The 72,089-nt window shown below is 37.5% G+C and overlaps 1 protein-coding gene across 2 annotated transcripts; it reads left to right on the forward strand.

The window, feature by feature from the left end:
- The first annotated feature begins 18,917 nt into the window (after nt 1-18,917).
- On the forward strand, nt 18,918-54,669 carry CBY2 (chibby family member 2). 2 transcript variants are annotated; one of them, XM_044667444.1, is made up of 4 exons: nt 18,918-18,992; nt 26,949-27,053; nt 39,553-39,675; nt 53,446-54,669. In XM_044667444.1, exons 1-4 carry the CDS (start codon nt 18,918-18,920, stop codon nt 54,667-54,669), a joined length of 1,527 nt encoding a protein of 508 aa, XP_044523379.1. The 2 variants fall into 2 exon arrangements, with proteins under 2 accessions (XP_044523379.1, XP_044523380.1); XM_044667445.1 differs by lacking the exons at nt 26,949-27,053; nt 39,553-39,675.
- Nucleotides 54,670-72,089: the final 17,420 nt, after the last annotated feature.

Here is a 72,089-nt window from a genome sequence, read left to right on the forward strand (position 1 = left end):
TTGATAAGCTCTACCCATGGCCATGGATTCTTTCTATGCCCTCCCAATGCTCCCAGGTGAGAGAGAAGAGTAGACAGTATTTTCTTTGCAAGATGGCATTAAATAATTCTGCTAGTTAGGAGGTTTACCTGAAAGAATAACTCCCTTTCCTAAGATACACCCCTTCCTTTGTAAACATTAAACTGCTATATGTGAGCTTTAGTTATCAGTATTATTTCTCTAATAAGAATTATATACATTCCTATAAGAATTATATCTAATAGAAATTATACACATTCTAGTAGGAAATATATACATACATATTACATGTGTAATCATAATTGGTATGTATAAATTATATAATATTTTGTAGTTGTCATTCCATTCATGTCTGGCTCCTTGTGAACCTATTTGGGGCTTTCTTGATAGAGATACTGGAGTGATTTGCCCGTTTCTTCTCAAGTTCATTTTAAAGATAAGGAAACTGAGGCAAACAGGGTTAAGTGGCTTACCTGGGGTCACACAGCTATTAAGATGATTTATTTTTCATATGTCCTGAATTATTCCTATATCTGAGTTCTAAATTAGAGGCTCCAGACAGTTCTTCTACCTCTGAACTCATTCCTTTGTTTTTAGGAAAGCCAAAGAAGGTTCCCCTCACAAAATTTGGTTAGATGAGGGAGATACTAAAGCTCTTCCTGACTCCTCACCATTCCCCTTTGAGAGTCTTCATGGTCAACCTTCTCACTAAATATTTACCAGTTAGAGATGTCTTGGGATGTCCAAGGGAGGGGCCGAATAGTGAGTTTCCAAATTGTATTTAGTGAACAGCATGAAGGAACTTCCTTGTATTTGATTATGGAGGCAATGATAGACCTCTAATTTGCTGGTTAATGCTACCCCAATCAGTAAATTAATATTTTTACCCAGAAAACAGACTTTCAAAAATTTTAATTGTCACAGCTAGTAAGTGTCTGACGTCAAATTGGAACTCAGATCTTTCTGCTCGCAGGCCTAGCATTCTATCCACTGTCCCACCTATCTGCCCATTATTATATAATATGCAATTATATAATATTGTCTTTCTAATCATTATTATATACAGAACATGATACTATCCCTGTATAATAATAATAATAATAATAATAATAATAATAATAATAGTTAGCATCTATGTGGCACTTTAAATTTTACTAAGTCCTTTAAAAACATTTATTAATTTGACCATAACAGCCCTGGGAAGTAGGTACTATTATTATCCTCATTTTATGAATGAATACATTGAGTTAGACAGAGGTTAAATGACTTACCTAGAGTCACACAGTTATTTAAGCAATGCATTATTTTTAATCTCTATATAGCTCTTTGGATCAAGCTAAGCCATGCATATCACAGAGGAACTTGTTTTTTTTTTCCCTCCTAATGTCTTTTTTCATGGAATGAACAGTATATGAAAACCTATGAAGGCAGTTGGGTATTGTAGTAGATAGAGCCTTGGAATTGGAATCAGTAAGATCTGAATTTGAATTCTACCTCAAATGCTTCCTACCTGTGTGATCTCAGGCAACGTGCTTAACCTCTCAGTCTCACTTTCCTCATCTGAAAATGGGGATAGTAATAATAGCACCTACTTCACAGGGTTGTTGCAAATGAAATAATGTGTCAAGTGATTTCCAAACCGTAACATGTTAAACAAATTTTAGCTATTATTATTAACTTGATAGAGAGTTTGGCACTTACTTGTATCACGCATTCTTTCTTCCTTTTCCCAAAGGGTTTAGAAGTCTCCACAACGATTAAGTTTTTTTTAGCTGGGAGAGAAGAATGTTGGGGAGGGAGTCCAAACCTCTGATTATAACCCAACATGTTTATCCTTCCAAATATGCAGATTGACTATCTTTCTGTAATCATAGCCTTAGAGAGTTTCCTAGGGCAATAAAACATTAAGTGACCCACCTTGGCCAGTCAATGTGTAATAGAGGCAGGACTTGACTCCGGCTCTTCCTTACTCCAAAGCCAGCCCCTCCATCCATTATGCTACATGCTTCTCAAGAATTTAACTTTCAGGAGGCAGCTGGGTAGCTCAGTGGTTTGAGAGCCCACCCTAAAGATGGGAGGTCCTTGGTTCAAATCTGACCTCAGACACTTCCTGGTTGTGTGACCCTGGACAAGTCACTTAACCCCCATTGCCTAGCCCTTACCACTCTTCTGCCTTAGAACCAATACATAGCATTGTTTCTAAGAGGGAAGGTAAGGGTTAAAAAAAAGAATTTAATATTCACTCCAAAGAGGCATTTTATAGCACTTGTTTTTGACGAAAAACATTATTGGTCAAGAAGCATCTCTGAGAAAGAAGTAAGTCCTAGAACTTGGTGAATAAAAAGAATTGACAGCTTTTCGTTTGATGGAAAGATCACTTTCCTAGCAGTAGGAAACTTGATTTCTAGTTCTAGTCACAGTAACCAGTTGGGTGACCTTGAATAAGTTACTTCGGCTTAGTTATATATCATTCCTTAAATGATGCAGTGGGATTAGGTGATCTCTCAAGTCTCTTTCAGGTCTATGAAATACTTGGATCCTATTTGGCTGATCAGAATTTAGTGGGATGTACGCAGCTTGTATATAAGTATATTTTCAGCTTACCCCCCTGGTCCATAGGGGCTTTTGCTATGTGAAATTTTCCTATGCTCTACATTGGGTGGTCTAAACCTCTAGCCACCCATTATAATTTTATCCCTAAGTGGCCAATCAACTAATTCCACTGCAAAGAGAAAGCTTGGACAGATGTATGACTCACTTGGATGTCAAATTAATTCAGCATGAGCACTATAATGAATTCCAAACGATTGGGCACTTACCGATTCATTTGAACATGGCACAAAAGAATTTCAAGCAGATTGTTGAATGTGCTTCTAGTTTAGGGTTTCTATGAGCATTTCATTTCTGAGAAGAGAAAGGGCTGATTGGGAAATAGAACCTGCATTTAGAGAACTGCTTTTGTGATCTCCTGGTCAAACAATTTGGAAGGGGTTCCAGGGTAAGGGTAAATCTTGTCTTGCCAGCATCTCAAAACTCATACTTAATTTGGAAACAATGAGATATTGCCTCTAAGTGAGGCTAAGGAGACTAGATCAACTTCCTTGTTAACTCCCTAGCTTCTCTCTCAAGGGAAATTGACAATTTTGTTGTTGAATAAAAATGTTTATGTATTTATTTTAAAGACACCATTTTTTCTGTCCTGGATTTAACATTATGTAACAAAAAAAATCTCTGAACATTCATTCAAAACCATTTGCAAAATAATTTAACGCATAAATAGTGACAGTTTATCAACTACTCATTCTACATTCCCTTCTGATACTTTTGATCATCTATTCACATGTATAAGTGTATTTGCTCTTCAAAAATGACAGTTGGGAGCATTGTGTATAATGTTATTCTAGTTCTATGCCAGTGCCAGTGGTTAGCAAACTTTTTTGGTTTACCGCTCCCTTTACAGAAAAAATATTACTTAGCGCCCCTGGAAATTAAATTTTTTTAAATTTTAGTAGCAATTAATAGGAAAGATAAATGCACCTGTGGCCATGACTGCCTCCCTGGATCACTGCAGCACCCACCGGGGGCAGTGTCACCCACTTTGGGAATCACTGTTCTATGCCGTTGAAAAATAATCGGATGGGTTTCTGATAGGGACAGTCAGCTAGTGTTTGACTTGTGATGCTCATTTATTTCCAGGTTGAAAAGTCTATGGGAAGCTTTTGAGAGGAGAGGAGCAGTCAAACTAATAATCCAGCAGCAGAGAGAGACAGGATAGTGTTTTGAGTAGAGGCTGGCACGGGAGTCAAGATAAACTGGGTTCAAGATGGACCTCAGACATACACTAGCCACCTAAATTCTTAGCGCTCCAGGCAACTCTCTAAGATCATTAAGGAAGGAAACAAGCATTTATTATTTTTTTAAAGTACTTACTATATATGCCAAGCACTGTGATGAAAATAGAATTTCATTGGGGCAGCTGGGTGGCTCAATGGATTGAGAGGCAGGCCTAGAGATGGGAAGTCCTGGGTTCAAATCTGATCCCAGACACTTCCTAGCTGTGTGGCCCTGGGCAAGTCACTTAATCCCCATAGCCTAGCCCTTACCATTCTTCTGCCTTAGAACCAATACACGGTAGTGATTTTAAGACAGAAGGTAAGTAAGGGTTTAAAAAAATAGAATTTCATTATATACTTGAAAAGATTCTTGAAGGCACATGCCTTAATATATTCTCCAGTTTTACAGTTGAAAAAACTAGGGAAGAGAGAGTTATTTGCCCAAGGTTGCACAAGAAGTGAATACCTGAGACAGGATTTGAACTCAGGTCTTCCTGATTCTAAATCCAGCTTGGTATTCACTGTGCCCTCTAATTGCATAATGGTTTTCAATAAATTGGTAGTCATTTCCCCTGAAAGTTCCCCATGGCAATAAAACTACAAGTTTTAACAAAAACTAAAAAGTATTACAGACTTCAATGATCATAGCTAAGTCTTTGAAATTGTGTGAATGAACTAAATGAATTTCAAATGAGCTTCAATCATCTTACCAAACTGACCCTGTTTACTATTTGTTGTAGAGATAAAAGTTTTCATAATCCTAATTTATTGAGTGTTAATCAATATTAATGTAACCCATCTTAACACAAATTACTTGGACTTTAGAGATGTTTGCTTTGTATAGCCTATGAGTCATTTTTTAAATCTCTTTATCTATCTACCTGTATAGTTAGGTGATTGTTGCTCATCTCACCATGTGGATCATCATCTCACATATCATTGCTACTGAGGGTAATTGAAGAGCCAACGTGGGAAATTTTCAAGCATGTTTAATCAAGACCATTTGATTATTCTGCTTTCTATAGAAGTTCCAAACTTAAATTCTCATCTACCAGGACCTTCTGATTTATTTCAGATGATATTTATTTTCAAATCCTTAGAAACATTAGTATTCCGTGATTTTCAACAACTCTAAGTAGAATATTAGTATTTTAAACCTGTGTGCTTTTATTTCTGGGAGAAATGTGAGTTATAAACTCAGAGGATCATAGATTTAGAGTTGGAAGGGAATTTAGAAGTCATCTACTCTTTCAACAACCACCCCCACACACAATTAAACTGTTTATTAATTAAGTACCTGTCACAAACAAGGCACTGTACTAGGTGTCCTTAGGAATACAAAGATGAAAAATGATACTTCTTACTCTCCTGGAATTTGCAATCTAATGTGGGGGTTAAGACATACATGAGAAGGTAGAATGTGTTCAAGATAAAATGAAATTATTTTTACAGGAGAAATAAATAACTGGTGTTCATATAGTGCTTTAGATTATAGGTAAGGAAACAGTTAAGGACTGCAAAGACACTATCTTAGGAATGTTAATTAACTTACCCAACCTCAAAGAAGTGGAAAGTAGCAGAAAGGAATTTGAACCCTGTTCTCTAACTATGGAGCTCTGCAATTTTCTGAAGACAATCCAGCCCATTCTCCTCTTATTTAATTCTAGCCCTAACTCATTATCCATTAACACTGTTTGTACCCAATTTGTATGTGTATACACACACACACACACACACACACACACACACACACACACACATATATATGTATATACACTGCTGGATAAGCTCTAAAAATTGAACAGCTATGTCACAATTTGGACAGTAGTCTTTCTTCAACCATTTGATTTTTTTCCCTATGTGGATCATTAGGGTATTGCAGAGCTTTCTGGAAGTGATCTATAGCCACTGAAAAAAGATTTAAACTAACCATCCACATAGGATTTTTGGATGTGTGAATATAATAATAATATGACTTTATGCAGATAGATGATTTTTTGGTTGATTATGGTTGTTTTTTTATGATAATCAATCATAAAAAAACAACCATAAAAATCAATCATAAAAAAAAGTGATTTTTGACATGTCAAGTCAATAAGTATTTATTAAGCTCCTACTGTGTGCCAAACATTCATTGTCTTAAGTGTCAGAGAAATGAGAAAGGAAAAAAAAAACCCTCAGTTTTGGCTCTCAAGAAGCTCACAGTCTAATGGCGGAAATAATAAGCAAATGGCTACATACCAACAAGATATAGAAAGGATAAATTGGAGATGACATCAGAGAGAGAGAGACATACGAAGATTAAAGAGGACCAGGAAAGGCTTCTTGTGGAAGGTAGGCCTTTAATTGAGACCTGAATAAAGCTAGGAAAATTAGGAGGCAAAGATAAGGGCAGAAAGAGTTCTAGACATGGAGGACAGCCAGTGAAAATGTCCAATCAGGAGATGGAGGGTCATGTACTGCAGAGTACATAGAAGGGGACAAGGTATTATGAAGACCTGAAAAGTAAGAAGGCAGCAGGCTGAGGGCTTTAAAAAGAAAATGGCTGATTTTTTATTTGATCCTGTAGGTAACATGAAAAATTGGAGTTTATTGAGTGTGTGTGTGTGTGAGACATAGACTTTCCCCTTAGGAAGATCAATTTGACAGCTGAGTGGAGCATGGCCTGGAGTGGGGAATGATGTGTCAAGGTTGTCAACCAATAGTCTATTGTAATAGTCCCAGTCAGATGAGAGAAAGGGGCATATGGGAGAGATGTTACAAAGGTACAAGCAATATAGCTTTGGCAACTAATTGGATATGGGTGGGGTGAGATGGAGGAATCAAGGATGGCACCTACATTGCAAACTTGGATGACTAGGAATATGGTAGTACCCCTGACAGCTACAGCAAAGTTAGGAAGAGGAGAAGTTTTGGGGAAGAAAGATCAGAGCTCCAGATTTATATGAATTGGGTTTAAAATGTCTATGAGACATCCAATAGGCAGCTGGAGATGTGGGACTGGAAGTCAGGAGAGAATTTAGGTTTGGATAAATAGATATGAGAATCATCATCATAAAGATCCATGGTAGTTGATGAGAGCACTAAGCAAAATAGTGTAAAGGGGGTAGAGGGTCCAGGACAGATCCTTGGGGGCACCCTTAGCTACTGGGCATGAGAAAGAAGGGTTAGACAAGTAGGAGTAGAGCCAGCACAGAGCACTTTCAGGAAAACTGAGAGAAGAGTATATTGAAAAGAAAACATGATCCATACTGTCTTATCCTTAACATTGTTCCTGTGAAGCAGATAGCAATGATATTTTTATCCTTTTTTTTTTACAGATGAGGAAACAGATACTAAAGCCTCAAACCCATGTATTTTGACTGTCTAGGATTCTTTTTAGAGAGGAAAAAAATAGATTTGCCTGTTTGTCTCTGAGCCCTACAAAATGACCTACAGAATGCAAATTCAGTATTCTGCATCGTGGTCAACTCTAGGAATTTAAAGGAATCTAGGGCTCACTCAGATTTCTCAGCTGATCATTTTCTCTATCCCTAGCTTTGTCTTTCTCTGGTTTCCTTGTATCCTGTCTCAGGTTGTTTTTAAAAAATCACTTAAGTGGCACAATTGAACATAATGGACTTCTCTACTAGCAGCAATGCAATGATACAGGACAATTCTGAGGGACTTTTGAGAAAGATGCTCTCCACAGTCAGAGGAAGAACTGTGGGAGTAGGAATCCAGAAGAAAAACATTTCCTTGATCACATGGTTTGATGGGGATATGATTGGGAATTTTTACTCTAAATGATCACTCTAATGCAAATATTAATAATATGGAAATTGGTCTTGATCAACAATACATATAAAACCCAGTTGAATTATTCATTGGCTATGGGAAGGAGGAGGAAAGAGGGAGGGAAAGAACATGAATCATGTAACCATGGAAAAATAGTCTAAATTAATTAAGTAAAAAAATTTTAAAGCATCACTTAAGGGGGCAGCTGGGTAGCTCAGTGGGTTGAGAACCAGACCTAGAGAGGGGAGGTCCTAGGTTCAAATCTGACCTCAGACTCTTCCTAGCTACATGACCCTGGGCAAATCACTTAACCCCCATTGCCTAGCCCTTACTGTTCTTCTGCCTTAGAACCATTACACAGTATTGATTCTAAGGTGGCAGGCAAGGGTTAAAAAACAAAAACTAAAAACATCACTTAAACCAGGGTCTTGAAACACAGGAATATTGAAACCGACAGAGATAACTCAGATTATGCACAATTGTGTTCTTTCGGAGGGAAAAGCAATGCCTGCACTTGTGGGTTCATTGGTGTTGGGGAACTCGTGGCCTGGAAACTCCCTCTACCAATGCAGATTGGTAACTTCTTTGCCCTTATAGCTTTAGAGCTATTTGAGACATTCATAGGTTAAATGACTTGCCTCAGGTTACATGGCCAGTATGTGTTAGGGGCAAGCCTTGAACCTAACCCTCCTATAGAGTAGTATAGTATATGTTCATGAAGAGTTGTGTAGAAAACTGATTTTTGGTAGATCAAATAATATTTTAAATATGTGAATATGGTTTTTATTTGAAGGAACTCTGTGGAAAATTGTTTTGATAAGTGAAGCATTCTTTTGTGATGTGAATAATTACTATCTAATTTATCTATTGCTTTGGGTTTTTATTTAATATACTGAGTTTCCTTAGCATGGAACAAACCCATACAGTGCTTCTAATAAATCAATAATTATTTTTTATTTCTTCACTAACAAGCAGAAGTTTAACTATAATGTCCTAAAACAGCAGCATAGAATTAGAGCCAATGCAGACCTTAGGAGTCATCCAATTTGACCCCATTATTTTAACTTTTCAGGGACTCGGTTTCCTCATCTGTAAAATGAAGTTGTTGCACTTGACAACCTCTAACGTCTCTTCTGCTTTGAAATTTATGATGCTGTGAAGTAACACAGAGCTGGGATTCAGACCCGACACTTTAAAAACATAGAACTGTGTGGGCTAGGAGGCTGAAGGAATAATCATTACAGTGTTTCAACTTCATTTGATAACGTCTTTTGGCTCATTCATTAATTCATTTGAATTGCTACCAAGTACATGACTGCTTGGGCTAGAAGCTGTGGATATTTAAAAAATAAATAAGCCAGAGTTCTTGCCCTCAAGAAGCTTATAATTAATAGGGGACAGAGTAATGTATAGAGATAATGAGGTCTATGAAGATGATTTCTATACATATGTATATTTCCTTAGTCATGCAGGTAATGTCTCTTTCTCTCTCCCTCTCTCCACACCCCTATATCTCTTTATCTTTATATGTATATATGTGTGTGTGTGTATACCTCTATTTATCTATATCCATCTCTACGTCTATCTATTTCTATATACCTATAGCAGAGCCACATCCACATATCTATTTCTATATATCTGTATTTATCTAGATCCATCTATATCTATCTGTGTGTTATCTATTTTTATATACCCATATCTAGCTATATCCTTATCTGTCTATATTTCTATCCTAGCCTCTCTATTTTAAAAAATTTACTTTGTGTTTTATTTTTTATATTTTCATATCTTTTTACCAATTACATATAACAAATTTCCACACAAGTTTTCCTAAGTTTTATGATGGAACTTATCTCCCTCCTCCCTTCCTTTCCTGCTCCCGGTGCTAGCAGGTGACTTGATCTGGGTTATAAACGTATTGTTGTATAAAACAAATTTCCATATCATTCATTTTTGTAAGTGACTAATCTTATAAAACCCAAATCCCAAAACATAAAACCAAATAAACAATCGAAAAATCATATGCTTTGATCTGTGCTCTGACTCCAACAGTTCTTTCTCTGGAAGAGGAGAGCCTTCTTTGTCAAACCTAGCCTCTCTGTTGAGCCGACAGTCTTACATCATCCACTTCTCTTTGGATGTCTTGAAACAAATGTCCTGTAGACATCTCAAACTCAACCAGTCTAACACCGAAATCATGCCATTTCCTCTCAAATCCTTCCTTCCTCCCAATTTTTCCTATTACTATTGAAGGCAGCACCATCTTCCTAGTCAGTGAGGCTCACAACCTTAGCATCACTGTTGACTCCTCACTCTCACTAACCCAATATATCCCAACCACTGCCAAATCTTATCATTTCTACCTCTATAATACCACTCACAAGGCAGTCTTATAATTGGCCTCCTTGCCTTAAATCTTCCCTTACTCTGATCTACCCTCCACTTAGATGCCAAGTTGATTTTCCTAAAGCATACATTTATCTACTACCGTTCGATGAGCTTCAATGGTTCCTTATTACTTCCAGAACAAAAGACAGTCTCCTTTGACTTAAATTTAAGCCTCCTTGTAATCAGACCACTTCCTACCTTTCAAATTTTCTTATACTTTGTTCCCCTATATACAGACTTTTTAAAATTGTTCAGCTGTATCTGACTCTTCCTTTGTCCATTTAGAGTTTTCTTGGCAAATAGACTGGGCTGGTTTCGTCATTTTGGTCTCCAACTCATTTTACAGATGAGGAAACTGAGGCCAACAGGTTTAAGTGACTTGCCCATGGTCACAGAGCCAGTAAGTGAACTTAGGAGGATGAATCTTCCTGACTCCCTCCCTGGTACTCTGTGCACTATGGCACCATCTAGCTGCTAAATTCCTGCAATATGTACTTGACCTATTAGCAACTCCATCTTCTGTCTCAAATATCTTGGCACTGACTGTCCCTCATACCTGGAATATCCTGCTCTTCCACTTCTACTTCTTACTTTTCCTGAATTCTTTAAGACCTGCGCCAAATTCCTGGTACCCTGGCTATTGGTCTTTTCCTCTCATATTTCCTTTCTTCTATATATCTTCTCTATACCTAGACACTTACATGTGGTCTTCCTATTGCTCCCTGAGGTGAGATACTATTTTTTTTTTTTGCCTTTCTTTTTATTCCCACTGGTAGCATCGTGCCTGGCACATGGCCAGCTCTTAATAAATGCTAGTTGATTATGTGACAATTTCCATAAGAGTACAGACAACACACTCTGCAATTCAATGACCAGAGGAAAGATCATAGCTAATGAGGGAGTTTTTATTTGATTCAATTAAAAAACATTTACTAAGGGCCTATTTTCAAGGTGCTGTGCTAGGCCTTGGAATAGAAACATGACTTATTCCCTGCCCTCAAGTCGTTTACATTCTACTGAGAGATTTGTTGTTTACATGTGAGATTTAAGGGAAGGTTTCATGGAGAAAGAGATGCTACAATTATTATGACTTTTAAAAACTCATTTTTAAATTTCGTCCCAGAAAGATTCCCTGTAAAATTTGCAGGAAAATGCTTCATTTTGCATCTTCACTACTTCCTGTAATTTCTGATGAGCTCTAGGTTTTCCCATTCCTTGAGATGTTCAAAATACTGACATTTCTCCGGTATATACTATGTGTTCCTTGAGCTGAAGTTCAGCAACACATAGAATTGTCCATTCAGATATTAGGTGCCTAATCTCCAGCCCCCCTCCTTCCTTTGTTATCCCTGCTCATTGTGATTTTTTTCCTCCTTTCTTCTATTCACCAGTGGTGCACAGGTGTGGAGGTGAGATATTTTCCTCTTTATGTCAACCTCAAAAGATTGTCCTTCACCAGGTAGATGGCAGCCCTGGCTTTGCTCCATTTATCTGAGAATGGGTCTCCTTGTAAGTCAATGATTAAATTTGAGTAAATGGGATTCTTGTTGCTTTTTCAAGAAATAATTTAATGAATTCATTTGGCACTATCCAGAGATCACATGTTATTTGGTAAGCATTCCATTATCATTAAGAAGTAACTAATGGGCAATTAATTTAAGGGATTATACACTTAGCTAATTTGATGATTTTTAATTTTGGTTAGATTAAAATGTACAGGATCACATAAATCACTATTAGACTGGCCCTAATAAGCGAAACCCTCAATTTTCTACTTGTCACTCAGAAATGGAGTAGAGGGCTGGCTCATCATTAACACATATCCCCATATGAAGCCTCTTTAGAGACTCAGACTGGACATATGATTCCTACTCTTGTCACTACCCTGCTAATTATTTTCTTACAACTATTTTTTTTTTTTCAGTTTGGTCCTGGTGACCCTATTTGACTTTCTCACGCAGAAAAGCTTCTTTGACAGTGAACATCCCTGACACTCAGTGTCTTCCAAGGGAAATTTCTTCTTGGATCCACAAACCAAAAAGGATCAAATCTGGAAGAGGACAGTCAAAACCTGCAAAGTCTGGTTGGTTTCTGAGGTCAGGTCCTGATCTAAGAAAGGTCATACTAGGTTGGGATGTTTAACCTAGAGATATATTTCAAGGGGGCTATAAAATTTAGATAAAGAAAAAATGCATCTTTAATTGTACTTTTAATAGAATAGAGCATTTATTTCAATTATGAATTGAACAAAAATATTATTCTGAGAAGGGGTCCATAGTTTTCTCCAGCCTGCTGAAGGAATCCATGGTATCAAAGAACCCCTGCTCCAGGGAGATCCTAGAACAGGGGTCGGCAAAGCATGGCTCTCGAGCCATACCTGGCTCTTTTGAGGGCCAGATATGGCTCTTTCTGCAGGAGCCATAAAGTCAATTTTTTTTCAGGCGCTGTTACAGGAGTGCGCACTGTGAGCACTATACGGCTCTCACGAAATTACATTTTAAAAAATGTGGCGTTTATGGCTCTCACGGCCAAAAAGGTTGCCGACCCCTGTCCTAGAAGATTTTGACAACTAGAGACTCTCCCTAGACTCTACTCTCAAGTGTCTCCAGGTGTGGGCTGTTCACTGTAAGGTTTACTAGCCTATGCACTGTCTCAGCCTCAGCAAGGAAGACTTGTTATAGGGATGCTCCTTGTTTCTTCAGATGGTTAAGTAGTACTTTTCTTAGCATCTCTACTCTCCCTCTCTCTGCTAACTCCTTCCCCCCTGCTTTCAAATGTGCAGGGGTCCTCCTTTCCTTTGACCTATTCCTTTTTATGTACTCTATGCTCCTGTCAAACTGTTCTTTGAACTCATCCTATCTCCTCCTTCCCACACACATCTGGGCAACTCATCCTTCACATCTGAGGTTGCACTCTCTTCTTCATCTGCCCCTGTGGAAATGCTTCCAAGGCAAAGGTTCTTAACTTGTGGTCTGTATAGATTTCATGGAGACTATATGGAACTTGGTTTGGAGAAACTTTTTCAATGAAACCATAACTATGCCTCACAGCTGAAAGTGATCTCTCATCAAATTTGTTTCTCTCCATCCAGGACTCTGCTTTGTCTCTATTGCATTCACTTTTATGTTACATTTATTTATGAATGTGCCCAATTTCTTGTTTTCGATTGTAAGTTCCATAAACTTAGAGAGTTCTTGATCATTGTATCTCCAGCATTATGTATAGTGCCTTTCACATAGTAGGTACTTAATAAAGAGATGTTCAGGAATGCTGAACTGAAAATTAATCTATTTTTCTTTTTCTTTTTTAAATGTTTTATCTTTCTTGTATTTTAATTACAAATTTCCACATACGTTTTCCAAAGTTATATAATTCATTTTGTCTTCCTCCTTTCTTCACTCCTCTCTCCCAAAGTTGACAAGCAATTTGATCTGAGTTATATATGTATTATCACACAAAGCATGCTTCCATTTTATTCACTGTGTAAATAAATAATTTTATAAAACCAAAACCTCAAACATAAACCCAAATAAACAAGTGACAAATCATATGTTTTCATCTGCATTTATACTCCCACAGTTCTTTCTTTGGAGGTGGATGGCATTCTTTTTCACAAGTGCCTCAGAATTGTTCTGGATCATTGTCTTTCTGTTAGTAGCAAAGTCTATCACACTTGATCATTCCACAATATTTCATTTACTGCATGTAATGTTTTCTTGGTTCTGCTTATTACACTCTGCATCAGTTCACATAGGTCTTTCCAAGTTCTTTCTGAAATCATTCTGTTCATCAGGAACTGAAACTTAAGAAAAAATCTTTTTTTGGCTCTGCTGTCCCCTCTTACTATCATTTTATAGTTTTCCTTCCTTTTGTAGCCAAAATCCTTAGGTGGATTTGAAACTGATTGAATAAATACCCATAACTAAAACTTATGGAAGTTAAGTGGCTCTATTAATAAGAGTGCTGAACTTGGAGTCAGGAATATTTGAATTCAAATCCTGTCTCAGACACTTCTGTTAACCTCTTTCAACCTGTAAAATGGGGATAATAATAGCATCTGCCACCCATGGTTTTTGTGAGGATTAAATGAGATAATATTTGTAAACTCCTTAGCAGATTTTAAAGCACTATGTGAATGCCAGCCTTCATTATTGCTATTATTAATTTTTAATAATAATTTATTAAGTTATAATAATAACAGGAAAGTCAATAATTGAACCATGCCAACTTCAAAGGTCTTTTGTTTTAGGGGACTTCCCAGGGCTCTATTTTTTTTAAACCCTTACCTTCTGTCTTGAAGTCAATACTGTGTATTGGCTCCAAGGCAGAAGAGCGGTAAGGGTAGGCAATGGGGGTCAAGTGACTTGCCCAGGGTCACACAGCTAGGAAGTGTCTGAGGTCAGATTTGAACCTAGGACCTCCCTTCTCTAGGCCTGGCTCTCAATCCACTGAGCTACCCAGCTGCCCCTCCCCCACCAGGGCTCTTAAGGAGCCACTTTGCACAGGCTTATGAAAGCCAATTGTTAAATTTTCTGTGTGAGCAATACACATCAGCATTACACATGGGAAAATGTGAGTACTATAGATGCAACTTGAAAATGGACCCAATGTACCTTTTCCCCCCTCATTGTTAAACATTTACCAGAATATTCCCAGGAATTAACTGCCAAAATTACTTACCATCTATATTCATTATTTACCTTATGTATACAAGGTTATCTGTTATTTGGTATACATTGTCTCTTCTACTAGCATATGAACTTCTTAAGGACAGGGATGGTTTTCTCAGTGCTTTACTCTACTGGAGTCAAACTCAAATAAAAAAGGATCCCTTTCCTTAGAGGGATTTACTTACTTACCCCTATTTACTTAGAAAACCACAAATTAACATTATTTAGGTTGTATTCTATTTTATTTTTTGTTAAATATTTCCCAATCACATTTTAATCTGATTCAGCACACTCAGGAATTTTGGTAGCCAATTGCATCCTGCCAAACATTAGATAGAAACTTCTTCTTTATGTAGTTCCTAAAGCATAATAAAAATTTAATAAATACTTTACTTATTGGTTGATTGAGAGTAGAGTACCCAAAGAATCTCCCGTTGGTCCTGTGCTGTTGAACTCTTTTATCACTGACTTGAATGAAGAAATAAATGGAATACTTGGCAAATTTGTTGATTTTCCATAACTGGAAGAGATAACTAACATTTTGGACAAAGATTAGAATCCCAAATGCCAATCTAACAAACATTTTTAAGTGACTACTATGTGGAAGACTGTCATTGGAGATACAAGCCATTTACATACTATTGGTGACATACAAGTGAACAGATAAATAGATACCTAATAATTTTGAAAAGTGAGACTGTCCAAAGTCTGGAACATAGTTAAATCAGCAAACATTTTTAAGAACATACCATATGTTAGACATAGTAAGAAGTGCTAGAAATATAGATATAATCAAAAAGACAGTTGCTGCTCTCAATAGGCTTACAGTCTAATGGGGGAAGACAATTCATGAAAGGAAGCTTAAAAGAGGGGGCAGATGAGGAGGTAAAGGGATAGAGAGGAGGGAGGGGAAGATAAAGGTACTCAGTATGAGTGGCATAGTAGATAAAGTCATGAGGAGATGAGTTGGATGTGCAGCTTGGAGAAGGATAGTCATAGCTAGCCTAGGTGTTTTTTCCCTTAAAGTAGAGGTTTTAGGAGGACTCAGTCAATCAGAAGAAGATGCCAAAAGGACAGAGGGTATTTTCCATGGGGAGGTTATTGAAACATGAGAGAGAAAGATTAGAGAGTTAGAAATACAGTCTAGAGAGAAGTGGTCTCATCACTGGAAGCATTCCAAGCAAACACTTGATGGACTCTTTGTTAAGAATGCTGTGAAAGGAAGTCAGCTGGGTGGCTCAATGGATTGAGAGCTGGACCTAAATATGGGAGGGCCTGGGATCAAATCTGACCTCAGATACTTCCTAGCTCTTTGACTTTGGGCAAATCACTTAACTCCCATTGCCTAGCACTTACTGCTCTTCTGCCTTGGACCTCATATACAGTTTTAATTCTAAGATGAAAGGTAAGGTGTTTTTTTTTAAGAATGTTGTAGAAATGAATCCTATCAAGGTAGACATTGGAAAAGGATGTACTCACTTAGAGCACCTGTGATTCTTTGACTTAATGAATGATTTATATTCTACATCCTCCTCTTTCACACTATGAACTTTCAATCTGCAGTATGACTTCCCTTTTCACTGCTCTGTTCACTGATGGTCTTATCAAATTCTCTATTTTTTTCTACTTTAGCAAACATTCCTTCTTTGTTGGCTAGAATTAGGTTCAGCGTAGCAATTCTCCTTGTCTTTTGATATACCATTTTCTTTTCTTTTTATTAATGTATTCAATTTGACAAAAATGTATACATAAACTGTATCTTTTGTGTGTTTACTTAGTTCTTTCTCTGGAGGTAGCCATTCACCATTTGATATAATTTTGAAGAATGAAATGATCATTATTGCAAGGAAGGGACTGCTCTGTTCTTGGCAGAGAGAGCTCTAGAAAGGTATCACTAGGATATCATTCTTCCATTCCATGCTTGTACTTCATTCTTCAAACTTGACTATTTCCTTCTTCCACCCAGTGGTCTGAAGAACCACAACAACAGTGCTTCCATTTTTCCTTCCAAATGTTCCTCACCTCTGGTTTTTAAAAATTTCCTCTCATTAGTATAACTTCACTGTCTCTTCCTCAGTAGAGAAGCACAGAATCTCATAGCCAGAAGGAACTTTAGAGGACATCTGGTTCAAACCATATTCAAAAAGGAATCTCCATTATAACATCTTTGACGGGTAGTCATCCTGCCTTCTTTTGTACACCTTCATTCATGAAGTATCCACTGTCTCCTAAGGTAGAGCACTCTGCTTTGGGACAATTTAGTCATTAGGAAGTTGCCCCTTATATCCAGCCTAAACTTATTTCTCTTCAATTTCTATCCATTGCTCCTAGTTTTCCCTTCTATGGTCAAGTGGAATAAGTTAAAATCCTATTTCACATAACAGTCATTCAAGTATTTGGAAAACATCTGTCCTATGCCCTCTTTGCCTCCCCTTCCCAATATATTTTTTCTCTCAGCTTAAAATCCCTAGTTACAATGATAGATTAATCCTTTTTATATCATGGTCTTCAATCTCCTCAGCATGCTGGTTGCTTTTTCTTCTCACTTCAGTCTACTTTTTCAGTGGTTTTACTAAAATGTTATGCCCAGAACTGAACATATGGCCTTTACTTCTATTACTACTATTATTACTATTGCTACTATTGCTTCTACTACTATTCTACTCCTCCTCTTCCTCCTCCTTCCTCTACTACTCATACTACTAACTACTACTGCTGCTGCTGCTGTTACTAACACTTCTACTACTACTGCTACTGCTACTGCTACTACTACCATTATTACAATTGCTGCTGCTGCTATTGCTGCTACCTTTATTTATTCTATTCTTTAATATTTGCAAAGTGCTTTACAAATACTATTTTTATCCAGACCTATACCCCAGGAGATAGGTGCTATTATTATTCCCATTTTTACTGATGAAGAAACTAAGACCAAGGGAAGCTTACCCACAGGGGTCCCACAATCAGTAAGTGTCTGAGACCAAATTTACCTGACTGCATGTTACACACACACACACACACACACACACACACACACACACACACACACACAAATGATTCAACCCTTAATTCTGTACTTTCTGGTTCTATCACCAATTTTTGTATATACATACCTAAGGCAACCTAGAATATGTGAGGTGAGGTAGAGAGTAGAGTCAAGGATATTCCAGTGTTTGTGAACCTGGGAGATGATGGTACCCTTAGTTTCAATAGTAAAATTCTGAAGAAGAATGTGTTTTGGGAGAAAAGAAAATAATTTCTATATTGGATGTATTGAATTTAAGAAGTCTATATTACATCTAATTTGAAATGTCCATTAGGCTGTTGGTGATGGGCTCAAGATCTCCCTAATTAGAAGCTCCATAAAGTTGGGGACTATGACTTGTACTTTCTCTGTATTCTATGTAATGCTTATTGTCATGGTACTGAATATGTGGTCATCTACTACATTGATTAATGAGTTTGACAAGATTAAACTTGGTTATTAATTATATAGTGGAGCCAGTCTACCCTCCCATAATCTTAGCATATCCCCTATACAGCTGCTAAAAAGGAAATTTAAAATCTCAGTAGAAACAGGTATTTCCCACTGATCTCTTTAAAGAACCCTTGTCTTTGATTTACTAGTCTGTTTATTGTAGATCTGACCATTAGAGAGTTGTGATTGTCTTCCCCTAGGTCTTCCTGGGCTTAAGACTACATGACTCCAAGTCCTCTCTGGCCCTGAATTTCTATAATTCTATTATTAAGTAACCTCACAACTGAAGGGCTTGAATGGAGCAGTATGTTTCTCTCTCCCTGACTGATTAATTGAGTAGGGAGGTGAAGGCCTGGAAGCTTGAGAAGCCCCGGGCTTTGTTGCAAAGCCCAATTACCCATTAGTGTGTTAGACTTCTGTATTTTAGTTAGGTTTAGAACCTTTCCTGAACTAACCACCTGCAAGTGATGTAAATAAAGATTCCCACATAATAAATAGGCTTTAGATATATGAGGTGGCTGAGGGGGAAATATTGTCCTTTTCCAGTGTGACTGGCAGCAGGGATGACCAAACTAGAGGGGAGGCCATTTGTTGGGGCTGATTATGTGTCACACTGCTCTGCTAAACTGTGTAGACAAAGCCGGCCAAGGACAATTTACTTGTCTGCCTATCACCAAACTGAAATGTCATATTTGTGTCTGTGAGGCTCTGAGGAAAACAGTGTGTCCTGAGAAAATGTGGTAGTTGTTTGTGATGTCACCTGTGGAATGTTCTGAGTGCTTTGGAGACCAACTTCTACATAGATCCTACACCTGGAACTTCTCTTTGGTATGATTTTATCTTTCCTTTTGAAAAAAAAAGAGAAAATCTAAAACATGAGCTTGTAGGCATCAATTTAGCTGCTCCAAAACATTAGAAGAATAGTGGAAAAGATGGGCCCTAATGGCATTTCCCAAACCTTATGCCATGGAATTCTAGTGTTCTAACTGAAAGGACCATAGACAGCTATAAGAACATATCAATGCTGGTGACATTTAAAAATTTTTTTATTATACATGATGATTAAAAAAATAAGCTTACTCCCCACCAAAAGTTAGCACCCAACTTTCCCTAAACTTTGCCTTTTTTTTCCTGGGGTATGCTATCCCCCTCCTCTCTCCCCAGGTCTCCTGGACCAGCCTTTACAATTGTATTCATGTATTTCATGCCTCAAAGCAGTCTGTGACTGAATCATTTTAGGAAATGCTGTTCTAGACCATCTGGTTATTTGAAACCAGAGGATGAGGTAGGTAGACTGATGTACGTGTTCTTTTGAACTCAGATTTGCTTCCTTGGGGCATAAATGATTGAGAGTGTTGATGGTAAGCAAAAGGGCATAAGAGTTACATTCTTCTTTTCTGTTATGGGGAACTCAGGTTTGAATGTGGATATGGAAGCAAAGCATATCATACTTGGTCCATGGAGCATCTCTCCTGGCCAGATTAAAATTCTGCAGGGGATAGGAAGTGGAGGGAGAGGTTCTAGATCTGAGAAGCTTTTGGGTTCCTACTATGATTGACATGTCAAAGATGAATTCAGTACATGGTTTTTAGTTGAAGACACTGACTTGTCTTCCAGAATTATAGTGTGGTGTCAGGAATATTATCAGGATGAGCCCTAGCTCTCTCTGCCTCTAGTTAGCTTTATAGCCTTGAGAAAGTGACTAAATCTTAGCTTCCTCATCTGTAAAATGGGGGAGTTAGTCCAGAGCAGTGGTCCCCAAAATAGAGACATTGGAATGACCTTAAGGGGGGGGATATGATGAGCCTAAATGGTAAGTTGATTAGTTTCAATCACTGAGTGGAAAGATGGGTCCCATCCCTGCCTCCAACAGCACCCCTCCTCTAGCTGATAGTGAGGTTTGTCTCTACATAATTTAACCTCTTCCTTTAATACTTTCCCAAGTAACTTTACTGATCCCATTACAACTCTGGTCTTCAGTGACTGCACAGAGTGTGTTAATCCCTCTAGGACATTCTAATATTACTAATACAATACATTATTGAATATAATAGTATAACTTAGCTTCTGATCTAGACACCAGGCAGTATCTGTGCTGGCAAAGCTCCACTCCTCCTTACCATTCATTTTCTTCACCCGAAATCCTCTAGATTGTGGTCAGAGCCTCTGAGCTCTGAGGAAAAGTAAATATGCACTATCCACCACCATTGCACATCCTTTTCACTGGGGAAGAGTCAGTAGCATAGAATGAACAGATATAGGTGGATTATAAAGACATTTATCCTTTGTTCCCAAGATACTTCTTTTTGAACTTCCCTATTTCTGGGGAGGGCATCATCATACTTCCTGACACCCAGGTTCTCAACCTCCATCTTATCCTTGACTTTTCATTCAATCTGTTTTCATTCAAACTGTTCTGTTCAAACTTACCAACAATCTCTTAATTGCCAAATTTGATGACCCTTTTTTTTCTCCAGTCCTCTTCTCTGATCACTGTGACCATGTTACCACTCCTCCTTGTCCTAGATACTTATTCTCTTCTTTGGGTTCTCCTGACACTGCCCTTTCTTGATACTCCTATCTATATGGCCACTCCTTAATCTCCTTTACTTGTTTGTTATGTCACACTCCCTAACAATAGGTATTCCCTAACACTCTGTCCTGGATCCTCTTTTCTCTATGCCCTCTTACTTGGTAGCCATATCAGTACCTATATCAATTTCTGTATGTGGATGACTCTGATATATATGTATATATTATATAATATCTAGTGATATATGCGATATAATATATATATATATAACATATTACATCTAGTCATAATAATTCTCCTGACTCTAGTCTCACATCATGAAGTACCTATGAGATATTGTGATGTACCACAGGCATTTCAAACTCAACATGTCCAAAAGAGAATTCATTACTTTTCCCCCTTCATCTACCTATCTTCTGAAATTCCCTATTTTCATTGAGCATACAATTTCATCCAGTTAGTCACTCAAGTTCTCAACTTTGGTACTATTTTTTCCTTCTTACTCTCTCTCTCACCCCAGATATTCAAATTGTGCCATTTTACCTCACAATATGTTTTGCATTTTTCTTCTTCTCCCTACTCATACCACCATTACTGTAGCTCAATGCCTCATAATCTCTCACCTAAACTAAAGTAATAGTTTCCTAACTTAGTCTCTTTGCTTCAAGTCTATCCCCTTTCTAATAAATCCACAACACAGGAATCAAGGTGATTTTTTTCTTAAAACTGTAGGTTTGCCAATGTCACTTCTTTCTCTCTATATTAACTCCAGTGGCTCTCTATTGATTTCAAGATAAAATATCATTTTATTGTGTCTCATCCTTTAACCCTGCTCTCTCCTCAGGCCCCTAAGATTGTCTCTGTGGTGTCATCTTTGACCTCTCACTTTCACTCATCCCACACATGAATATATTGCCAAATCTTGTTTTCCCTTTTGCAATATCTCTCACGTAGTATATTCCCTTTTCTCTCTATTCACTCACCCATCACCCTAGTTAAGACTTCATCACTTTTTCCCTGGATTGTTTCAACAACCTTATTAGTTTTCCTGTCTCAAGTCCCTTCTTAGTCCCACCCATCCCCCATTCAGCTGTCAAAATGATTTTTCCAGAGCTTCTACATCAGCTTATGTTCCTCTCCCTTTTTTCCCCTCATTAAATCCAGTGGCTCCCTATTATCTCAAGGATCAAATATAAAATCCGCAGGCATTTAAAACTCTTCATTACCCAGTCCCTCTCTACATTTCTAGTCTTTTTTATATTTAAGTCACTCAACATTCTATGACTTAGCTATATTAATCTACTATCTGTTCCTCACATACAGTACTTCATCTCTCTAGAGTCTTTTTATTTGAGATGGTTGACCCCTAGGCTTAGAATGTTTTCTCATCCCCTCTTTATCTTGGCTTTTTCAAGATTCAACTTGGGGCAGCTTTCACATCTGACTTCAGACACTCCAACTATGTGACCCTGGGCAAGTCACTTAGCCTTAATAGCTTAGCCTTTGTTGTTCTTCTATCTTCGGATTGATACCAAGACAAAGCAGGGGCTTAAAAAAAAAGATTCAGCACAATTCCACCTTCTGCAGGAGATCCTTCCTGGCCCTCTTAGCTGTTAGTGCCTACCTCTCTAAGATGACCACATGTTTACTCTGTATATGTCTTTTAGTACACAATTATGTACATGATGAGCGCCACATAAGAATCTGAACTTCTTGGGGGCAGGACTATTTTTGCCTGCCTTTGTATCCCTAATAAGTGCTCAATAAATGCCTTTTTGATTAACTGACTAATGTATATAATTATCGGTATTATAGTATATGTATATAATTTATAAATAGATAATTATATGGGGACATGACCAGAAATTTTTTATTGATAGAAGTTTGGAAATTGCTGGGCTAGATAAACTTAATTTAAAAATATAAATGTTTTCTCTTAACATTTTTTAAACATCACCAGTCTGTCCTAGTGATAACCCCTCTCATAATTACCTTTCCTTATAACAAAGGAAAATTAAGTAAAACCCATCAACACAACATCCCCCTGTAGAGGGCATATCTGACATGCCTTATTTCTTACCCAGAGTCCATCACTTCTCTGCCTTTAGACAAGAGGCATGTTTCATTGGCTATAAAGATGTTCTTTATAGTCCCCTGCCGGCTCTAAATTTCTATCACCTGATGAAATGATCCACCATCTCAAAACAGTTATCTGAGAATTGAGAGAGAGGGTTAAACTGCTCCTTAGCCTAAATACAATGGAATGAATATATGTGAAGACATTTTAGGAGACACAAGGTAAAGCTAATGTTCTTGGGACCACAATTTTGACTGGTCAAGGCAACAGTCACTGTCTCCGTGTCTACTTACCAAAGACAAAGAAGATGGGGCTTATAAATTCTTTTGGCAATTGCCAGAAGAACAAAGACTAGTGAGCTGATAAAAAGTGTGAGAGAAGCTTTCAGTTCCTGGTTCTTGATTTGCCAGATTGTTCTTCATTTTGTTGCTGGTAGAGGCTACCAGATGTTTGGATTGTCTCCTGTTGCTATGTCACAATGGGGGCTACCATATTCTCTTGTTGTTGCCTGCCACCCTGTTTGCAAGCTTCAGCCATTCAGGCTGAAATGTGGAGTTAAAGAAGGCGAATGTGGAGGTAAAGCCTAAAATGTTTGATATAGGAATAATTAGGGGCAGAACAGCTTTTCAGTGGGCAGAAAGTAACTTCTAAAGGCAACCTGCCCAGAGAATTTTCAGAAGGAAAGTAGAAAATAGGAAGGAAATGATAGGAATTCCCTCTCTTAGTAGAAGCAATTGTAACAATTTGGAGCAAGAGTGACCAGTGGGACTTCACAACAGGCCAACAGAGGATTGGAGATTCAGGACCCTCAGATCCAGATTGTATTTACAACCTCGTATTGAGCAGTCAATTTTTTTTCCTTCATTTTTTTACTTAAAACCCTTACTTTCTGACTTAGTAACAACTCTTAGATAGAAGGGCAAGGGCTAGGCAAAGAGGGTAAGTGACTTTGTCCAGGGGGGGTCACGTTTGAACCCAGGTCCTCCCAGCTCCAAGTTTGGCATTTTATACACCATGCCGCCTAGCTGCCCCTGAGCAGTCGATTTTGTATCAACTTGCTGATTATATCTAGATTTAAATGTTTCTCCTTATTAAAAAAAGGCTGCTTCTGGTGGTGGAATTACAACAATTAATAATTATAATCAATAATAGTAATATTAATAATATAAATTATAATTATAATTATAAAATATGAGTACAGGAAGATTAAAGTTTAGAATTTGTATACAAGTAGTTTTTTGGTGGGCTGTGGGTGGCTTATAGGGGTGACAAGCAGCTTTTGGAAAAATCTATTCCTGTTAGTGATTCTTTTGGGTTCCTGTCCATCTACCCTAGTAATGCTCTCTATGTTAATATTTAAGAGGGGTAGCATGGTGTGATGGATAGAGAGCCAGCCTGAGAATCAGGAAGTCTTTGAGACAGGTTCAAATCTACCTTCTGACACAAATTGATGGTGTAACCCTGGGCAAGTCACTTAACTTTTCGGTATCCCTGATGGGAACAACTCTCTTAAATTGCTGACCAAGAGAATGTCCCCTCAGTCTCAAAATATATGTATGCGTTCACACACACACACACACACACACACACACACACACACATTTATTAACAAGTGACAAAAGTACAAGATAGGAAGAAAGGGAAATGATTTGCTTTTGAAGAGTTTTTATCTGCAAGAGCTTTCCTGGATGGCAGTCACTTCACAGATTGTAAGGACTCAAGATTGATGGATGATGTTGTAAATGGTTAGAGAGGCAGAAATGGGAAGTGGAGGCAGAAATTGGGAGAGAGAATATTCACCAAATTTGATCTTGCGCTTTAGAGTGGAGGTGGGGGGCAGTGTTTGTTCCTTTTCAGCCCAGTAGAGGTGTGTATGGGGGATTAAGACAGGGACACATAGATTGTTTTCTGGTGATATGTTTTGAAGATATCGGGATACCACCTTCTTGAGGGCTCATTGGCTGAGGGGACAGGGTGATGTCCTAGGAATTAAGTGTTCTATTCCTATGTTACCCAATTCCTATTTTGATAAATTGGAGATAAGCTGCCCTCTTGCTATGTAAGGAATACTTCTAGAAAAGAGAAGTTATTCTTTTCTGAAGTGCTTTGAATTACTACTACATTTAAGCAAAAAAATTGCCTGATGTATTGAAAAGAGCTGGAATTTCCAGTTCTGGTTCCATCAACAGCTAGTTCTGTGGCTTTGGGCGCATAAGTTCATCTCAGAGTCTTACAGTTCCCCATTTGTAAAATGAAGGAGCTGGGCTACATCAGGAGTCAGGAATTTTTTTTGAATAGGAGAAAAAGAATTTATTTTGTAAGATGAATATAGTTTTTCCGAAAAGTCACATTTTTTTTGTCTATACACATCATAGAGTCATAGATTTAGAACTAAAAGGGAACTTATATGCCATTTTGCCCAACTTCTCATTTTACAGATGAAGAAACTGAGGCCCAGGCTTAATGACTTACCCCAAGGTCACACAGGTTGCAAAGCCTAGGATTCAAACCCAGGTCCTATGATTCTAAATATAGCAACCTTTTTTTTTTTTTTTTTTTTACTGTCCCATGCATGGCTCAGTTCAGATGCCACCTCTTTCCTGATTCTTCTAGTAATCAGTCTTTGCTGCCTCAAATTATTTTTTATTTATTGAACTATTTAAATGAATAATTTTTATTTTTAAATTTAGTTTAAATTAATTATATATAATTATGTACATAAAATTATAAATATATAATAAATACAATTAAATAAGTTTAAATAAAACTGTTTAAACCCTTTCCTTCCTTTAATCCCCCAGCAAAATGTCAACTCTGTGAGGTACGGGACTATTTTACCTTAAATTGTTTTAATCCCAGCAATTAGCACAGTGATATACATAATAAGCACTTAATAAATTTAATTTAATTTAACTCCTGTAGATATTTAATTAATTAATTAAATTAAAATTAAATTAAATTAAGTTGTAGATATAGTATATATGCATGTATATACACATACATTTATGTTATATATGTGTGTGTATATATATATAAATATGTATATAAATATAATGAATTTTGTTGTCAGAGGTTTTGTACTAATCTCATCCATTTATTGTTGTTCAGTCACGTCTAACTCTTTGTGGTCCAACTTAGGGTTTCTTGGCAAAGATACTAGAATGGTTTGCCAATCTCATCTGTGTTGGTTTAAATATTATTTATATATATGTATATTGATATTGTTGCTTTATTTCATTTGTACATGACAACTCATTGAGCCAGGAAGTTGTGGGTTCAGACTCATCTCTGACACATTCTGCCTGTATGACTTTAGGCAAGTCACATAACATCTCAATGTACCCAGGCAATTCTCTAAGACCAAAAGTGCAGAATAGAGATCTCTATCTTGGATTGGTAGAAGAGCTTCCTCCTACCGAGATGAAGCCAAAGATCTGGTAAAAACCAAGCAACAGACAAACAAAAAGCCCTCTGAACAAACACACAGTCATAGTTGTTTATTGTTCAGTCATGTAGGACTCTTTGGGACTCTATGCATGCTGATGCTGTCCATGACATTTTCTTGGAGACTGGGGTGGTTTGCCATTTTCTGCTCCGGTGGATTAAGGCAAACAGAGGTTGAATGACTTGCCCAAGTCACAACTACTGAGCATCTGAAGTCAAATTTGTATTCAGGTCTTCTTGACTCAAGACCCAGCACTCCACCCCACTGAGCCTTTTGGCTGCCTTGTAGATATAATATAAGATCAAAGAATAATTATTACTTTACTTTAATGATTTGAACTAAAACATAGATATAGGCTCACTTATTTTATCCATTCATAGAGAGCCCATTGCTCCCCAACCAGAACCCTGTCTCTCTGGTTGTATCTCTTGTTAGAAGGAAAGTTAGATTTCCCATTCCTCCCTTTAACCAAACCACCTAGGAGTTATTTAGCCACAGGACCTCTTATTTAACCCACAGATTTTTATATTATCATAACACTCCATACACAGGACTTCTAAGGGGCGGGGGGAGGTTTCTCTCTAGTTGTAACTTCACACATAGGACCTTCTCTGGTTGTATCTCCACACATAACCCTCCAAGGGAGGTCCTTCTATCTTTCCGGTTGCATCTCCACTTATAGGACCTCTAAGGGGGACCCTTCTATTGTGTCTGGTTGTGTCTTCACAGAGAAAACAAATTTCCCTCTTTAGTCACTTCTACTACTCTGCTTCAAAGCGCTTCCAGGACATTAGGAAGTCTACGTACCATGGTGGAGAAAGCCCTGGCTTTCTGGTAAGCAGGTTGGAATTCAAATCCTATCTCTGACATTATTTCTTTTGTGACCTTAGGCAAGTTGCTAGTCTCCCTAGACCTCAATTTCTTCCCTTGTAAAATGCAAGGGTTGAACAAAATGGCTTTTGAGGTCCTGGGCAGCTTTAGATCTATGGTCTGCCCAGTGGAGCTTTAAGAGGGTGGGAGAGTCCACTGTTTTGTCAACAGGATTTATAGGACTTGTGCTCCATTTTACCATTCAGGTGCCTCTGGGTCTATAGCCCATCAGATCTTTTCTTTCTCCTCTATCACATTGCAAATTCACATACTTTGCTATTTGTTATCACCTCTAGGTCTATTCAGGCTTTATTGATTTCCACTTTTTCTTTCTCACATTAAATATTTGTGTTTCTGATTTATTTCCCCCCAGTGCATTGACTCACAGTATTTTTTTCCCAAGCTGTCATTGTTATTTCTTGCCTGGATGTCTGACCTGTGAGTTCCCTTTGTAGACAGCAGTTTCAGTTATTTGCAACATTTCCCAATTGGAGGAGGCTCTGTGAATTTCATTAAAGCACTGTTTACTCCTCGATCCTTAATGAAGATTCTAAATAAAATTGGAATGAACACAACCAGTTCTCCCCTTCCAGGCTGCTTCATGACACATTTCCATTTCTCATTACCCTTTGTTTGTGCCTGTCCTTCAGATACCGTTGAGTCCCCCTGACAGTACTCATATCCATGCCAATTTAAATAAATGTTTGGAGTGAGATTTCATGAGATTCGGTGTCAAATGCTTAACTAAAACTACAATATATGACATCTCCTTCATCCTCTGTCTGCTTATGTTGTAACTCTATGAAAAAACATACTCTGTAATCAAATTTGTCTTCCTGGGATTTATGAACACATGCCGTTTATTGCCTATTACCCTTCACATGTCTGTAAATTGTTTTCTTCTGCTAATATAGACTTGTACCAGGAGCCAAGTTAGATTTAAAGACTTGTGTTAAGGGAGGATTTCTCTCTTTTTTTCCTATCTGGAGTGAAAACTGCTACCATATTTGGTTTTTCCTTCTGGGTTCCCAGCCCCTCTAGTTCAATAGTATAATTTTATTGAGTTTATTAGACACGGACATGTAGTGTGTTTTGCACTGCGAATGAAAAGATGAAAAACAAATCATGATCTCTGCCCTCAAAAGGTTTTATAGTCTAGTAGAGGATGTAACATCTCCCCATTAGTATATCATATTAGTATGATATGGAATTTCAGATTCAGAAGGGAATCTCAGGAGTTCTCTAATCTTTTTATTAAGTGCCTTTTTTTTTTAAATGGAGACTTGTGATATCCGGGATATTTTGTTGTTCAGTTGTTTCAGACTCTTCATCATCCCATTTGTGGCTTTCTTGGCAAAGATATTGGAGTGGTTTGCCATCTCCAGCTCATTTTTAAAGATGAGGAACTAAGGAAAACAAGGTTAAGTGACTTGCCCAGGTCACACAGCTAGTAAGTGTTTGAGGGCAGATTTGAACCCAGAAAGAAGATGAGTCCTCTTGATTCCAAGCTTGGGCCACTAGCCATTGTGCAATCTTGCTGCCCTCTTGGCATGAGTAACTCCCAATGGGATAAAACTCCAGCAAAGCAGATGAACAATTTAATACTACTTTTTTTATTTTAGACTAAAAAGATTTGAACTGTGGTTCAATAAAATCTCTGACAAACGGTCATTCAGCTAATTTTTAGAGGCTTTTGAAGACTACTTGTTGAGATAATCCATTCCACTTTTGGAAAGCTCTAATTGTTAGGAAGTTTTCCCTTTCATTGAGCCCAATATTCTTCTTTTCAGGTGAAATGTAGTAGGAACAATCCAAAGTGCTCTAGGGAAATTTTAGAAGGAAGACATTGCTTTCATGGAGGTTGGAGAAAGGGTGTTGGTGAAGAGAGGGCTTCCTAGAAGAAGAAACATCTGAACTCTAGAACTCAAAATCATTTAAATGAACAAAGAGGGAGTTCTAGGCACAGGCCATATGAATTGCATAAATGCATGGAGGTAGATGCTACTAAGGATCTGTGACTTACAGAAAGTATTTTCTTGAGGGGGAAAAAAAAAAGAAATGATGCATTTAAAACACACATATACTTCCAAAGTACCATGCCAGTGATTTTCAAACTTTCTGAATCTAGAATAGCCCTTAAAACTTAAAAAAAAAAATCCCCAGCCTGGAATGCCACTCTGAGAGGACACAGAGGTTCAAAGTAGTAGAATATAGACCTAGAAGAAATAGATCTTTCTGGACTTCAGATTCTTTTTTTTTTTTTTAAACCCTTGTACTTCGGTGTATTGTCTCATAGGTGGAAGAGTGGTAAGGGTGGGCAATGGGGGTCAAGTGACTTGCCCAGGGTCACACAGCTGGGAAGTGGCTCAGGCCGGGTTTGAACCTAGGACCTCCTGTCTCTAGGCCTACTTCAGATTCTTTTAAGGAACTCTCAAGATGTGTACTTTATAGAATGAAGATAGAAAGCTGCTGAATTCTAGCATCTCTTTTAGAGGGATACTGCAATGTGACTACCATTCTAGTCTGTTAAAAATGTTTTGAAATACAATAGAGGATGTATGTAAAATGAAGTTTTAATGTAAATTCAAAGGTAGCAAAAAATACAGTTGACCCTTGTCCTTTCCCTAATTAACTTTGCCTATATTAGATATCAAGGACTTCTTGATGTCTCTAATAAATGGATGAAAAATGGGACATTGTTGGGAATTGGGACATCAAAAATGCCATGATATTTTAAAATATAGGGGATTTCATTGGAATGGGTATTCCCTTTATTATTTGGGCTACACTTTTACCACATCATAATGGACAGTTTCATGAGTTGTGGGAAAAAGAAGTCATTTCCTGGCCAACTTTTGAAAGTAAATCATTCTTTCAGAACTTGGTTTGGTCCCCAGACAAAAACTCATAACTCAGACTATACTTTTGAACCCTTTTAATTTGGGGAGTAGGACCTGGTAGACTTTGTATTCTATTGCAGGCAAAGCCTTGAGGCTTAAGTAACCCAGAATTCCTTGCATATCACAAGGGACTCATATTCAGAGTATTTTGATGAAAGAGAAGTTGGCCAAATTGAAATAAATGAATGATTCATTTCATAGATGAATGAATGAACAAATGACAATGCCATTGTCTTTCAAGGAGTTTGTAGGGTAATTAAGGCAGAAAAAAAGAGGGAGCAAGGTGATTCAGGGGATAGAAAGCCAGGCCTGGAGATGGAAGGTCCTGGGTTCAAATTTGACCTCAGACACTTCCTAGACATGTGACTCTGGGCCAAATCACTTAATTTCATTTGCCTAACATTAACCACTATTTTGTCTTGGAAGTGATACTTAACATCAATTCTGAGACAGAAGGTAAGTGTTTTTTTTTTTAATAGTCATAAGAGTAATTATAAAGCTGCAATGGAAAGAATATTCTATTTGGAATCAAAAGGCCAGGGCTTCAAATTCCATCTCTGCTACTTATTATCTCTGTGACTCTGAGCAAGGCTTCAGTTTTCTGTAAAATTGAGGGTTAAGACAATAAAGTATCCATTATTTGGCTATTACATATCAGGCACTCTGATAGATTCTGGGAACATGAAGACAAAAATGAAATATTTCTGCCTTCAATAATCTTCTTATTCTAACTTCTACTGTTTTTCTACATATTGATAAATATGTTTATATGTGGCATTTGCTAAAAATTCAATCACTCTACATTGCTATGGTGATGCTGCATATGTACATACATACATATATACATATACACATATATTAGAACATATGGAAATGCCCATTTAATTTGATTTGATTTGGTGACTGTTCAGTTCAAGATAAAAAACAAACAAAAAATATTTTTAAAGATCTTTTATTTTTAATTTTTAAAATCTATACTTTTTTATTTTTTATTTTGAAAATCTACACCTTTTTTGTTTTTAAAATCTATACCTTGCAAAAAGCAGTAACATGAATGGATACTTAGGTGGCTCAGTGGATTGAGAGCCAGACCCAGAGAGAGGAGGTTCTAGGTTCAAATCTAGCCTCAGACTCTTCCTAGCTGTGTGACCCTGGGCAAGCCACTTAACTCCCATTGCCTAGCCCTTACTGCTCTTCTGCTTTGGAAACCATCCTAAGATAGAAGGTAAGAGTTTTAAAAAAAAGTCATAACAGAAAAAAGGACCTTGAATTGGAAGAGACCTTAAAGAATGTCTAGTCCAAACCCCTCATGTCACAAAGCATAAATTGAGGACCTAGACAAGTGAATGACTTTGCCTAAGGTCACGCCAAGCAATCAGCAGCTAAGCCTGATTTGGACCCAAACTGACTCCCAAACCAATGCACTTTCCATTGCCCTCCACTTTCTCTCTAAGAGCAAAAAAAGAATTTGTCTTGACTTCCCTGGTCAACAGAGTTTTTTACTTTTTTCTCCTTTCTTTCTTTCATGATCATTCTCCATTTTTTGAACACAACAAATGAAAATACAGGGTAAAGTTGTATAGGAAGGGATGGATTTGGATTCAGGAAGATCTGAATTAAAAATTTAGCCTCTGGGGCCTAGAGACAGGAGGTCGTAGGTTCAAATCTGGCCTCAGATACTTCCCAGCCGTGTGACCCTGGGCAAGTCACTTGACCCCCATTGCCTAGCCTTTACCACTCTTCTGCCTTGGAGCCAATACACAGTATTGACTCCAGGACGGAAGGTAAGGGTTAAAAAAAAATTTAGCCTCTGATACTTTTCCTAAGTCTCTGAACACCTCAACTAATTCTCTAAATCATGTCATAGGTACAGACTGGTTTGGTGGAAAACATTCCCCCATCAAGGAAATCATAGATCCTTGATTTAATCACAATTGCCTATTCCTTACTGCCGTTTTGCCCTGGAACTAATATTGATTCTTAGGCAGAAAATATGTGTGTGTGTATGTGTGTGTGTGTGTGTGTGTGTGTGTTTTAATGAGGTCAGTTCTAATTAGAGTTCAAGTTAAAACAGAAGTGAGTGAAATCACCATTTATGGAGCTGCTTAAGTCATAAGATTCATCATCATAAAAAATGTTTTCTAATTCTACACTTAAAATGAGCATTTTTATATACAAGTGGAGAAGATAATTCTTTTCCACTTTAAAAAAAATAATTTTCCTTGAGATTCTTGAGTTTCTTCTCTTCCTTCAGATAAATTTTGCTATTTTTTTGGTATCTCTAAAAATATACGTATATATTTTTAAAATCCATAACTTCTATGAATTGTCTCATAGGTGGAAGAGTGGTAAGGGTGGGCAATGGGGGTCAAGTGACTTGCCCCGGGTCACACAGCTGGGAAGTGTCTGAGGCCAGATTTGAACCTAGGACCTCCCATCTCTAGACCTGACTCTCAATCCACTGAGCTACCCAGCTGCCCCCTAAAAAATATTTCATGAATAATTTGATTGGTATGGAACATTTGAATTGGTAATAGCATTGCCATTTTTACCGTATTGGCATAACCTAATCATGAGCAATTAATTTTTCTCTGATTCTTTGTCTATTGTTATTTCTATAAAGGGTGTTTTGTGGTTCTAAATATGCACTGTTCTTGTGTGTCTAGTAGTAGGTAGATGGAAATATTTTGTGTATTCTGTAGCTATTTTGAATAAAATTTGGGGGTTTATTTTTCTTTCTATTCCTTTTGAATTTTATTAGTAGTTTACAAAAGAGATAATGATTTTATTTGGGTTAATTTCATATCTTGCTAAGTGAATCATTAAGGTTCTATAAGTAGAGCATAGTATCTGCAAAATGTGATTTTATTGTTTCCTTTTTACCTTTGCTTATTCTCTCAATTTCTTTTTTCAATTTTTATTTCTATATACATGTATTTGTAGTATGCCAAATAATAGTGGTGACAATGGATAGCCTTGCTCTATGATCTTAGGATGGCTTTTCTCTATTGCATTTAATGGTGGCCCTTGCTTTTAAATAGATATCATTTGCCACGTTAAGAAAAGATCTGTTTATTCCTATGTTTTCTAATATTTTTAATAGAAGTTGGTATTGGATTTTTCAGAAGCTTTTCCAGCTGCTATTAATATAATCAGGTGGTTTTAATTATTTTGTTATTAATATGGTCCATTACCTTTATAGTTTTCCTTATACTGAACCAACCTTGCATTCCAGATATAAATCCAATCCCATCATAAATAATTGTTTAAAATGTTGTTGTAGCCTCTGTATTAATATTTTATTGAGCATTTTTGCACCATGGATCATTAGGGATATTGGTCTATAGTTTTCCTTCTCTGTTTTTCTTCTTTAGTTTGGCTATCAAGATCCAATACTCATGGTTATAGAGTTTGGTAGCATCCATCATTTGGGCCTGGGGCTTTTTTTCTTTGGGAGTTCATTTATAGTTTAATTCTTTTTCTGAAATTAGATTTTTGAAAGTCTCTACTTCTTGTTCTGTTAATATGCTATTACATATTTTTGTGAGCATTCATCCATTTCATCTAAGCTATTGATTTTATTGGCATATTATTAAGGATAATAATTTTGGATAATTTCCTTTATTTCATCTTTATACTGAATTCTTCCCCCCCCCCTTTTTGATATTGGTAATTTGATTTTCCTTTCTTTTAAAAAATCAGATTAGTTGATTATCTTATTTTTTAAAAGGGAAAAGAAGGAAATTAGCATCTTTTTAAGTACCTACTATGGGCTAGATATTGTGCTAATATTTTCTCTGTTAATCCTCATCACAACCCTGTGAAATAGATGCTATTATTATCTCCATTGTACAGCTGAGGAAACTGAGGTGACTAGCTAAAATAACTTACCCATAGTCATACAGCTAGTAAGTGTCTGAGGCTGGATTTGAACTCATAGCCCTGATTCCCAGTCCTGAATTTTATCCATTGTTCATTATTTATCTGTTGAATAGTATCTCTGGGGGCGGAGCCAAGATGATGACTTAATAAGTAGCAAAAGCTGGAATCCTTTTCAATGGTAGCTCTGGATTTTTTGTTGTTCTTAATCTCTTCTTTGGTTTCAAATTTTCTGCTATTGTGTTTAGGTTTTTTTTTTTGGTGGGGGGAGTTGCTTCTTTAGTGTTATTGTTTTTTAAGTTGCATTTTCAGTTCATTAATTTGTTTTTTCTCTTTTATTGATGAAAGTGTTTAGCTGTAGAAAATTTCTTCTAAGGACTACTTTGGCTGAAAATCCAAAGTTTTTATAAGTTGTCTCATTGATGCATTTTTTTTTTGAGCCTGGGTGTTCCTATTTCCCCCAGGCTGGAAGAGTGGGGGCCAGTAATGAATTTGATTCCCTTATTTATGAACATAGGAACTTTGACCTGTATAATTGGAATCTGAATCAATTTAAATCTTACAAACCTGACCTGGGCTCATTCACCCTTGCTTAGGCACACTCACATTGGTGGCTCTCAACTTCCTTGGGACTTAATATATTGATGCCTGATTTAGTCCAGAAACCTGATCAGCTTGGTCATTGCAACTCAGAACTTACAAATTCAAAAGATCTCCATAAATGTGTGCCACTAGTCCTGGCTGTTGTTTCCTTTATGAATTATCTTCCTTCTGTGATTTGTTCTTTGACTCACCATTTTTTTAGAACTAAAATAGTCTCTACGGGCAGGTAGGTGATTGTATTTATTAGAAAATAATTCTGAACCCTTGGAATCCATCTCCCAGAATTCTTTCCTCATCCCAAAATTCCTTTTTCCTTTTCGTTTATGTGAATCTTTACGTTATTGTTTATATAGTTCTTTAACTCCTCTCTTGCTCTTTTTTTTTCCTGCATGTGCAACTGGGAAGGTTGTTTTTTTTCTCTAGCTTTTTATGTTAGTTATTATTAATAAATCTTATTAAATATAATACTTTGCATATAGTGTATATTAATTTTGAAACTTACATGATACATGATAGAGTCACTAGAAAAACAATTTCCAGTTTTGGTGGGTGGATCATGAAGTAGGGATAAAAAAAACCCACCTATTATCAAATTCTGGACAAGGGGAAGAGGACAGTAGAGCAGACACAGAACTTTTACTAATGTTGTGAACTCTTTCTCTCCTCCTTTTTTGTAAAGAGGGAGAAGAAATAGTATAAGGATATAAAGAAAATACACAGTGGGCAGTTAGGTGGCTCAGTGGATAGACTCCCTGTGCCTGGAGTCAGGAAGACTTATCCTTTTGAGTTCAAATATGATCTCACACATTTACTAGCTGTTGTGTGATCCTGGGTACTTAAGTGACTTAAACCTCTTGCTTGCCCCAATTTTTCCTCATCTGTAAAATGAGCTAGAAAAGGAAATGGTAAACCATTCCAGTATCTTTGCCAAGAAAAACCCAAATTGGGACACAAAGAGTTGGACTGAACAGATAACAAAGTAACAAATAACAAAGTAGTCTCTAATTTTTAAACCTTTCTTTACCTTTTTAAATATAATTTTCATTTCATTTTGATCAGTAAAGGTAAACAAATATTTAATAGCTCTGCTTTTCTGCATTGGTTTTTGAAATATTTTATCTCCTAATACATGGCCAATTTTTGTATAGATGCCATATAGAACTTGAGAAATATCTGCCTCTATTTCCATTGAGTAATCATTAAAACTCTTATCGCATCTAGATTTTCTAAAATTCTAGTTATTTTTAGATACTTTCTGATTTATCTTTTTGTTAGATTTGTCTAAGTACACTGAGCTCCCTAATTGTTAAAGTTTTACTATTACTCTTTTTAAATAGATTAAATTTTCTTTTAAATACTTATATCAGAGTTCTTAATTTGGGGGGGGGAGTTGTCAACCCTTAGGCATTCTTGTGAATCTTATGATCCTCTTCTCAGAATAATGCTGTTAAATGATAAAAAATAAAATACATAAGATTGAAAAGGAAACCAATTGAAATACAATTATCAAAGCATATGTGTGTGCAAGTGCACATGTGTATATGTGTGTATGACAGGTTCATAGACTCCAAGGTAAAAAAACCCTTGATGATGCTGTGTCATTTAGTGCTAACATATTAAGTGGTGCCTATAATCATAATGCAGTTTTCCAGTTTCTCTCAATCATGTCCATTTTTTATTGCTACCTTAACTGAGATGAGTATTGCTACTCCTACTTTTATGAATTCAACTGAAACATAATAAATTCTGCTCTAGAGCTTTAGTTAAACTCTGTATGTTTGTTTTTTTAAATATATTTCTTATAAACAACATTGTTGTTTTTTTTAAAGAATTTTAGAATTTTGCATTCTAATCCTTTCTGCTATCCTTTTATATTTTATTGGTGAATTCATCTCAGTCATGTTAATGGGTATGATTGTTAATTATGTATTTTTGTTGTTGTTGATCAGTCATTTTGGTCATATTCAACTCTTCATGACCCCATTTGAGGTTTTCTGAGCTATGATACTGGAGTGGTTTGCCATTTCCTTATCCAGCTCATTTAACAGATGAGCAACTTAGGTAAACAGAATTAAATGACTTGCCTAGTTAGTAAGTGTCTGAGGCCAGATTCGAATTTAGGAAAATGATTTTTAAAATATTTTAAAATATCCTCATATTGTTTCCTTTCTCTGTTTGAACCTCCCTCTTTACAAAGAAGATAGCAAGAAAAAGTAGACACAACTTTAGTGAGACTACTTACGTATCTATGTTACTGTACTTTTTTCCTCCTTGCCCATCAGATTTTTTATTCTTTCTTTTGGAATCCCCTTCACTATCCAGCCTCCAAAATTGGAGCTTGTTTTGCTTATGATTAATCCTTCCCTAATCCTACCTTTCCTCTTTCTTCCTCCCTTGTTCTTGCCTGTTTCCCGGTTGAATTTAATGTTCTTCCAAATTAAACGTGTGTTAGTAACCTTCTTTGGGTCAGTTAATATGAAATTGAAGTTCATGTAACTTAGTCTTCCCCGATTCTTTGCTCCAATCTTTTCTGCACCAGAATTATTTAAAATTGCAATTATGCCTTTTACATCCTTTCATCCTTTGAATCCTACCTTTCTCCCCTCCCTTTTCCTCATTTATTTTCATCAAAGAACAACAAATTTAGCCCCTGCTTATATTATTTACATTTCTAGATGAATCTTAAAGACGTTAGGGATTTGAGGGGACATTTGGTTTTTTCCCCCTCTCTATTAGAATGTAAACACTTCCTCACTGTGTAATGCCTTCCAGTTGCTGCAATGTATTTCCCTGCTTCTCTTGACTTCTATGCTAGCATTTAAAAGATTCTATTCAGTTTTTATCATGAATGTCTGGAAGTACTCTTATTTGATTAGATATCTATTTGCCTTCTTGTATTATTATACTCGGTTTTTGCTAAGTGAGTTATTCTTGGTTACAAGCCTTTCTTATTTGCATTTTGGAATATCATATTCTAATTTCTTCTTTTATAATAGTGGTAGTTTTTGAGTTGTATGTAATACTGGTTATGGTTTCTTGGAACTTAAGCGCTTCTTTTTCCAGTAGCACCTTTTAGGTTTTGACTATGATATTCCTCAGAATTTTCATTTTAGGCCTTCTTTTAGAAAGTAGCTAGTAGACTCATTGTCTTTGTTGTTTTCACTTTAACCTTGGATTTAAAAATATCTAAGGGATTTTCATTTATGATTTTTAAAAATATAGTATGCAGGCTTCTATTTTGGATATGCCTTTCAGGTAGTCTGATGAATCTTAGATTATCTCTCCTTGACTTGTTTTCTTAACTATTTTAAATAAGATATCTTTTACCTTTCTTTCAGTGTTTTGATTTTGTTCTTGCATTTCTCATTATCTTATGGAATCACTGATTTCTGTTTGGTCCATTTTAATTTTTAGACATCCTATTACTTGGATAACATTTTGCACATCCTATACTAAGCTACTTATCTTTCTAATCCTTTCCTTTAGATCTCTTGTTTTATTTATAATCTTTTTAAACCCAATTTGTTTGATATCTCTTCCACGAATCCTAATAGACATTGTGGCCAAACCATATCTTTATCTGAGGCCCTGGCTGTAGAGATATTCTTTTCTTTTAGTTTGGTGTCCTGGGTGTCCTTAGATGTATACACTTTCTGTATCATTAATATCTTCTTTTTTTCATATTCCAGTTTTACTTCTTGACTTGAGGCTTTTTGTGAAGGACAGGCTCCACCCATTCCTATATTCAAAAAATGGGATAATGCATTAGCCTTTCATTGGTATTAGCCCTGTTGCTGATCCTTCCTTCTACTGATGTCTCCTTATACACAAAGTGCTGGCAGATCCTTGGCTTTGCCATGCCCTTTGGATACAGAAATGTACTATGCTCTTTTAGATCATTAGGAACAGTTTATATCAGATTGCCACACATTTTCAGAGCCATTAGGGTATGTAGACTGGCTGTTGCTTTCTTGGTAGGCTTTGCCAACCTCTGTTCTCCACCTGGAGGTCCAGAGCTCTGTGGGTGTGCTTACCTGCCCTGGGACTTGATGGAACATTCCAGTTTTCTGATCCCTCCAGGGGTTACTGGATAGAGCACTCTGAGACTTGTGCAATACTTCCTAGCTTATACTTGCCCTAGACCCCTCTTATAGCCAAGGCTCCATAGTCATTGTCAAAGGGAGCTATCACTGTGGAGAAGAGGTTTACTTTCATTGCCACCATCAACACCAACTTTAAGTAAAAGTCCAAGAGACCAAAGAGTAACAGCACCGTCCCCAGACCCATGATGGCGAACCTATGGCACATGTGCCAAAGATGGCATACAGAGCCTTCTCTGTGGGTACTCATGCTGTCATCCACCAGAGTTAGTAGAAAGGCAAAGGGAGGGACTCAGGTGAAGCTGCAGCCTTCCCCCTCTCCATCACATCTCCCCACCCCTCTGCCTAGCAGCCCAATGGAAGTACTTTTTCCTTCCCCTGAGTGGAGTGCCTCCCTTTTTCCCACCCCTGTCTGGGGCAAGGTGGCAGGAGCAGGGGCACTTGGCCTGGGGTGTGGGGGGAGTGGGGCACAGCACACAGTGTCTAAAATGTTCTAAAAGGTTCGCCATCACTGCCCTAGACCATCAGTCTGCTTCCAGCTCTGCCCAAGAGCTATCATTCCAAGAAACTACTGTTTTGGAAATGTGAACTAACTTCTTCTATTAAAGGCTGAAATTCCTGACTCTTGAGCAGCTATAGCTACTCATATCAGGAAGAAAAAATGGTGCTATCAAGTGGTTCAACAATAGAAACATATATAATTAGTGGAAATGACATTAAGTAGAAAGGACATTAAGAAAGATGCATTACCACCTGCTTTACAGCTACATATTGAACACTTAGTTATTTATACTGTCGCCCATTAGAATATGATCTCCTTGAGAGTAGGAACCATCTTCCTTTTGCCACTTGTATCCTTAGTTTTTAGTCAACACTTAATAAATATTTTTTCATTCATTCACTCACTCATTCATTGATTCATCACAGGATTTAAAGCTGATGGGGGCTTTGATATCTAATTCACCACCACCTCCTTTACAGGTGAGGGAAACTGTGGACCTGAGAAGAAGGGAGATTTGTCTTTCAGCTCAAAGACTAATTCTTATGACCATTAATGGGTTTCCATCCCCTGCTTATGCTGCCTTCCCCCCAAAAAACCCTAAGGTAATTATTTCCCAATAGAGTGTAACCTCCTTGAAGTCAGAGACTTTAATTTATGCCTTTGTGTATTTAGTGTCTGGTACATAGTATGTGCTTAATAAATATTTGTTGATTGACAGATTGGTAACCTAAAGTCAAATAGCCAGCAAATACAGTGCTGGGAGCCAAAACCCAGGGATGGCTTAATCACTACATGGTTTCATCTTAGAGTAGGAGGAAGAGAAAGAGATTAAAATGAAGAGTAATGGATTAAAGAGATAAACTCAGAAAAATTAGTATCTTTTTTTTAACCCTTACCTCTGCCTTAGAATCAATGCTAAGTATTGGTTCCAAGACAAAAGAGAGGTAAAGGCTAGGTAATTGAGGTTAAGCACCTTGCCCAGGGTCATACAGCTAGGAAACATCTGATGCCAGATTTGAATGACCTCCCATCTTCAACCTGCTTCTCTATCCACTGTGTCCCCTAGCTGCCTCCAAAAGCTTGGCATCTTTATTGAAAAGGTAAGGGGATGTCTCCATAAAATCTTCATAAGAAAACATTTATAGAATACTGGTTGATCACTGTGTGTCTCACAGATGAGAAATTTGCTTCCCTTGAGGAATCATCCATAGTAGGGGACCCCAAAATGAGTGGAGTTTAGATGTAGAGAGAAGATTAATTGAGGTTAGGACTAGAGTGCTTTGGCTGCAGTCTCCGAGGTTAGAGTTATGGAAATGACTAAAGCCCTTGTTATTTTGAGTGTTGCCTATAAAATCATAGAGTCTAGGGATTTCGAGCTAGAAGGTACCACCAAAACATTTTTTTAATACTGCTTTAAATCCTTTAGTCATTTCTAGCTCTTCCTTTTGGGTCCACATCCTTCACTTATATAAGAATATATATTTATATAGGCAGATCACCTGGTACTATCTATTTATCTTTTTTGTTATTTTTTTACGTTATAATATATTTCCATGTTCCCCATGCCATGACAAAAAGATATATATATATACACATATATATATATATCACATAAAATTTAGAAAACTCATTAAAGATGATGTACTTTGATCTGCAGTGAGTCTCCACCAGTTCCTTCTTTGGCTGAGTAGAATTTTTCATCAATGAGTCCCTTATGCATGACTTAGAAACTTGGTTTGCTGATAATAGTTTAATCCTTCACAGTTGACCAACTTACAATATTTCTATTGCTTTTCTCCTGGTTCTGCTCATTTCATTTTGCATCAGTTCATGTAAGTCTTTCCAGATTTTTCTGAACTGATCCTGCTCATCATTTCTCATGGTGCAAAGTATTCTATTACAACCACATACCACAAATTGTTCAGCCATTCCCCAACCGATGGACACTCCCTCAGTTTCCAATTCTTTGCCACTATAAAAAACTGCTAAAATTATTTTTGTACAACTAGGTCCTTTCCCCCATCTCTGGGATATAGACCTAGTGATGGTGTTGCTGGGTCAAAAGGTGTGCATAGTTTTGTAGTTCCATATTTTCTTCTAGAATGGTTGTATTAGTTCACAGTTGCCCCAACAGTGAATTAGTGTCTTGATTTTCTCACATCCTCTCCAATTTTTCATTTTCCTTTTTGGTCATATTAGCCAATCTGATAGATGTGGTGATGTTTTAGACCCAAATAGGTTTTATTCAGCAATTGCCAAGGTTGAAACAATTGCTATACCTTGATGTGAAGTGGTATCTCACAATTGTGTTAATTTACATTTCTCTAATCAATAATGATTTAGAGCAGTGATGGGCAAACTATTCCCTGTGGGCCAGATCCAGGCCATAGTTTTCCCATCACTGCCATATGCAATTCCCTAATCACTACATCTAGAAGTGGGGGCATATTGATTAAGGAATTACTTGAGTCAGTGATGGGCAAACTAAGGTCTGGATCTGGCCCATGGAGAATGGTTTGCCCATCACTGATTTAGAGCATTTTTAATAACATTAGAGATATTTAAAATTTCTTCATCTGAGAACTACCTGTTTATATTTTTTGATTATTTATCATTTGGGAAATGCTTTGTATTCTTTTTAATTTGAGTCAGTTCTCTATACAATTGATAAATGAGGTCTTTGTCAAAGACACTTGTTATAAAAATTTCTTCTCTATTTGTTGTTTTCCTTCTAATTTTGATTGCATTGGGTTGATTTGTGCAAGCCTTTTTAATTTAATGTAATCAAAATTATCCATTTCATTTTTCGTTATGTTCTCTATGTCTTGTTTGGTTATAAATTCTTCCATTATCCATAAGCTTAGCAGATTAACTTTTCTGCGCTCCTCTAATTTGTTTATAGTTTCACCCATCATTTCTAAATCAAGTATCCATTTTGATGTTATCTTGGTGTATGGTGTAAGATGTTGGTCTATGCCTAGTTTTCACCATATTATTTTCTAGTTTTCCTAGCAGTTTTTGTCAAATACGGAGTTCTTCCCCCAGTAGCTTGGATATTTGGGTTTAACAAGCACTATGTTACTATGGTCATTAATGTTGATTACCTAGCCTATTCCACTGATCCACACCTCTATTTTTTAGCCAGTACCAGATTGTTTTGATGATTATTGCTTTTATAGTATAGTTTGAGATCTGGTATGGCTAGGTCTCCTTCCTCCATATTCCTACTCACAGTCTAGAGCTCTTTTCTTACTATATGTCAAATTGTTATTTAGTATTCCACTGTGAAGGGGAAACTTGGAAATAGATTTGGACAGCAACCTTTGTTTTTGTTTTGTTTTGTTAAACAACAAAGTGATTGCTTTCATGGGTGATAACAATTACAAATCATCAGTCACCTTTGTTGTTGTGTTTGGTCTAAATACTTTGAATTCTATTCCTCTTATGAGCTTACTTGTGAGGAAATTCCCTCAACTAGTTTAGGTCTACAACTAAACTACATTTTACAGTCTTAGAGAGTTATCTGCTTTACTGAGAGATTAAATAACAACATATATCACACATCTAGGTATGTTCCATAGGAATAACTTAAATCATAGTATTTCTGACTCAGGTGATTTTTCCCACTATTCCATGGTAGCTTCTTAGTCTGTGGAGTAGTCTTTTATTCTCAGGGACTAGAAAAGAGCCTGGAAGCCACAGTTATTTAAGGCTCTCCTCCATTTCCATATATGCATAGGAATTATACATATGTATAGAACCCTGTGGCTTGTCATGGCCCATGAACATCCTGTTATCTACATTTAGTGGGAGGGTAGAAGCCTTTATTATTTATATTATCAGATACTATGCTAAACAGTCTACAAATGTTATCTCATTTGGTCCTCAGGACAACCCTGGAAGGTAGGTGTTATTATTATCCCCATTTTAAAGTTAAGGACACTGAGGCAGCCAAAGGTTAAGTGATTTGCTCAGGTTATACAACTAGTTAAGTGTCTGAGGCCAAATTCAAACTCGAGTCTTCCTGACTCCAGACCCTGAGCTCTATCCAGTGCACCACCTATCTATTGGCCTTAGACAGCACAGCCTGTCATGAGTACCATCCTCCAAACCATATAAATTGGATACAACCTCTCAGAACTCATGTTAGTCCCCATACAAGTCTGAGTCAGAGCTGGTACCAGCTTCTAAAACATTTGGCTGTTGTGATATGGGGAAAGAGTTGACTCAGCTGACTCAAGCTGTACCTGATTTGGAGTGCAAAAATAAGTGAAACTCATTTGGGTTTTGCTCCCCATTTACCTTGATCAAGTCTCCTTATCCTCCACCGGAACCCCAAACCCATCCCCTCACCCATCAAGGCAAATGCTTTTTGGTGGAGCGAACCCTAAGTTTCAATGTGATAACATACTCTCATCACTGCAAATCTGGTGTGCATCTCACTGATTGCAAAGCTTGAAAAGCATGAACGCTGAGTTTATTTGAAGTAAATAAGATGTTGATTGCAGAATACCCTTTTTACCCTTGCTATTTGGAAGATTAAGCCTGTCGTTGGAAAGTTAATGACATACTTTTATTGCAAAGTTAATGGTATAAAACAGCACTTTCTATTTATCTAGCACCTTTATTCCTAAATGATCCTAGAGAGCTTTATATACCATGAAGTACACACACACACGCACACACACACACACGCACACACGCACGCACTTCTACAGAGTAAAATTTCGCTAAGGTTTTGGTACAACATATAAACGGGTATATGAGTGTGTGGTATGCTATAATTATGGATAATAACTCATTTCACATCTTTTCTATCTTTAAAATTGTGAAAAGACCAAGGAATTGAACTTATCTAGATGATGAAATATACTAGGTGTAAAGTAATAATAATAATTATTATCTTTATTTAGATGTATTATAGCAATTGTATTCTCCTTTCTGCATCCTATTCCACCTGCTCAATGCTCTTTTGAATGCCTCTCAAAATCCTTTTGTCATTTAAATCCACTTCTCTTAACTTATCCCTCCCCTATCTCTTCCCTGAGTATAACTCATGTATTTATAGGATTCTGCAGTTTATTAAAGGCTTTCCTTATGATAATCCTGTGAGCTAGGTAAGATAAATATCTTTATTTTAAAGAAAGATGAAGAATCTGATGCTCAGAGATAATAAGTGATTCATGTAGGTTTATAGTGTTATCTGTAAAATGGGGATAATAGATAATATTTATATAACTCTTCTAAGGTTTACAAAGTACTTTATATATATTAGCTCAACAACACTGGGAAACAGGTATATTTTACAGATAAGGAAACTAAGGCAGAAAGAAGTCAAATGATTTTCCCAGAGTCACACAGCTAGTTAGTGTCTGAGGCAGGATTTGAATTCAGGTCTTTCTGATTCTGAGTTCAACACTTTATTCTCTATGACTCTACGTTCACAGGGTTGTTGTAAAGATTAAAAGAAATAGTATTTTGTATATAAAACCAATTTGAAAACCTTAAAGTGACATATGAATGTTGGCTATTATTATTAACTGTTAAATGATAGACCCAGATTTTGAAGCCAAATCTTTTGACTACTAATCCAATGCTTATTCTACTGTGTCATCTAGTTGTTTTGAATAATGTTCAGCTGATTTAAATAAGGTTATAACCTCTAATATATGCCTAAATAATCAGAATACTAAAGAGTTACCAGTCTGAACAATGATCATCTTATGCAGATGACTCTCAGATCTATATATCCAGATATCTAGATCTCTCCACAATTATTTGAAGTCTTCTTTTTACATTTTAAATTCCAAATTCTCCTCTTCTCTCTAGCCCTTCCTCTACTCACTGAGAAGGTAAGCAATATGATATCAATTATATAAGTTATGCAAAATATATTTCCATATTAATCATGTTGAAAAAAGTATCTTTCAATCTGTATTCAGAGTTTATCAATTCTCCTCTGGAGAGGGATAGCATATTCTATCATGGGTTCTTTGGAATTATCTTTGTATTGATTAGAGTAGCTAAGACTTTCATAATGGATCATTGTTACAACATTGCTGTTACTGTATATAATATTCTCCTGATTCTGCTCCCTTCACTTTGTATCAGTTCATATAAACTTTCCCAACTTTTTCTGAAGCCATTCTCATCATTTCATATAGCACAATAGTATTCCATTACAATCATATATCACAACTTGTTCAGCCATTTTTCAGTGATGAGCATCTCTCACTTTCTAATTCTTTGCTACATAGACATTTTTATTTACTTTCTTTTTTGATGTGTTGACATCATGAACTGCCTAGTGGACCTTTCATATTGTACATTATCCCATCAGAATCTTAAGCTCAAAATGTCCAAAATAGAATTCATTATCTCTCTCCACCACTCTTTTGAACTTCTCGAATACTGTCAAAGTCACCACCATCTTTCTAATTACCCAGGTTTGCTACTTTTGTATCATCCTTGACTTTTTACTTTTCCTACTTATTCCATCAAGTTACTCAATTTTGTCCTGTCTTCACAACATTTTGTTTCATGTACATCTACTCCCCTCCCCCCCAACAAATACAGCTATTACTCTAATTCAGGTCTTTATCACCTCTTTGATAGTTTCTTAAAAGCTATTTCTATTTTTTCTTATATTTTTTTCTTGTGTCATGATCAGGTTTTTTGCTCAATGTGTTGTTTTTGTTGTTTTTGCTTTATTTTCATTTGTCCCATTCTAGTCTTTAAGGGGTTGTTTTCTTCAGGGGTTTCTTTTGGGGATCTTCTGTTAACATTTGACCCATTCTACTCTTTAGAACAACTTCTGTATTTTTTTTTTTTTACTCCATTTCCATTTGGCCCATTTTAATTTCCAAGTTGTTAAATCTTTCTATCATTTCTTTTATTATTTGACTTTTAAACTTTTTCAAAGAGGTCTTTTGGGGCCTGACACCCTTTCTCACTTTCCTTTGAGGCTTCATATGTTTTTTTTTTTGCCATTGTTGTTTTCTTCTGAGTTTATAGTTTAATCTTCTCTGTCAAAAAATAACTTTCTAAGGTTAAGTATTTTCTTTGTCTTTTGCTCATTTTACTAGTTATTATTTTTTCCCTCTCATGACCTTGTCTATCTGTTGGTAGCTTGCAATGGAGCCTTCTCTGGTGCTTGGGGTAGTGGATGGTTCATCTGTCTTTCAGTCTCTCAATGTGCACTTCCAGGGAGTGGCCTGGTCAAATTCTTGGGAGAAAGCTTGCAGCAATTTTTTATACCTGGATTCCACTTCCCCTGCTTTTGGTTTCCTTGTTTCCTCCTTTGTTGGGCAGTTTCTCTGCTCTTTGGGCTCATTGACTCAGGCCACATAGAAGCGCAAAGGTCTGGCTTGGGCTGTTCATCACTACCTTTTCATTACTTCAGGTCTCATGGAAGGAGGTAGGGCTGACACCACTTCTGCTAGTTTTGTTGCCTGAGGCCTTGAGTGAGTCTGCTCTGGGTTTGAAGTTTCTTATTTTAGTCCTCTTTAGGGCTGATCTTAGGCTGTTCCTTGTCTGCTGTTTCATTGCCTCAGACAATTTGGAAGCAAATACAGGGCTGTACCTGTGTGTGCTCTGCAAGCTCCCCTTGATGCAGAAAAACTGGGCTACTCTCCCTTCTTACTGCAGAAAGATGTGTCTCTCTTGTTTTCCTTTGTTTTAAATCATTTTATTTTTTATTTTGTGTTTAGAGGATTTAGACAAGTTAAACAAACATTCCTTTCTCCACTATCTTAGCTTAACTAACATGCATCACATTCAGGTTTTTTGACCTGTGTTCTTAGAGATTTATAATCCTGATGTTGTTTCTATATATCCTGCCTTCTAGATAAATGTTTTTGTTGCTTATACAGAGATCATCTTTTCTTTTAATATTACTACTTTCTACTTTCTTCTTCCAAACTATTCTTCACTTCTGTATATTTGCAATCCAAATCAGTTGTTCTCTTTTTTGTTTCTTTGTAAGGTTTGTTACCATGAATTCAAGTTTTTCTCTTATGCTAATTATTTCTGCTCTATAGGTCATTAATGCTGCTTTTACAATTCACATTTCTTTTTAAAAAACATTTGGGAACATTCTTTTTTAGATTCAATGCCTCCTTTGGAATCCAGGGTCCTTTTACCTCATTAATTGTTGATTCATTTCCTTTTGAGAAAGTGTCAGGTAGGTGGTGCAGTTGTTAATGTACTACTTAGTGTCAGGATAGACCTTGAGCTCAGCTCCCATCTCAGATAATAATTACAAGCTGTGTGATCCTGGGCAAGTCATTTAATCTTTAACTGCCTCTGTTTCCTCAACTGCAAAATTGGGACAATAATAGCATCTCCAACACAGGGTCGTGGTGAGAGGATAAAATGAATACTTAAACATAAAATGCATTGGCATAGTGCCTGGTACATAGTAGGCATTGAATAAATGTATCATTTCCTTTCTTTTGTCCTTTCTTCCTATGACTTAAGATATTTGTTGTTAGATTTTCAGACTCATTTGGATGATCTGGAGGTCATAGTCCCTTCCATTAAGAATATCTTCCCTGTAAGTTTATCTACTTATACTCAGGATCTTTAACCAAGTTTTTTTTCTTCCTCCTGAGATCTTTAGTAATTTTCCCCCTCATTACTAACTTCTGACTCCTTCCCCTTTGGTGGCAATGTCCCTGTGGGCTGGATTTCAAAGCTATTTGAGTCTTTTCCATGCTAGAGAATTTATTATTTCACCAGCCTCAGTTTCTGCCCTAAGTGAATTTGGGGATTTTAGAACTAGCTCCAGCTGAATACCAGCTCTCTTTCCCTCAAATTTTGTAGAATCATCCCACACCCACTGGCATTTTGCTTCAGTTCCTTCTGATCCTTAATTCTCTCAATGAGAATTGATGTAGCACAAAACACTGCCACACTGCCATCCCAGCCAAAGCAAGCTTCTCTCTTTTTGTTTTCTGCAGCACAAAGAAGAGGAGTCAGGCTGAATTGAGTTCTGTTACAAACAACAAGTTGCCTGGTACAGCCCTGAAAATGAGGTTGCTGGTGAGGAAGGGAGTGCATTAGAGTTTAGAAATTAGCATTCTCTTCTGTTAGTTCATTGGGTTGTTATCTCCTTAGGTTTCTTGATATGTTAGTGTGTAGAGAGAGCCAAAATTGTTTTATCCATTACACATAATTTCTATTTTTTCCATTCATTTTCTTTATTAATATAATTTATCTACAAGTGTCTCAGGCCCTCTTTCCCTTCCCCACATCATAGAAGGCATCATCTGGGAAACATTTGTATACATAAATTATGTCTTTCATGTTTCCATTTTTCAGCTTCATTCTCTGGAGGTAACACACAGAATTTGTTTTCCAGGTATTCAGTCTGTAGCTATATATGATGCTCTCTTGGTTCTTTTCATTTCACTGATCATTATCCTATGTAGTTCTAAGTTAAAAAAGAAACAGCCAGGGGGCAGCTGGGTGGCTCAGTGGATTAAGAGTCAGGCGTGGAGATGGGAGGTCCTGGGTTCAAATTTGACCTCAGATACTTCCTAGCTATGTGACCCTGGGCAAGTCACTTAACTCCCATTGCCTAGTCCTTACCACTCTTCTGCCTTAGAAACAATACCCAGTATTGATTTTAAGACAGGAGGTAAGGGTTTAAAAAAATAGCCAGCTCATCCTTTCTTATAATGCAATAGTATTTCTGTTTATCAGTTCTTTCTTTGGAGGTGGACATACACAAGCCATTCTTCAGACAATATTTGTGTTGCTGTATATAATGTTCTCTTGGTTCTACTTATTCTGCTCTCCATAATTTCATGTAGATCTCTCCATGTTTTCCAAAATTAACCAGCTCATCATTTCTTATGGCACAACAGTTGAAGAAACATGGAAAGATCTACATGAAATTATGTAGAGTGAAATGAGCAGAACCAATAATCTCTTAATTGCAAAACTAAATGGCCTCTTCTCAGTCCTCATCCTTTTTGACTTCTCTGCAGTCTCTCACACTATTGACTGCCTTTTCCCCCATTAGATACTCTCTCCCCTCTGGGTTTTCAAGACTACTTCCTGTCTGATGACTTGTCAGTCTTTTCTGATGTAGCTTCATTTAAGTCAAGTCCACTCACTGATTGTCCCCTAAGGTTCTATCATGGACACTTTTTACTATATTCAATTTAGCTTGATGAACTTAGAGCCCATGGGTTCAACAATCATTTCTATACAAATGACTCTCAGATCTACATATCTAACCCTAGTCTCCTGAGTTCTAGTCTTATATTACCAGTGGTGAATCAAACATTTTGAATTAGAGGTCCTTACACATTTTCAAATTTCTGAATTTCTCTATTTCCCTTTTCCTCTAAATTCCCCTGGTTTTGCTGAAGAACCTCCTTCTAGTTACATAGGGTCAAAACTTCAGTATCATCATTGAATCTTTTTTTAAAAACCCTTATCTTCCATCTTATAATCAATAATTTTTATTGGTTCCAAAACAGAAAAGCAGTAAGGGCTAGGCAATGGTAGTTAAGTGACTTGCCCACAGTCACACAGCTAGGAAGTGTCTGAGACCACATTTGAACCCAGGACTTCCCTTCTCTGGGCCTGGCTCTCTATTTGTTGAGCCACCAAGCTGCCCCCTCATCACCGACTCTTTGCTTTTACACATACCCCTTATCCTATATGTCTAATCAGTTGCAGACATTAGTTTCATTGTCCAGAGGGACCTTTCATATATGTACTTTTTCCTCCATTTACACAGTCATTTTGCTAGTTCTGGCTCTCATCATCTGTCTCTTTGACTATAGAATAGCTTTGTAATTGGACTCTCTGCCACACAAATCTCTTCCTCACCCCAAAACACCTTCCACTCATATGTCAAAATGATTTTTCCCAAAGTGTCAATCTGACCATGTCACTTTTCCCTCCAAAAAGTCAATAAATTCCAATAATTCTCGTTTATCTCTAGGATCAGATGCAAACTATTATATTTAACAGTTAAAGTTTCCTCATAAGCTTGAATCTTCTCTATTTCCAGTCTTCTTATATAGTACTCCCTTCTTTGCATGCTAAATTCCAGCCATACTGAACTACTTGCTCTTCCTCACCTATAACACTCCATCTCCCATCTCTATGACTTTGCCATTTCCATCCCTCATGGTAGGAATACACTCTTCATCTATGGCTCTGGAAATCCCTGGTTTCCTAAAAAAACTCAACCTCAAGTACTACCTCTTGTAGAAAGCTTTTTCTTATTCCCTGCAATTGCAAATACCATCCCTCCACATATTATGATTTTTACAAACTTTTACAATAATTTTGTGGATTAGAGATATTATACTTCTTCAAGGTAACCATGGCTTGACCTCCTGTGCCTAAGGACTCTGCTTCCTGCACCTAGACCTGAAAAAAAATGACAAATGAAATAGACCAAAATTTCTAAAAAGAAGGGGAAGGTAACCCTTACCCCACCACACACATTTTAGCATGTATCCAAACTGCAGATAAGACCAAGATTTACTACTGGATGCCCGTTGGATGGGAAGAGAAAAGGGGAGAAAGAAAGAGGAAGGGGGGAGGGAGAAAGAAAGAGGAAGGGAGGAGGGAGAAAGAAAGAGGAAGGGGGGGGAGGGAGAAAGAAAGAGGAAGGAGAGAGAGAGAGAGAGAGAGAGAGAGAGAGAGAGAGGCAGAGACATAGTCTTTACATTCTTAGGATTCAGTTTAGTGCCTAATCTACGGCACGTATTTCATCAATGCTTATTAGTGAATTCAATTCTGTTCTACTTAAAAAAGCATGAAAGTACTTGCTACATGCAAGGAACATACTAGGCTTTAGAGATGCAAAGACAAAATCCCCAGTCTTTACCTTCAAAAAACTTACTTTCTTTTTTTTTTTATGGAATTTTTTTTAAAACCCTTACCTTCTGCCTTGGAGCCAAGGCAGAGAGTGGTAAGGGCTAGGCAATGGGGGGCAAGTGACTTGCCCAGGTCACACAGCTAGGAAGTGTCTGAGGTCATATTTGAACCCAGGACCTCTCCTGTCTCTGAGCCAGGCTCTCAATCCACTGAGCCACCTAGCTGCCCCCAAAAACTTACTTTCTACTGAAGAATTCATTCATATACTACTATGTATAAAGTATTGTGCTAGGTAATTCCTTGCCTCACAAAGAGCTTACAATAATGGGGTAATAGTGGTAGTGAACCACAGTCACTAATAATAATACAAATTACAATTAGATTTTTTAGTTTTATCTTTATTTTATTTTAATAACAAATTTATACATATAAACACATACACATACAGAGTTATATGAATCATGTTGTCTTCCTACCTTCTTCCCTCCTTCCTGAAGTTGACAAGCAATTCAATCTTATACATGTATATCTCTCAAAACCTATTTACATATTATTCATTTTTATAAAACAAGTGATAAATCATATTTTCATCTGCATATATGCTCCAACAGTTCTTTCTCTAGGGGTGGATAGCATTCTTTTTCATAAGTCCCTCACAATTGTCTGGATTATTGTATTGCTGTTAGTAGCAAAGTCTATCATATTTTATTGTTCCACAATATAGCAGTTACTGTGTATAATGTTTTCCTGGTTCTGCTTATTTCACTCTACATCAGTTCATGTAGGCCTTTCCAGTCCTTTCTGAAATCATCCTGTTAATCATTCCTTATAGCACAAATAATATTCCATCACCATCATATACCACAATTTGCTCAGTTATTCCCCAATGAGGGCTATCCCTTTAGTTTCCAATTCTTTGCTACCACAAAAAGAACAGCTATAAATATTTTTGTATAAACAGGTCATTTCCCATTTCTTTTTATCTCTTTGGTATTACTGGATCAAAGGGTATGTATTCTTTTATAACTCTATGGGCATAATTCCAAATTGCCCTTCAGAATGGTCAAATTAACTCACAACTCCAACAGCAATGCATTAGCATCCTAGTTTTGCCATATTCCCACTAACATTTATCATTTTCCTTTACCATCATATTGGCCAATCTCTGATAGGTATAAGGTGGTACCTCAGTTATTTACATTTGCATTTCTCTAATCAAGAGGGACTTAGAATATTTTTTCATATGATTATTGATAGCTTTGATTTCTTCATCTGAAAACTACCTATTCATATCTTTTGACCATTTATAATTTGGAGAATGACTTGGATTCTTATAAAGTTGATTTAATTCTTTATATATTTTAGATACAATTAAATTTTTTTTAAAGTGCATAGAAGTGAAACCAAATCATTAAAGATTCAAGAAGAAAGGGGCTACCTCTAGCTAAGGAGATGAGGGAAATCCTCATGAAGAAGGTTGTACTTGAGTCAGGTATTAAAAGAAGAGAATTTCAAAAGGCAGGTGGAGAGAATTCATTTTAAAAATAGAGGACAGCAAAATCATGATTGTAGGAAAAGTAAGGTTAAGTTCAGGAAAGGTGAGAAATCCCATTTGCTATACTATATGAGAGAGAGTGCAGTGATATATATGTCTGGGAAGCAAAATGGAGCCATATTGTGTGGGTCTTTAAATACCCAGTACCTCGCTAGATGCCACAGGGTAATGCAATGCAAAAGGGGAGTATCACTTGGACAAGACTCCATTCCTACTCCAACCTGAATTTCACTTGAAGTGACTCTATTACCTTTTGGGGAAGAGAATGAGAGAGCATTGGGCAGGACCAAGTCTTTGCTTTCAGTGTTGAAAATAAGAACTTATTTGTAAACAAACAAAAAAAAAATTGAGAGGTTATCTCCATGGACTCTATGCTAATCTTCTCTATTGTCAGTCCATGAAGAGTTTGTAAACAGAATGGATGGAGGTATACTGGGAGATCAGGGCTCTCATAACTACATCCTCTGCTCACTAATTTTAAGGTATGGCCAATTGACAAAAAAAAAAAAAAATACACACTTGACATACAGATAGGCTGCCTCCCAAAGGTTTTTTTTTTTTTTAATTGGCACTATTTAGATAAATGGTAACTGTGATGTAGTGTCAACTTTTTTTTTTAAGCCCTTAACTTCTGTGTATTGGCTCTTGGTGGAAGAGTGGTAAGGGTGGGCAATGGGGGTCAAGTGACTTGCCCAGGGTCACACAGCTGGGAAGTGTCTGAGGCCAGATTTGAACCTAGGACCTCCCAACTCTAGGCCTGACTCTCAATCCACTGAGCTACCCAACTGCCCCCAGTTGTGTTTTTTTTTTAAACCTGTGATATAGTGAAGCCACTATAAGTGAATGCATTTTTATTCCTATGATTAAGTGCTAACTTATAGTGCTTCTCCTATATCTCCATGTCAGTTAGTTCTGGGTGGGTCAGGTTTCCTCATTATTACTTTATGTGTCCCCTTACTCTCTTCTACAGCGGGGCTCAGTTGAGCCTTTTCTCCAGATCCATAATTTGTACTCACCAAGGTGCCCAGTGCAGGCCTCCCTGACAAGACAAAACCTGGGAACTGCAAGTCAACACTCCAGCCCGCTCAACCGTTTATCCTCTGTGCCCTTCTTTGACTCCATGGAGCATCCTACATCACAGGCGGAATTGGAGTTGGATTATAATCTTCCAAGGGTTCAACTGAGCGATGAGATGTTTGTCTTCCAGGATGGGAGATGGGTGAGTGAGAATTGCCGCCTGTCATCCCCGCACTTCTCCCCAGCCTCCTCTTTCCATCATAAATTACATCACAAGAGGTTGGCCAAGGAATACATCCTGCAAGAGGAGAATAAGTCCCTTCGGGAGGAGAACAAGTCCCTTCGGGAGGAGAACAAAGTCTTGCGTAAGGAGAACAAAATTCTCCAGGCCTTCTGGGAGGAGAACAGAGAAGAGAACAAAGGCGACCTAGGGAGAGAGGGTGGCCCAGTTTCCTCCATCCTGATGCAAAAGGACAACACGGCTCTTCAGGTCCTGAAGAAGGACAATAATGCACTTCCAGTGCACAGGAAGGAAAGCGCTACCCTGCAGTTTCTCCGGGAGGAGAATCGGGCTCTACAGCTACTCTTGGAACAGAGAAAGAACAATTGGCCCCATCCAGAGCAAAAGACAAGTCCTCAGGATGAAACTAAAGGGCCCCCAAATCCTCAAGACGAGATCCACAGTGCATCAAGGCAGTCCGGGGAGAGCGCCGGCACCATGCCTCCATGTGAAGAGCCCAAAGGGCCGGCCACCCCACAGGAGGATAGTAAAGCCCTTCGAGCCCTCCGAGAGATGGTCAACAACCTATCAATCCCTCTTGAGGACATCAAGGGTGTGCCAGGCCTCCAGGAAGAGGCCCAGTCCCTACAGTTACTTCGGGAAATGAACCAAGCCCTGCAAGCGCTTCGGGAGGAGAATCAAAGCTTGCACACTCTGCGAGAGGAGAATCGGATTCTTCACGAGGAGAACCGCGCCCTCCAGCTCTTGAAAGATGAACATCGGGCCTTCCAGGAGGAGAACAAGGCGCTCTGGGAGAACAATAAGCTGAAGCTGCAGCAGAAACTGGTGATCGACACGGTGACAGAAGTCACTGCCCGGATGGAGATGCTGGTGGAAGAGTTATACGCTTTCATGCCCGCCAAGAACAAAGAACCCAAGAAGCCTGCCAGGGTTTGAGGGCTGGAAGGCCCCGAGGCCTCTTAGAGCTCGGGGGCCCAATTCCAGAGCTTCATTTGAAAACTCCCTCCCCCACACCACCACCCCTTTCCCCAGCCCCTTCTCCATGGATGTCGTGCCTATGTTAAGAGCAGTGTTTTTGGCCCCCTTGATGTCAGAGAAATAATAAAGGCATGAGGAAGAGTCTGGGAGGCTGGCGGGAGAGAGTTATTTCACTGTTAAACTTGTAATGAGCATTTCCTCCCCCTGGAGGGCAGACTTCACATAATACCCCAGAGTAAATGAACGCACATTTTAAGGACTTAATTCTGGTTGGGGAGGAAGAAATGGGTATACAGAGACATAAGCTCTTTCCTCCAGAATGCTCTGTGGGGGAGGTGGAGGGAGGGAGGGTGGGAGGAGATGGAAAGAGGAGCTTCACCTAGGACAGAACAGCTAAAGGTAGGAAATGGGCTATTTGAGGGCTTCCTATTTTATAATTATCCTTGCCAAGTAGGTGCTAAGCTTAATCACTTTTGTGTAGTGGAGGATTCTATCAGCTCCTGCTGTTGCCTTGTCCTAGTTAGCACTCTTCTATTCATTCACCCATGTTCACTTCCTTTCTCTTGTTCCATCTTGTCGTCTTCATAGCATTAGCCTCCTGATGCCCTTTCATCTTCATCACAGACTCAGTACATCTCCCTGATAGCTGAAAGATATGATCCCTGGAATACACGAGCAATTAAGCTAACTGTGCCTAGAAGAGTATTTTTGAATTTACTGAATTTACAGAGGTTAAGTGGTATGGTAGATAGAGTATTGGGCTTGGAATCAGGAAGACCTGTATTCAGATCTCATCTTTGATGCTTGTTAGGTGTATAAACTTGAACATGTTACTTCCCTTTGATCTTCAGTTTCCTTATGTGTAAAATGGAGCTACCTCATTTTTTTTTGTGAGGGATTGGATGAAACAAATTGTATAAAGCATTTTTTGTCAGTCTTAAGGTTCTCTATAAATGTGAGTTATTATTTCCATTTTACAGGCATAGAAATTATAGTACCCAAGAAGAAGAAGGAGCATCTCTGAGGGTTTGTGAAGAAAAAAACAAAGGATAAAAGCCTAAAATAAGCTCCTAAATCCTAGTTCAATATTCCATCTGCTAAAGTGATGTGAAATGGGCAGATGGTCAGTGGTAGGAGAGATTATTAGAACAGTAGGAGCATAGATTTAGCACTAGAAGGGACCTAAGGGGCCATCTAGTCCCCAACTATTAATTTAAAAAAATATTCTGAATTTAACAAACATCAAATAAAATGGTCATGTTCCTTACACAGAACAGATAGAACAGAACAGAAAAAGAATTGGGCATGAAGCTCAGCTGCAGATCTCTGTTATGGATAATTTGCTTCTTTCTTGAAGTATTTAATATGCTTAGCTTATAGCCTTGAAAGCTGTTCTGCTTGTCTGTGCTTCTTAAGAGTAATAATGATGATAGTGAGCATTTATATATACTGCTATATAAGTTTTGCAAAGCTCTCTGCATATTTTAGTTCATTTGATCCTCACGACTACTCTGAGGGTAGGTATTATCCTCTTTTTATCATTGAGGAAATTGAGGCACAGAGAAATTAAGTGACTTGTGCAGAGTCATATAGCTTGTAATTTCCTGAGGTTGAGAATTCATGTCTTTCTTACTCCAAGTCCTGGCCTTTAATCTCTTCTCTGAATTAAAAAAAAAAGTAAAAAAGTCTCAATTCCTTTTTCTTCCTTCTATCCTTCTTTCTTTTTTTCCTCTCTTTCTCTCATGAAAAAATAAAGAAAATCCTTGTAACAAATAGGCATAGTAAGGCAAAACAAATCCTTCATTATCTTCTATCTGAAAATGTGTCTTCTGCATTTTGAGTGCATTTCTTTCAAAAAGTAGAATGCATGCTTTAGCATTAGTTCTCCAGAATTATAAATACCAACTCCTCCAGAAGGGTTAATTGACTGGCCCAAGATCACATAGGTTATTAAATGACAGAGCTGAAATTAGGAATTTAGATTCTCTAACTCCAAATACAAGGGTCTTTCCATTGTATCTCATTTCCATTTTACAAATGGGGAAACCAAGGAAGATTTGGGAGACCAAAGAAGATTTACAGATATCCTTATTCTTAATTCAGAGTCAAGACTAAAGGTAGATAAAAATAGATAATCAACCTTTAGGATAGAATATGTAGGGAAAGCCCATTAGGGGGATATTTTTAAATGTTATTTTTTTATAATTGTGTATTTTTAAATGCCAGAAAACCACTCACCATGTCATGTAGGTATTAATTTTGCCACATTATCACATATTATAGTTAAGTTTTTCATAGCTTCTGTTGGACAGTAATTCACAAAGAGGTGGCCACAGTTGTCATACCTTTCCTAGAATACAGAGTCCTTTGCCCCAGCTTTTTCTTTAGTCCCTTCTGATTTCTTGCCCATGCTCTCTTAATATATAGTAAGTTAAAAAGGTAAAGAGCCATGCTAGATATACTTTTCCAAAAGACAAAAAGGTTTTGGTACCTGATAGAAAATGAAAGCCTTCTGAGATGACATCTTTGGCTATAGACAAATGATGAGCTCAGAAAATCCTTTATTTTTATTTAAGACATAACTTCCTATTGAAAGTTATATGTGACTCAGTGGCCCATTGTTCAATCAGTGTTGGGTAGAGGTTTTGTTAGGGAAGGTGACACTGAATCTGCACCTTTTTCACATTTCCTGCTCTTTGTCACATATTCCAACCTGTGTTGTCAAATATATTTGCTACCTTGGAGAACAGTTGATACAAGGCCCCAACTCTTTTTACCAACACGAAACTATCTGAATTGTCTTTATTTCATTATGAAAGTTATCAATAAAAGCTGGCTCATCTTGCAGTCATTTGCAGATCAGGTTGTTACCTTGATGTACTTTAAAGAACTCTTTTAATTCTCTTTGTCCTGAGTTTTTCCTCCTTAAGTAGGGCAAAAGCCTGAACAAAACATTTTCTTTTTAATGAAAGGTGAAGCCAGTAGGAAGTTGGAGTTTTTTTTGAAGGCCTTTTACCTGGCTATGACAATAGGAAGGCCTGCTCTATTCCTACAAGCTCACATTCAGGCATTGCCTAAAAGCAGGCTGGAATTGTCCTCCCATGCCCCAGTGGTTGGTTAAGTAGTGAAGTGGCAAAGAATAAGGGCTCTGGGACGCAGGATAGGGAGAACAGGTTCCCAAATCCAAATTTTGATTTTTTTTTTCACTTGTGCATGAAGAAGGGAAGACAAAAAGAAAAGGCATGTGGAAGAGGCAGGTGAGTGAAGACCTTGCATGTATTTGCAAGGAAATCCTTGGTATTCATAGAGAGAGCAAGACTTCTGGGGAACCAAATTATAAGAGCTTGGTAAAACCCTGCTGGATAAGTCTACAACTGAGAGATGAGGTTCCTTATAGACTGGGAAAATTGTGGAGAAAAATTATTTTGGCCAGATAAGGGATGAGACCTTGGGATTTCATTCAGATGTTTGTTCTAAACTTGATTTGAAGATCTATACCCTAGGCAAACACTGGAATTTTCAGCACAGTAGAAAAAGGCTTTGCAACAACAGTTGCCCCTTATTATCTTATGCAAAAGTAAGAAATGGAAAGGGTGATTTAGAAAAACGCTCAGAAGGCCAACCAATTCCACCATTAACCTACCACACACATATGCTATTATCTAGGCCCAGACCCATTATGGATAAAGAGAGGAGAGGTGACTAGGAATTCTGAGGATTTCAGGGAAGTGAGGTTTAGTTCTATAGATAGTCTAGGATGGAATTGTTGGTAAGAGAAATGTCCAATCAGGATGTGAAAGAAACAAGAAGAGTATAGTTGTTTTTAATATAAGTTTAAAAGGAAGCAGGAGATATCTAAGAAATTTAGGGAGAAGAGAAATGAATAGAAAGTTAAGAAAAGTAATAGACCAAATAGGAAGTTTGAAAGATTTTGAAAGAGAAAAATGAGAAAGGATTAGGATCTCATTCAGATGAGGACATGGGAAACTTCATGTAGTTATCCTTTGTGATATGCAGCTTGAAATTACCAGCCTCCAATGCCAGGGAAGGGGTGGTTAGTGCTATTTCCTAATCTGGAAAGCCTCAGGTACAGATTAAAAAAGGCTGGGGACTAAGAAATGATCTAGCTTTTTGAAAAAATAGGATAAAAGTTATCAGGGACCGGGAATGTCACCATGAATCTTCAAAATGAGTTTATTGATAATAATTAGCTCTCTGAGTTTTTTTTTTAATGCTAACAGTAAATAGTCCTTAGATAAATTGAGATTAAATGTCACTGTTAGTGATTATACAGATTTGAATCTGTCCTGAAAGTAAATCAGAATGTGGTCCGTTTGGTCCCTTCTGAGGATAATTGTAGTAAATGAGAACTTATATAAAAAATGCATTTGGCATTTGGCATTAAAGCAGGAAACTATTAGAAAATGCATGAATCAGAGAAACCCAAGTTGAAATCCAGTCTGAGAAATCAGCTGTTTGACTTCACCTTTGTTTAAAGGGGGAAAATGAAATAATTGCACCTATCCTCCCAAGCTTGTGAGGATTGCATGATTGTAAAATGCTCACCACGGTGCCTAGTACATAGCAAGCACTGTATAAATATATTTAAAAACATTTTTTAAACCCTTACCTTCCATCTTGGAGTCAATACTGTGTATGTCATAAGTGATGTTCCTTATTGTGAGTTTTAAGTCCACAAATGCTTGCTCAAATGGATTTGGCACAAGTAACAGAGTTTAGGATGATGAAGTTGAGGATAAAGATGAAGACTGAATGTGGTGCAAAACAAAATATCTATTTTGCTTTATTGTTCATCGTTTCCAAATATATGGTTAGAGCTAAATGGGGAAACTATTGAAAGTTATGTTGATTCAGTGATCCATCGTTTCTATCCCTGCTTGCCAGTGTTGAGGAAGACCAAACCAAGTGGGCAGCTCTTGGCGTTTACCTGCTTACCTGTGATATTTGTACCCCTACATGCATATTGTCATGTACTTGATATTTTGGGGAGGAACTGAGATGCAAAGGTCCAAATCCTTATTTTAAATGACGTGAACCTATCCACATTGTCTTTATGGAATTATAAATATATATTTTATTTTATATATCATATTATATAGATATAATTTATACATAAAATATAAAAATTATAAAAATAACAAAGCTAGCCTATTTGTTGATCTCTAAAGACAACTGAACTCCAGTAATTCTGGTTTACCAATGGCTGGAGGTGGATGTCAGTGTGTCGCTACCTTGACATACTATAATAAACTTTTAATTCTTTTTATCCTGAGTTTTTCCTCCTTAATCAGAATGAAAATCTAAACAAAGGATTTTCATTTCAACATTCTGACCAGACTGCCTGCTTCTCCCTCGCTTCCACACAAAGTCCTGCCCACCGATCACTATCCTGGACTCTTTATTTCTGAGCTTGTCAGATCTGATCCAGAGCCAGCCTAGTGACTCTGAATGAGGGATGGCAAGCTGAATAGGGATCATTTCTTTTGGCAAGTCCATGACTCTAAAAGAAAAATCTCCCCCACAGGTCCATTTACTCTTGCCACAGGTATAGGGGGTGACGGATATGCACACAGCACTCTAGTCATTTGTTTCCCCATTGCTCTGGCAATCTGAACAAATAGGATTAATTCCAGTTTGCTGTTAGCAGGTCGCTGTCCCTTTGCAGAGTTTCCTTTCCCAAATTTGGTAAATGTACCAGGTTCAAAATGTTACTGTAATACAAACACTTCTATTTAAGGCAATTTAGTCACCCTGGGGAGGTAGGTTTGCCCAGTTTTGTGATGAAAACAAATTGACTTCAGTATTTTCCAGACAGCTGAGCAGACGGAAGACTCAATATCCTGAAATTGGTGCTACAAATATTTATCTAACTCAAATTAATCTACATAATAACAGCCAGACACTTTCTCAGCAAGCCTCAGGAGCTCAGAGATGGGACTCCTATTTCACAGTGTCAACTTTCTGTGTCAGGCTGAATCTAAGCAGTTGAAAAATTAGAAAGATAAGCCATAAATGTCATCCGTATGGACCAGGTGGATTTATTTCAAAACAATCTCTTATTGTATGATGCAACCTGTATACATTAGTTACTTTTGGCATGAGAGAGGGAGATAGATAGCTAACCTTTTGTAAGTCAGACTAAAATTTTTCTTTTTAAAATGAATCTTTCCATTGGGAATTTTCTCCATTTTAAAATTTCTCCATTTCCCCCTCCCATCAAATATAGCAATCTCCCTCCCATGCAGCTTCATTAAGATACAGGGAGGATATTGACTGGGCACATAGCCAATTTGTCTCCATAAGATGGACCAGTTCTGCCTTTTATGGTTGTGTCACTATAGAGGAAACTACGAAGAGGCCTTGGCTCTATTTAGAAGTGAGACCCCAGGTATCTGGCTGCCAATCTATCATTCATGTCCACCTATAATTCATAAAAAATCCCTTGTTTCTCTCTCCTACTCTCAGAGCAACTGGTCGTTTCATACTCACTGGTTCCATCCTTTTGAAGGTGATATCCACAGTTTTCATTTATCTAGCTTCACACACACACACACACACACACACACACACACACACACACACATACACACACACACACACACACACACACACACACATACACACACACACACACACACACCTTATTCCTTTATGGCAATTTCTTTTTTTGTTTGCTTTTGTTTAATTTTTTTTGATTAATTAAGAAAATTTTTCGTGGTTACATGATTCATGTTCTTTCCCTCCCCTCATCTCGCCCCCTCCCATAGCCAATACACAATTCCACTGGGTTTTACATGTGTCATTGATCAAGACCTATTTCCATATTATTGATATTTGCATCAGGGTGATCGTTTAGAGTCTGCATCCCCAAATATCCCCATAGACCCACGTGATCAAGCAGCTGTTTTACTGTGATTTCTTTAAGGCACTTACAGAAAGGCATTTTTTCTATATAAATTTTACGTAGAACAGTACAAATGAATCAAAGTAGTCAACACTTTTATGTGTTCTCTTGTGTGTATTCTTCTGCTGATGAACAATGGCATCCGCCTCCAGTCCCTGGTAAGCCAGAATCACTGGAGTTCAATTGTCCTCACCATTCCCAAAGAAGAGCAACACAGGATATTTGCTCAAGGCTTTTTACTCATTCCAAAACTTCTTCAGTAAAACAGTGCAGGGCTCTTCTGTATTCTGCCTTGCCAGCTTCAGGGGCTTTATACTGTTGATCTGTAAATGCACACGATGGGTACATTTTTGTTAACCTTTTTTTGATTCATTTCTACCATTCTGAATAAAACTTGGTTGCAAGTATTCATGTGACTCAGGGTAATACTGCCTGCCTCTCCTATAATTTCCAAGGTTTCATTGTTAGGAGGCCATGTCTCCACTTCCCAATTCCCATTGGGCTATCAGGGGCATAATCCAATTTGTGTCTTTATTTTTAATAAGACTAAATTGGGATGGATTTTTCTCAACCACAGGATGCAAATTGCATGGCTATTATCATCCTTAAAGGCAGCTAGAGGGGTGAAAATTACCAGCTCTGGCAATTTTCCCAATTTCACTACCTATAGTACAACTTATCCCTTTCAAATTTCCTGCCCCTCAACTTCCTTCCTACATGGCACAGATGGTAAACGTCTCAACTATTTACTCCTTGAGCTTTGTGCTGTTAAGGGCCTGGTTGGGCCACGGTTTTTGCCATTTAGCCTGGTCTAGCATCTTCTGGTTTTGGGATGCTGTTGGAGTAAATTACCCTTGCCTGTAGAGTTGACTCAGTCTCTTTTTGATCACTTTTCATGAAATTTATGTTTTTCCCTGCTCGGGGCTTAAAGATTGAGGGTAGGTAGGAAAAGAGAATTTTCATCCCTTTAAAAATGGGCATAATCACATTTTAGGTATTCCAAGGGTGAGGGTGGCAAAAAATGTACTTAATTTTTAGTCCTTCTCAAAAAAGTTTTACTGGACCCCAGACTTTGTGGCTTTGAATTGAGAAAGATGAAGAAAAAAATGAGAGGTACCCTCTACAGTGGGCTAGAAAGTGAATTTCTAAAATAAAACCATCTCTTACTATTGCTTTTCACATTTCACCTCCATCAAACTCCTGCTACAATGGGACAAGGAGCTGAGCCTGCATTCTCAAAAACTATGATAGCAGAAGAAAATTTGGTAGCAAGTTCTACCAAATACCCAAGCCCTGCAATAGACTGTCATCTGAAGATTAGCCTAGACCAGTGTTGGTGAACCTATGGCACAGGTACCAGAGGGAGCTGCTCCCTTCCCCCTCTCTACCGGCCTCTGAGGATATTTCTCTCATCACCTGCCCCTTTAGGCCCAGAAGCCCAATGAGATCTTTTCCTCCCTCCCCTTTCTGGGATGAGGTGGGGGGCTCACATGTGGTGTGCAGGTTGCAATTCAGGCACTAAGTCTCTAAAAAGTTCACCATCACTGGCCTAGATAAATGGTGATCACTACAAATGATAACTCAACTATAGCAGCACCTCCAAATGCTTCACTTTCTTCACTGTGGCAACACATAAAGATGATCTACTAAGGTAGAAAGAGGCCCCAGTCTGCTTCAGTAGAGGATGAACTTATTTTCTCTGCTGGAAAACCTGCTGGAATACCAATGAACTTATTTTCTCTGCTGGAAAAAAAATTGCAAATTTTTCTAAGTATCAGAAGTATTTTTAAAATCATAAATCCCAGATTCAGAGTAGACCAGATAGATGCTCAGTACAACACAAATGGAACCTGAGAAGAGCAATATTCCTGACACCATAGATTTAGATCTGGAAGGAATTTCTGAGGTCATTTAAGTCTAACCTATCAATTTTACAAATAATGAAAGTAAGACACAGGGAGGTGATGGGACTTGCCCAATGGCATATAAGTATCAAGTGGTAGATGTAAAGTGTCACCTGGGTCCTTTGATCCAAATCAGATTTTTTTCCCCACTGGACCATGCCATCTCCCACACCAGAGAGTTTCTCAGACTCTTGTTGCCTTTTTTTTAATGTTGGTAATAATGTGTTCACAAAGAAAATGCAATTTATATGCTCATACTATATCAAGCAACCAACAAAAGGTCTGGTCACAAGAAAAAGCCACTCGAATATCTGAAGGAAGACAACAATATGACACCCTGACATATTTCTCAGGGACCATTAGCTTTAAGCAGGAGTGTTTTGGAGTCAGCTCCTACTGCCTAAGTTTTCACTATGAGTATTTATACCTCAGAAATGAGCAAATGTTATGAATCAGGGCATGATGTATTATTAATTTTCTAAGCTTAAGAGTAATGGGGAAAATTTTAACAATCCAGATTAAATTAAAAACTGTCAAGAAGGAGCAACTAGGTTGCTCAGTGGATAGAGAGCCAGGCTTAGAGTTGGGAAGTCCTGGGTTCAAATGTAGTCTCAGATACTTCTTAGCTGTGTAACCCTGGGTGAGTCACTTAACCCCAGCTGTTTGAAGCAGAGACCATTTTTGTGCTTGGAATTGTTTAATGTCTCTCTTATTTGCATGCATGTCTTCTTGCCACCAGAGTGCTTATCAGTGTCACTTTGTAAACAGTTCCTTTCAATTCGTTTACCCCCTTTGTTCCATCAAACAATGGCCTTTGTTTTCAAGAACAAAATTAGACACTGGTGACAGATTATTTTTAATGCCATCTACAACAAGTGACTGTCTAATTTGAATTATGACATTTTCTTCTTTTCCATCTCATTTTATTCCTTGCAGATAGCAGAGCCCATATGCGCTCTAGCAGAAATATTTGAAAAGAATCTAAGACCAAATCTGTTGGTAGGACACTCAGATCACGCATTCATTTCAGCAAAAGTCCAAATGAGGCAAAGAAAGAAAGGAGAAAATTTCAGCAATAGATTTTTCTTGATATCTTTTGTTTTTAATCTTACCTGTTGGCTCAGACATAGCCAATCTGCAACAAAAAGCAAATTAAGATAGAGCTCTGAGTGTGAGCAATCAATTTATTAGGGATTCCAGTGGCCTCATATCAGTTGGATCCAATACCCTCCGCATAGTCAAGGAACCCTATTCTCAGGATGCCAGGAATTTTATAGCATGTGAAAGCTTATAAAAAATGAAATTGAGTGGTATAATTTTATGGTCATCTTCAGAAGTGGGGGGAGACCCCTACGATTGACTAATGGACATACTTATCAATTATAACCATTTTGTCAGCAGGCTTTTCACAGATCATCAATGACAAATATCCTGTTGTAGGACTTTCCACAAATTTTGAGACTTTGGAAGCAAAGTCTTGGTCCTTCCGAAGGCCATCTGACCATATCAGCAGTCAGCATCTCAGAACCTTCCATAGTTCATAAGTTCCTAGTGTCTGATCATACCTATGTATGCACCAAAGACCCTTTGGCATGGGACTCCTGGTTTCCTTGGACACCCCAAATTACAGAAGTGATTTCAGGTCAAACTGTAAGCAGGAAAACCCCTTTGCTTCCTTATTACTTGTTAATGCTGAGGAAAGGGTAACCCTGAACATCAAAGACTCGTGATAAGAAAGACCCCTGGGAGAAATATTCTCCTTGGATTTTCCCTAGATTTCAAAATGGACACAAATATACATATTCTAGTTATGCCCTGATACTATCAGGTTGTAATCGAGGAAATCTACTTGTCCCCTAAACTATGCCCAGCCAAACCCTATGTCTTTGGGATATAAAACACCACTCTGACTCTGACTAGGTGACTAGGAGACAACCCCTCCACTTCTGCCTGAATTCATACCCTTCTCAGGTCACGTAGCACTTGTTGTCAACACAGTATAAAAAGACCCAGAATCCATCCCCTTGGGGAGGCAGTGTCAAATCCCTGCAAGCTGTCCTCCCAGCCAAATTCAACATGACTTCTAAATGAATAAATTTCTCTTTTTTATCTCTAAACTAAGTTATGGAGTTATGAACTCAGGGGGTTCACCTTAAATCCCCCACAACACCTTCAAGGCATTTCCCTTACATGTCATCATGATTCTCCTGGCACCAAGCTTCCTTGCTTCTCCATGTGGAGAGACATCATATCAGATGGTCTAAACAATAAAACTGATTCCTGTACCATGAAATAACAGTTTATGGTTCCAGAACTGCATGCAAGGGTATATATGTAGTGGAGAATTATTATTAGTATTACATATGACAGTTTTTCAAATATAGGGAAACAGCTGCCATATATCATCCCTAAACATTTTCTTCAAGATGAGTATACCAAGTTCCTTCAGTCATTTTCCTAGAGAAGTGGTTTTGTGATCTCTCAGCATCCTGGATGTTGTCCTCTGGAGGCGTACTCTCTAGTTTATCAATGTCCTTAAAATTCTCTGAACCTAAGACTCTGGGTATGGTCTGACCAGTGCCTAACATATAAAACGATTACTCCTGGATTAGTCCTGGATGCTATGATTCTGATAAGATTGTGTCAACTTTTTTGGCTACCACATAAAACCACTGACCCATTCTGAATAGACCATCAAGCAAAAATCTCTCCTCACAGGCAACATTGTCTAGTCATTTGGTGGGAACTATAGATTGCAAATGGTAAAAAGCGGATTTGATAGGTCCAATAAATAAGTTTAACACAACTAAAAAAATATGCAATCTGTTAGCTTGGCAAGTATTGACTACATTCTAACTGTAGTTCAGTTGTGGCCAACATTTCATGACCCTATTTGAGGTTTTCTTGACAAAAATACTATAGTGGTTTTGCCATTTTCTTCTCCAGCTCATTTTACAAATGAGGAAACTGAAGTCAACAGACATACATGACTTATCCACAGTGACATAGCTAGTAAGTGTGTGAGGTTGTATTTGGACTCTGGTCTTCCTGACTCCAGGCCCAGTGATTTATCTACTGCACCACCTGGCTGTACCATATTCTACCTGTTCCTGCCCTTATGGGTCTGGTTTTTCTCCTTAGAAATAAAACACAACAAACACCTTGATTACAGTGGAAAGGTCCTTAGCAGGCACTTAGATGAATGCATACCTAAAAAGAATTTACTCTACAACATATTCAGCAAGTGGTTATCCAATCTTTTTTTTTTTTTAGTAGCCCATTAGTTCTATTCCCTTTTTGGATGGCTCTAATGGTTGGGACACTTTTTTCTTGCATCAAACCTGGTTACCCCTTTACTTAGCAGTGTCCTACAAAGGGGCTTCATAATCCAACAGGTTTCAATTCCAAATGTGACTTAGGTAAAGCTTTGTGATCATGTGGACAGTTTCCTAAGGGCAATATTCCTAAATACTTTTTAGACTGTCAGTCCATAAAACTTATACACAGTAAATAATTTCTGGAATCATGGAATAATAGGATCTCAGAACTGGAAGAGACCAGCTCATCTGATAATGTATACTTTTGGAAGGTACTCAGAACTCATCTTTGAATATCTACTTTTGAAGTATAACAGAAATGGGAATTAGAGTCTTAAGGGCTAAGATTGAATCCAGATTCTGTCATTTACTATTTATATGACTGTGGAATATGAGCATGCTAGAACCAATTCTTGACTCAGAAGAACCCATTGTTAAATCAGTGTAAGTATTCATACTTTGGAAACCAGAAAATGCTACAAATCAATTTTGTTGGTTGTCGAGACTTTAGAAAGTGATGAAGAAAAAGATTGACAATGCAGATTTAATTTAAAAGTATACTTGTTGTTAGTATTTTTCATTCCCCAGAGAGCCAATTGTTAAACATTTACCAACATATCATTTCCTTGAGGCCTTTGTTTATCTATAGGAGGGGGGGTTAGATGTTTTCTAAGGTGCATTCCAGTTCTAACATTATACAATATTTATTAGCTATTTCTTCCTCTGCCTTTATTCTTCCCAACAGTGGTAGACTTAATGGTAGCATCAGGAGGAGATCCACTGTTCTCAGCATATATCAAACCAACATATCATAGGGTGATAGAATAGATTTAGGTTTTCTAGTGGCCTAGAAAAGGGCTAATGCCTTGGGAGAAACAAGTTGAAGTAGATACATACTTCTGCATTTTGCTTAATAATAATTCAAATCCTAAAACAGCCAATCATGTCCTTACTCCGTTTTCTCTTCTCCAGGTAAATTCTTCCTTCAGTCCTTATAAATCACATAAAAGTCTCTTTTTTTCAGCATGCACCTGACCTTGTCAATAGCTTTCTGAAAGGGGCACATCCAGAATTGGACATAATAATCCAGATTTGGTCTGACCAATGGAAGAATCCAAAGGGACCATCATTAGGGACCATCATTTCCATTATTCTGAATACTTAAAAAGTATTAGCATTTTGTTTATCGCATCATATAGTAGACTCATATTGAGTTTGTAGTTGACTAAAGATCCTGAATGTATATTTTTTCATATAATGTCCATATCTTCTATATGTATATGTATTCTATATGTATGAAGTCGATTTCTGAACCTTAGTCCCTATTCCACTTTCATTTGCCCTATTATTCTACTAAGTAGAGATTTTGTTCATCTTATTTCTGTCATAGAGTATATTAGTCTCGTCATTGCCACATTTTATGAGATCTCTGTCCTCCATCTGATATATGCAACATGTACAAGCATAGTGAATTCGGACAGCTTGTGTCTACAAATTGTTCAACATGTTTGATAAGTGTTCGGCTCTTGTTATTTGCAGAGCACTATGTTATGTGCTGGAGGTGTGTGGGGAGTTGTAAAGGTAAATATGACATGAATCCTGACCTTAGGAGCTAACAATCAAATTCAAAGAATATATCGATAATGAAAATACAAAATTGCAAATGGCAAATTACATAAAGTATGAAGTATCATAAGGAAATAAAGAAAAAAATACAGACGGAGTCATAGATTGGTTGTGTCATTCACTGGATTTGTGAAGGATCTTGGGATTTTCTACAGAAAATGACAAGAACATAGATAAACTTCTGGGCTCTTTTGGATCTGAAATTCTTTGACTATATAAGTTATTTTAGTTTTCAACTGCGTCTCATATTCATTCTGGAACTGGAATCTTCTACAATGTTGAGTTTAATTACCTACTTTCTACATTAACCAGTATGAGTGACAGAGAACTAAAATACTGCATTGGGGGCCAGGGCGGGGAGGAGATGAATTCCTAAATCAGTGAGTAGAACAGAAAACCAAGGACTTGAAATGCCATCATGTTATTAGGATGTAATAAGAGGGAAATGGGAAAGATCTTCTAACTCAAAACCCAAGTCTCACCCTAATAAACCACAACTTTGACTTTCTTATGATTACCTTAGCAAGACACTTAACCTCTGGGTCTCAGTTTCTTAATCTGTAAAATGAGGAAATTTGACTACATGACTTCTAAGATGACCTCCCTTCCAGCTCTAAGTTTGTGAATCTATGGAAAGACACATCTTTTACAGTTACTTACTTGACATGGTTTGTATGATATATCAAAAATCTCAACATCAGCCAGAGTTTGAACTTGTATATGCTCATGATAGGCAGTTCATCAGATATCATCCCAGATTCATAGATATGCAGAGGTCTTTCCATATTTGACCTCTTAAGTGTGGGTTCAAAAGAGAGGATAAGAAGAAATACTAGACTGTGTGATGTGGGAAATTGTGGGATCCTACCATGTGTACAATACATTAATAACATAGTAATATAGTTTTATTTTTAAAAAAGTTTCTAAAAAGTTTGTTCTACAACCAGAATAGTCTAATCAGAAGAATAACCTGCTAAAAATGTATCTTTCCATTAAGAGTTCCACAAGGAGAAATATGTGGCAAACTAGTAATGATTTTTAAGTAAATAAAAGCAAAGTAACATTTGTGGTAGATATAAGTAGGTCCATGGCTTGATGAGGTAGCTGAGTCAGAAGAAAGCTCAGTGGACACCATCTATGACCACAACTGGATACAATGGCCTAGATTTTGATAAAGAATAGAAAATGACACAAAAAATAGGTAGACATTTTGAGAAATTAGATTGAATCTTATAAATATTTAAACTTGATATAAGGAAAAATTTCCTTATAATTAGAGCTATTCAAAAGTGGAATCAATTGAATTGGGATGTAGTGAGTTCTTCCTCATTTGTATCTTTAAGCAAAATCTGGAAAACCTCTTATCAAATTTACTAGAGTGGGCAGCTTTTTTAACCCCTGTGGAACAGTTGGATTAGATCAGTGATGGTGAACCTTTTAGAGATGGAGTGCTGGGCCCCACTCCCCAGCCCACTCTGCAGCCTGAGTGCCTCCCCATCTCACCCCCCTGGCACCCCATTTACTCCAGACAGGGGAGGGAGGAAGATCTCCCACTGGGCAGCTGGGGGGCGGGGAGGTGAAGGGAGAAATGTTCTCAGGTGCATGGAGATGGGGAGGGAACAGCTCCTCCCTGAATCCCTCTGACTTTCTAGTAATAAACTCTGGTGACTGACTACAGGCATGCCCAGAGAAGGCTCTGTGTGCCCTTTTTGGCACACGTGCCATAGGTTGGCCATCACAGGATTAGACAATCTCTTCTAGCTGAAATTCTGTGAAATTCAGTGATTCTGTGAAATAGCTTTTTGGTCCTCTGCATTTTAGCTTCCAAATTTGGTACAGACTTCCCAGTCCACTTCTGGTAATCAGTTTTCCTTCTTATTCTAACCTCTTGTGCTTACTATGCATCTTAATATCAATCAGGCCTGGCCTTTTGTTTGTGCCTATTCGCTTCCTAACTCTAACTCTCCCTTTTCTTCCCCAGATGGGGACTACTCTTCCCTCTTCCCAAGAACTTGCCTATCACAGGCATAGTATGTTGTCTCTGTTTTGGGTGGAATGTAAAAAGGGGCCTTCAAAGGTCTCTTCCTTCCTTTATCATCCTTTAAGTTAGTCCCCATGCTTTCGTAGCTCCTTATGGAATAATTAAAGGTATCAGAGAATTCCTTTCTGGTGGTAATCTACTCATGTCAAAAATAGATTTCCAGGCAGAGAACCGACCAGAATGAAAGGGAATTTAGAGACCACTGAGTCCAATTCTTTCCTTAGAGGTATGGAAACCGAGACCTCAAGAAGTTAAGTATTTTGCCCAGGAAATATCATACAGATAATAAGAGAAGAAACAGAATCTGATCCTGGGTCCTCTATGTACAAGTCTAGCATTCTTATTGGCTTATATTAATATATCTATATGTAGATATGTATTACTGTAAGTATAATTAACAATTATAAAATATTTCCTTCTACTAATCTGAATTTTTCAGGTAAAATATCTCTGCATTCCCCCCAAACAATAGTTTCTCTTCCCAAATTGTTGAATGAATGAAATGAAATGTCTGGATAATGATCTCAATAATCTACTTCATTTTTTTCACTACGATTTGTTCTGACAAGTTTAAAGGACTCTGAGAACTGGGACTTCTATTGCTTCTCTGTAGAAATCATTTCATAGTCTAATTTTAGGCCTTTCAGTCATATATTCAGTCTAAATGTTTCTTTTCTCATTTTTATTCCATTATTTCTACTCTCCTTTATTATGTTAAATCTCTGTTCATAGGTTTATCCCCTTCAAATATTCTAGGTGATTATAATATTCTTTCAGTCATTTTCCAGGCTCTATAGACTTAGAATTTGTTGAGTTTTCTCATAGTTCAGTTTCCCCATCTATTGCCTTGATAATTTTTGTCCAAATTCTTTCCTATCTTACTGCTTTGGCCTGATAGTACACTGTACAAAAATGGAGCCCAGTACTGTTGTCTACGTGAGGACTTTGTAAGTTTCCTGAAAAACAATTATTTTTCCCCCACTGTCTTTTTAGACAATAGGCCCTTCTCTCTTGGGCAAGAAGCTGTTGGTGAAGGCTGGCTGATTGTGTAGACAAAATAGGAAGATGAGATCAGTGAAAACTGGCTCACTTCACATTGCATTAATTTATACAAATCCTTCTAGGTTTAATATCTTACATTTCTATCATCAGATGCAAAGCCTCTGAATCAAGCATGGACAAGGAAAGGGAAGACCTTAGAGGATACAGTCAGACTTGCAGAGTTACTTTGCCCTAGAGCACTTGTTTCATTGGTTTGATGTTTCTATTAGTGTTTTGTTTCCATCTCCATTGTACTTAATAAGCTCTGAGTGCCATTAGTATAAGACCATGCCTCCTTTAAATCTTCTATCTCCCCAAGTGCATAGCAGGGGATTCTGCATATAATTGACCCTTAATAAATGTTTGCCTAGTTGTTTTACCTTTGATGGTCAAGACAGAAAAGACTTCCCCAAAAGATTCCTTAGAGAACATCTAGTTGGGGAGGGTATAGGTGGGTAAAATTGTAAAGGTAAGTTTTGATAGAGTTGAAAAAGCTTTGGATTTGAGATCAGTCCCAGGTAGAC

Source organism: Gracilinanus agilis, chromosome 3 (genome assembly GCF_016433145.1).
Source record: "Gracilinanus agilis isolate LMUSP501 chromosome 3, AgileGrace, whole genome shotgun sequence".
NCBI lineage: Eukaryota > Metazoa > Chordata > Mammalia > Didelphimorphia > Didelphidae > Gracilinanus > Gracilinanus agilis.

What these genes read in the sequence shown, in the direction of transcription:
- CBY2 (XM_044667444.1), top strand. Translation starts at nt 18,918, where the DNA reads ATGTCACCTGTGGAATGTTCTGAGTGCTTTGGAGACCAACTTCTACAT. An exon ending in ACACCTGGAACTTCTCTTTG is followed by an intron (nt 18,993 to 26,948) that starts GTATGATTTTAT and finishes GTGTCTTCACAG; the next exon opens with AGAAAACAAATTTCCCTCTT. An exon ending in GAGAAAGCCCTGGCTTTCTG is followed by an intron (nt 27,054 to 39,552) that starts GTAAGCAGGTTG and finishes CCTCCTTTACAG; the next exon opens with GTGAGGGAAACTGTGGACCT.